The 69319-nt window shown below is 45.6% G+C and overlaps 6 protein-coding genes across 15 annotated transcripts; 4 read left to right on the forward strand and 2 right to left on the reverse strand.

The window, feature by feature from the left end:
• Positions 1-12751: 12751 nt before the first annotated feature.
• On the forward strand, positions 12752-14070 carry LOC136527102 (ras-related protein RHN1-like). Of its 2 annotated transcripts, none has more exons than XM_066519721.1 (7): positions 12752-12813; positions 12919-12996; positions 13090-13257; positions 13418-13469; positions 13590-13663; positions 13746-13839; positions 13932-14070. In XM_066519721.1, the coding sequence occupies exons 1-7, from the start codon at positions 12781-12783 to the stop codon at positions 14036-14038; spliced, it is 606 nt and encodes a 201-aa protein (XP_066375818.1). In that variant the 5' UTR covers positions 12752-12780; the 3' UTR covers positions 14039-14070. The 2 variants fall into 2 exon arrangements, with proteins under 2 accessions (XP_066375818.1, XP_066375819.1); XM_066519722.1 differs by having other exon boundaries at positions 13418-13466.
• Positions 14071-14179: 109 nt separating this feature from the next.
• Positions 14180-18260, reverse strand: LOC136527101 (protein PECTIC ARABINOGALACTAN SYNTHESIS-RELATED-like). The gene is made up of 11 exons (XM_066519720.1): positions 17773-18260; positions 17620-17670; positions 17414-17504; positions 16662-16738; positions 16304-16392; positions 16080-16199; positions 15643-15759; positions 15396-15539; positions 15183-15306; positions 14887-15078; positions 14180-14678 (listed from the first exon to the last, which is right to left on the reverse strand). The coding sequence occupies exons 1-11, from the start codon at positions 18085-18087 to the stop codon at positions 14316-14318; spliced, it is 1683 nt and encodes a 560-aa protein (XP_066375817.1). The 5' UTR covers positions 18088-18260; the 3' UTR covers positions 14180-14315.
• Positions 18261-18669: 409 nt separating this feature from the next.
• Positions 18670-22751, reverse strand: LOC136528117 (probable methyltransferase PMT9). Its single transcript, XM_066521020.1, has 7 exons — positions 22343-22751; positions 22050-22214; positions 21773-21955; positions 21086-21680; positions 20255-20367; positions 19942-20162; positions 18670-19246 (listed from the first exon to the last, which is right to left on the reverse strand). Exons 1-7 carry the CDS (start codon positions 22580-22582, stop codon positions 18928-18930), a joined length of 1836 nt encoding a protein of 611 aa, XP_066377117.1. The 5' UTR covers positions 22583-22751; the 3' UTR covers positions 18670-18927.
• A 217-nt stretch (positions 22752-22968) lies between these two features.
• LOC136528118 (histone deacetylase HDT2-like) lies at positions 22969-28760 on the forward strand. Of its 8 annotated transcripts, none has more exons than XM_066521024.1 (11): positions 23175-23659; positions 23779-23928; positions 26501-26568; positions 26661-26869; positions 26958-26986; positions 27068-27124; positions 27331-27515; positions 27917-27979; positions 28064-28160; positions 28242-28377; positions 28467-28760. In XM_066521024.1, the coding sequence occupies exons 2-11, from the start codon at positions 23898-23900 to the stop codon at positions 28528-28530; spliced, it is 939 nt and encodes a 312-aa protein (XP_066377121.1). In that variant the 5' UTR covers positions 23175-23659; positions 23779-23897; the 3' UTR covers positions 28531-28760. The 8 variants fall into 8 exon arrangements, with proteins under 8 accessions (XP_066377125.1, XP_066377119.1, XP_066377118.1 ...); XM_066521027.1 differs by having other exon boundaries at positions 26712-26869; XM_066521026.1 differs by having other exon boundaries at positions 23814-23928.
• Positions 28761-43614: 14854 nt separating this feature from the next.
• Positions 43615-48793, forward strand: LOC136527453 (cell wall integrity protein scw1-like). Of its 2 annotated transcripts, none has more exons than XM_066520199.1 (10): positions 43615-44059; positions 44200-44262; positions 44439-44518; positions 44623-44687; positions 45054-45129; positions 45284-45320; positions 45952-46058; positions 46154-46223; positions 47717-47799; positions 48345-48793. In XM_066520199.1, the coding sequence occupies exons 1-10, from the start codon at positions 43766-43768 to the stop codon at positions 48391-48393; spliced, it is 924 nt and encodes a 307-aa protein (XP_066376296.1). In that variant the 5' UTR covers positions 43615-43765; the 3' UTR covers positions 48394-48793. The 2 variants fall into 2 exon arrangements, with proteins under 2 accessions (XP_066376296.1, XP_066376295.1); XM_066520198.1 differs by having other exon boundaries at positions 44439-44523; positions 44625-44687; positions 48345-48792.
• A 9474-nt stretch (positions 48794-58267) lies between these two features.
• On the forward strand, positions 58268-59946 carry LOC136528249 (protein IRX15-LIKE-like). The gene is made up of 2 exons (XM_066521182.1): positions 58268-59374; positions 59543-59946. Exons 1-2 carry the CDS (start codon positions 58659-58661, stop codon positions 59817-59819), a joined length of 993 nt encoding a protein of 330 aa, XP_066377279.1. The 5' UTR covers positions 58268-58658; the 3' UTR covers positions 59820-59946.
• Positions 59947-69319: the final 9373 nt, after the last annotated feature.

Below are 69319 nucleotides of genomic sequence, written 5' to 3' on the forward strand. Positions count from 1 at the left end.
CCTGATCGCTGCTGGGCTACACTGCCGGCACGTGCTGAGAAGAATGTAGTCGCAATGACAGACGTCAGCATGACTGTGATCATCGGCGATGAGGCCTCAGCAAAACTGTGGACGGACAATTGGTCCAATGTTGGTTCGCTATGCTCATTTGCGCCTCAGTTGTTCGCTGCCATCTCACCGAGAGGAAAGAAGATGTCTCTAACGATGGTCTCTTCCAGAACCGGTGGCCGCGTGAAATTCATGGTGCGGACACTGTGCAGGTGCTCCTTCAATACCTGCGTGTGTGGGCAATCCTACGCGCCGCCGTTCTCGATCCGCATGTGCCGAACCGATTCACATGGAAGTGGTCGCCTGATGGGAAGTATAGCGTGTCGTCGACCTACAGAGCTTTTTTCAAAGGATCAACTGCGCTCCTTGGTGCCAAGGAATTAGGGAAGACTAAAGCTCCACCGAAGATCAAGTTTTTTATGTGGTTGGTGCTTCACCGCAGGATCTGGACTGCAAATCGACGATTGCGGCATGGCCTACAGGATTTAGATGACTGCAACCTGTGTAGCCAGGCATCCGAGACGTGTGATCACTTGTTCGTGGGGTGTGTGACTACCAGGCAACTCTGGTATAGGTTGCTTCTACCTTTGGGGTTACAGGACTTGACGCCGCTGACAGAGGAAAGCTTGGGAATTTGGTGGCTGAGATAGAGAGAACGGCTGAGTGCTGACAGCTGGCCACCATTCGATACCCTGCTACTGCTCATCACCTGGACAATCTGGAAGGAGCGGAACAATAGGGGTCTTCAACCGAATCACGTCCAACTTGGCGGCAATCGCACAGGAGGTGATCAGAGAAGCGCAATGCTGGTGCGAGGCAGGGTACTCTCCGTTGGCTCACTTGATTAGCTTATGGTCGCAGAACCAGGTGGTCTTGTAATACGACTTTTGGTAATCTAGTAGCTAGGCTGCGGTTTGCTTTGGTGATGGTCTCTCACCACCATCAGCTAACGGCTTTATTGTAAGGTCTATTGACCATTCCCGTCCTCTTAATGAAATTCGGGCATATATGCCTGCACGCGAAAAAAAATAATTTGGGGCATTTCATTTCACCGGTCATAGGTGTGTAGAGAAGTTGATGATCGGGTTTAGGATAGATGGCCGCACTATCAAGAGAGGCAAACTTGTTTGCATATGAGTCATCTAGTGCCACTTGAGCGATCTAACTTTGCGACATTGCTAGGATTGAGTGGCATGGTGAATTAAGTGACTAATCCTTTGAATTTTTTTTGTGAAAATGCTAACACACTTGCACTTGGTGGTGTACACTTGGTGGTGTTAGCACATTTGCATAGGTGGTGAAAAAGGTGAAGAAAAGGAGGCGTAGCCGGGCTTGTGTTGCTACCCCGAGGGCTCCACCACCCTTGTGGCGGTGACCGGCAGAGGAGGCCGAGAGGGAGATGTTCTTGTGGCTGGTTTTGCGGACACTCTCAGGTATAGTGGCCATCCTTGCCACATTTAAAACAAGCACCTGGCTTGTTTCCCTGTTATAGACGAGGTGGGGCCTGCTGTCCTTGGGGCTGCTGATGTTGCACCTACTGAGTAGGTGCATGGTACTACGTGGAAGGAGCCTAAAAAGTCTACTGAGACTGTCGAAATGAATTCCCGTCTGATGATTGATAGGGCACCCGTCGGATAACCTATACTTTTTGAGCATGGGGGTGACTAGAAGACCCCGAAGCCACCCGCTTACGCTTCCACTCTTCCTAGGAATCTCGTTGTAAGCCCTCTATGGTGATGGCAGCATTCATCATTGCCTTAAAGGTCTGATAGTTCCCAGTATATAGCTCCTTCTGTAAGCTACAAGAGAGGCCGCGATAGAAGCAGTCCCTCTTCTTCTCATCTATGTCAACATGGGTTCCAACATACTACGATAAGTGATTGAACTTGTTGATGTAGTCCATCACTGACATACTCCCTTGCCGTAGGTCTAGGAACTCAGTCAGCTTCCTGTTGAGAACACCAGTAGGAATATAAAATTCTCTTAATACTACGGTGAACTCCTACCAGGTCACCCAGTGATCTGGCTGCTGCATGGCATTGAAGGTATCCCACCATGCACTTGCGAACCCCAACAACTGTGCGCTACAAAGCACACTTTCTGCTCATCAGTCACATTGAGCAACAGAAACTTTTGCTCTAGAATGCGAAGCCAATACTCTGCGTCTAGAGGCTCAGCCGACGGTGTGAAAGTGGGTGGGTGTATCTTGAGAAAATCCTAATAAGAGCAGGGTCCCTTAGGACCGCGGGCACCACCCCTGTTCCGACCATTGCCCCTGTGGCCTCCACAGGCGAAGCCACCGATAGCCTGTGTCAGCAGCTCTATGGCACGGGCTGACTTGTGGCGAGCAGCCATCATTTCCGCTATCATCTCTGTGTGAGTCATCGAAGGTTGCGGTGGCAGAGGAGGAGGAGCCAGAAGTAGAGCCTCATGGCTCTCCCCGTTGCCGTGCTTATTGGCTCAGCCACTTTCACCTTGGCCTTCGCCAAGACCGTGTCCCGCTCCGGCACTAGTGCTTCCACGTCCAGATCTAAGATTCATCTATAAGAGATAGGAACCATCCACTTAGAACAACCTTCCAGATCGGAAGCAAGAGATTAGAGAAATGACAAGACATTTATTAAAGCATTCTTTTTGTTATCCTATCAATTTACTAATCCAAATTATATGTGTAGGGGGACTTTAGTTTAAGCAAGATTCTATTATCATGATGCATGTATCGGCCTGTACGTTCACTCAAGCTAGAATATAGCGGCATTCGTAAATTTTTAGCACATCGCACACTCACTTTCCGTATGCTAAGCGATTTCTTACGCAACGTAAGTCAGTGTACTTATAGAAAACTGATTAGATAAAATCAGTGCCGCTATCCTAGATAGACCATATTGCTAGGGCTTATACTTATTTACATAATTTTAGCGAATCCTACTTTTCACAAAACTTTTGTTGGCCAAATTTTAAGTTTTTGAAAAGAGTGATGAAACTCGTAAACTCATTATTAGCTCTGGTACCAACTGTGGCAGAATCGCCCAAAATAATGCACTTACGGAGGCGCTTGTCTTCCACCAGACACTAAGCACCCTGTAAGCAAGCTACAAGGGCGGTTTTCGTCGGGCACACCCCAAGGGAGAGCCCAAAAGATCCACATTTTCTCCCAAGATCGAATAATGAGAACAAGTTACAATACTTAATCCATTTCATACATCTAGAGTTCTTAAAAATTACATTATTACATTTCCAAAGTCAGAGTGCGGAATATTAAATAGCGGAATTAAAAATAAACATCTATCGATAATGAACAAGAATCCATCTGTGCCCACTAGAAGAATCCTTCACACAATGATACTCCTCAAGCATTACCTGCAACAGGGGTCAATAAACCCTGAGTACACAATGTACTCATAAGACTTATCTAACTAGTAGGAATAATTTTCTGACTCCAAGGAATATGATAATCTTTATGGTTTGCTGGTTTCTCTTTTTGCAGAAAGCAATACTAATAGTGAGTCCTTATTTATGTTATTATTATCAGCCATGATTAATTTATTCTCTAACCATTCTATGTAAGCACATGTTCTACTTTCAAGTAAGAGTTGAGCAATTAGTTCCATTTTCTCACCTTTCATCTTTCAGTTCTTATTACGGTGCTAGACCTCAAACAAGCCGTACCAGATCGTTCGGCGATTCGCGGATCAATGCCCCCAGCTGGATACACCAAAAACACACGCTCCACTTATATCCTAGGCACAAATAGGACCAACCCATTAGCCTTCTATCATGGGTCTAGGTCTCCATCCAAACTTGGACTCCAAGCCCCCACTCCTGAGTCCTGAACTCAGTGCGGTGCAAAGACCTTAACCATCCCCGCCTCCAATCAGTTCGTCCAGAAAAAGCCAGAACCCACGATAAGAGAGCAACAAGTCTTCTCTGCGCCCATACTCAAGTATGTGCTTGGGATAATAAATCTATGACTTGCCCAGAGACTTATGCAACGGTCGGTCCTTAACCAACATAGACAGGGAAAAAGTGTAACTAAGCTATGCCTTGTTGGCCGTAGGACACAACCTCTTACATTCACCGATACCCAAACCATATCCCTGTCCGGTCACCAGTTTCCTTTCCACTATTTTATCATGAGTGATCATAATTATCACCTATTGTGAGTAACGACATGTTACTCATGCTACCAAAATTCTGAGCATAGCAGCTACTCGACCTATACTAGTAGGATTCATAGGTAGATATTTTTATGCATGTAGTTTCCATAAAATGCCTGTAACATAAATGCACATCATATATATATATATATTCAGTAATAATTCAAAAATAGGGGTTATGCACCGGGGCTTGCCTTGGGCAGGCGGTGGGTCAACAAAGTCAGCACCGAACGGCTTCGAGGCTCCCTCCTATACGAGAATCTCCTCCTCGTACTCCTCAATGACCTCCTCGTAGTCTTGTTCATCTGCAGGCACGAACTCTACCAACTCGTGATCTACATGCATGAAATAATGATGCAATATTTAGTAATATTGCAACAACAACTCTTAAAATCAAAATACATCCAACAAGCTACTAAGCTAGTCCTACCAACTAAGGTGCTAAGTTACCTACTGTTACCACTAACAAGTATGCAGCATGACATATATTATCTTCGCAACTAATACCGATTTACTCTATATATGATAAAACAAGGAGTAATAGCTACTCTATTTATCAACCTACTCTAGGGCTACAAAAATTACAGGAAGTATATAATAATCTAATGAACCTACTATAAAAATTTCATAGCTAAAGCTATCACTGATTTGCCCTAAAAATTGCTACAAATATGAATCTAAATAATACTAAGCTTTCTAAAGTGAATTTATGAATCTATCATTATCATAGCTAACTATAAACTAACTACAGCAACAGATATATAGCATTTTTGTGAACCTAACAAATTTTGTTTCACTATTTTTGGACATCTACAAGATTTACTATAAATTATCAAAGTTCAGCTCAAAACTAAATTGAATAAGCCTTTACTAATTCACTGGAAAATGAAAAAAAATCAATTTCCACCGCGCGGTCCATGAGCGAGCGGAGCGGCCCACTCTAGTTCGGCGCGCGCGCATGTGACGCACCGGCGCAGCCCATGCGGGGGCGTGGCCCAGTCCGCGCGATGACGGCCCGCGACGGGGAAGACCCGCGCGGCCGCGCGCGTCGATCATCTTGCAAAAATGCCCTCGGCCAACCCGGTAATCACGCGAGCACTAAAAGCACTATTCCACTAGTCTGCTATCTTACAACTACGCCCCTCCCCCTTTCCATCTTTACCACGGCCATACCCTTGGGCCCTCCCATGCGCGCACCGGTGTGGCGACACTGGCACCGGTGGTTACGTCGGCCAGGCCAGCCCTTCCTCGCCCTATCTACGGAGCCGATATCTGCCTAGGCATGAACACGAAGCACTAGGCGAAGAAAGCGTGAGCCGGGACACCGCAGTAAAGCTGGACCACGACGGTAGAGCTCCTGCACTGAAAATGATGACGTTCCGGTGAGCTACAACAACGCCGGAGAAATTGGGGTAGCTAGTGAGCTCAAGGAACTCACCACAGATACAGACAAGGTGGTGGTTCGACCAGAGGCGGCCCGAGCCGAGTTGGCCCCGTGCGCACGGATGGTACGGTGGCGCATAGAGGTGGCAAAGCTGCATCAGGGGAGGCTAGGCGGTGGTAGTGATTAGGCAAAGGTGCGTCGAGTGATGGGTAGGTGGAGGCAAAGTTGGCGGCGCAATGAATTGACCCAAGCAGCATTGGATTGGGAGCTTGCCGTTGACGCATACCGACACGGTCTTATTGACCCGACGGGAAGGAAACTCCAAATTGGAGCATGGCACGATGAGGCTCACTGCAAGCTGGGGTCGGGTGGTTGGCTAGCTACATGATGGAGCCGTAGGCAAAATTAATTGGACTGAGGTGCCTCCATTGACCCAAATTGAGAGGAGCGGGTCCGGCTACCATAGCGACAGAGGAACAGGGGGAGACAGGCATGGCTTGGCTCATCACTGTCGTGGTGGGATGTGGCTGTCAATTCGGTGCACAATCGCGTACAGCTATAGGGCGATGGGAAAACGGCCAACACGCTCAGGGCGGTGGGATGCACGACCATAAACCACAAATCGATGATGGCGGCTCCACCCTGCGCGCCGCAGTGGATAGCGCTGGTCTGAGGAGGCAGCAGCGCAGCGTCATCGAGCGTCGATGTGACAGTAAGGCAGGCGAGGCAAGCCCACGCGTGGCAAGTCGACGTGCGGGCAGGGCCAAGTGTGGCCACGCGCGCATGGCACCGCACAGGCGAGCGCGAGGCGGTAGAGCGGTAGGCGGACGCGACAGCGGTGGCAAAGCGCACGCGGGCGACTTCGCACAAGCGGTCGCGGCTAGCAGCAGCGCAGTGATGCGACGCACAGGGTTAGCGATGTGGCGAAGCGGCAGCAGTGGTCGAGCCAGGGCAGCGGGCCCACGACGACGGCGGTGGTGGCCGAGCGGCCAGGACGCTGGGCATGACGTGCGCGTGCATGTGTGAGTTACGTGCCGGGGCGCGACAATGATGGTGCGGGTGTGCGCGCCAGGGCAGGACCGGTCAACGCGGTGACACGCGTGCGGGCCTGCGAGCGCGTGAGCGTCGGCGGCCGGCGCAGCAGCGCCGAGTGCCGAGCACGGTGACCGCACCCAGACGCAGAAGCTGGCCGAGAACGTGCCTTGCATGATTTTTAAAGCGCCCAATCATCCAACTCAGTGATCCAGTTGCTACACCACCTATTTCACACTTGAGATGGCATGTCAAACTACTAAAACAAACCCTAAGACCATGCCACTGCTTAACCCGATTCTCCTATAAAAATTCACAAACATAGCCTCGTCACGCCGTTTTCTAACTTAAGAAATTTGATTGTCTCGCTCGGATTTGCGTCAACTTCGATTTCCAAGCTAGCTAGTGACTCCCATCCTCGACCGCAAGCATTTCACCGTCACCTACGAAGTTTGTACTACAAATTCTATAGCATTTTCGTTCAATAAAAATTCATTTAGAACCCTAAGTGATATAACGCGATATGAAATATAACATTCGTTTCGCATTTCCGATGAACGCTTCAAGTTACGTATATTGCTTTACACCCTATATTATACACATTTACACATAAGTATGATGCTCATGCAGTGTTTTAGCAAAAGATTATACAGTGTAACACCGATGGTGTTAGAGTAATATTGCTATCATGTAATCCTACTAGGACTCTTATATTGTAACCGACTAGAAAACGTACCTCTTGGACTATATAAAGGAGGGAAGGGCTCCCTAGATCAGAGACCATCACCTCGCCTCGGATGAACAGACCTCATGGTCTAAACCCCGAAGCGCAGGGTGCAATATACTTTCCACCCATACTGGATATAGGGACGCTATTCCGGCGGACCGAACCAGTATAAATTGTTGTCTCTGCGTTCACCGTCGAGTTCTGCATACGCCGAAGCCCTCCGAACACTGTTCCGGATACCCCTGTGACGGGTTACCGGTCATCAAACACCGACAATAAGATAAAATAAAAAGAAAAAAAAATAAAACAATTAATCAAAGTTACTAATTATAGTAAAATAGTAATTAGTTAAAGAAGGAAAAGACAAATAAAAAGGATAAAGGAAATGAAAAGACCAAAAAATAAAAAAATAGAAGAAAACAAAAGATGAAACCAATCTGGACCTCGAAAAGAAAAAGAACATAATTAGCTCGATAAAACAACAATTAAAAAAGCAAGACAAAAATAACATGAAACAAATAAAAACGTAATTATAAAAATAAATAAAATAAAAAGAAGAATAAAAAACTGCAGTAAAGAGAAAAAAGAAATACAAGAAAGAGAAAAAAAATAAGGAGAATCCTCCGTGAAGACTCAAGACGCGCCGGCTCGCAACTTCGCAAGGTGCCGGCGCTTGGGCCGGACGGACTTCCTGCTCGCTCGAAAGGCGCCGCACTCGCGCTGGGCTGGAATTGTTTGTGGGCCGTACTCGTGGGATCATGGTGGTCGGCAAGTATAACTGATCGCCTCTCGTGGTCTCGCCTAGCTGTAGCTGTAGCTGTCTCAGTCTGCCTGCCCTGATCGTCTTCTTCCTCGAGAGGCGAGAGGAGAGCCATGGCGCAGCTGTCACCTCCCACCGGCGACTTCGTGAGTTATGTGCCGACGCAGGGGCAAGCCACCAAGCCCTGCGTCTGCGTCTGCAGCGGCGGCGGTTCCTCCACGACCGGCCGCGACGTCGGCATTGGATTCCTCGGAGCCCTGTTCGGCGTGGTGGCGACCCTTCTGGTCGCTTACGTCTATAAGCTCCGCAGCCGCGCCTCCGCCTCTGCCTTCGCCCCCGCCCCCGGCTCCTGTCCCGGTCTCGGGTATTCGGCATGCCGGCGCCATACCCGTGACCTTGAGGACTGGTGGAGGAGGAGCGAGGAGGTTGGTTAGTTTGCTACTACTCTGATCGTTGGCGATGCCGTTGCAGAATGAAGTTGGCCGGTGTGCTTCTTTTTTTTTAACGAGAGTTTTACCTCAGCTTTTAAGAAAGCAAAGTTTGATACAATACTGGAGAAGCCAATTTCTCAGAAAAACAGCAGACACAAAAGATAGCAACAGCCTAGACAGAACTAAATTTCACAAATATCTGTGGAGATCAGTGAACTAGGCTTGAAGTCCTTCATCCAGCGTAGAATTTCGTCCTTCACTTGCATGATCTGCTGGCGATCCTCCTCCTTGAGAAGCACATTCCATTTCTGCAGGTATGATAAGGCAACATAGATGATGTCAGACGGAAGCTTTGGATACTTGCGCTCACTAGCCATCTTGTTTCTACTGTTCCAAATGGCCCAAGCAAAACCTGCAAAAGTAAAAAGAACTAAGTTCACAGGAAAGGTCCCCTTGCCCTAAAGCCATGTTTCAGACAGATTCTTCACCGAGGTTGGATAATCCTGCCATTTGAAAATCTCCCTAAGGAAACCCCAGATCATCCTAGCAACAATACAATAAAAAAGAATATGATTCACTAATTCAGGGCAACCACACAAGCAACATTTATCACCCCCTTTCCAACCTCTCTTGCAACGACTTTGAGCACATTGTAACTTGCTATTAAAAACTTGCCAAAGGAAAAACTTGATTTTCAATGGAATTTTACATTTCCAGAGGTGGCCAGCCAGCCTACTAGCAGCCCCACCATCAGTAATGAATCTATACAAAGACTTGGTAGAAAAGAACCCTTTCTTCTCCAAACCCCATATAATCAGGTCAGGTCCCTCCTCGACCATAGCCAGGTCCACAAGCTCACCCTTGAGCTCTAGCCATCTCTCATACTCCCTGACAGAGAGAGAGACCTCCTAAAATCTACTGACCATTCTTCCTCCATCCAGTGATCAACCACCACGGTATCAGGGTCTCTAACCATAGAAAAAATATCAGCATTAGCAACTTTCAAAGGAACATTCAGAGCCCAGCAATCCTGCCAAAACCTACAATTCAGCCCATCTTTTACTTTGAAAATGGCACCCCATTTGAAAAAGTGTTTCACTTTGTGCAGGCCCCTCCAAAACTGAGAACTACCCTTATTAGGAGCAGAAAAAAGTTACATCCATTCAAGTATTTCGCTTTAATCAGTTTAAACCATAATTCATCAGGTTCTTGGTGTGTTTTCCAAATCCATTTTACCAGCAAGCAATCATTCATTATCCTAGTGTTGATGATGCCCAAACCTCCTTGGTCTTTGGGCCTGCTAACCATTTCCCACTTGGCCATATGTATCTAAATTTGTTATCAGCACCTTACCACAGAAAATTAGCCCTAACACTATCCACCTTCTTGTGCACACCATCCATCAACCAGTAAAAACCCATGCAGTAGATAGGGATGCTACTAAGACAGAAGTTAATTAGAATTTGCCTCCCCCGCAGGTGATGTGCTTGCCTTTCCAAGGATCTAGCCTATTGATCATTTTCTGAATGATAGGAGAGAAGGTCCCCATGCCCAGATGAGAATTACTGATAGGAATACCTAGATATTTTAAAGGAAGAGAGCCTAAGGAGCAATTTAACATATTGGCCATATTTTCTTTCTCTTGTTGTGATCCTCCAAAAACAAACACCTCACTTTTATGAAAGTTTATCTTAAGACCAGTTAACCATTCAAAGCAATATAGAATAAGTTTGAGATTCCTAATCGACTGAACAGAGCCATCAACCATGATAACTGTATCATCAGCATACTGGATGTGAGAGATGCCTCCAGGAATGAGATAATCAAGCGCCCCCTTTATGTGCCCCTTGGTGACAGCCTTGTCTAACAGGATTCCTAGCACATCTGCCACAAGGTTAAAGAGGAGAGGAGAAAGTGGGTCCCCTTGCCTCAGGCCTCTATATGTACTAAAATAGTTGCTTCTCTCACCATTGACATTAATACACACCTTACCCCCTTAACAGTGTCCATCACCCATTTAACCCATTTTGGATGAGAGTTTCTACTCACCATGACTTGCTCTAAAAATCCCATCTTACCCTATTATATGCTTTTTCGAAGTCTATTTTCAAGATCAACCCATGACCTTTGCTTTCCTCAACTCATGTAAAACCTCATGGAGCGTACCACCACTCCTTCTAGATATATTCCTGCCCTTTATGAAACCAGTTTGATTTCTGTCAATTATTTCGTTAGCTACAGGAGTCAATTTGTTGGTAAGCGTTTTAGTGATCCATTTATAGTCCACATTTAAAAGACAAATAGGTCTATACTGTTTTATAACATTGGCCTCCTTGACCTTAGGCACTAAAGTAATCACTCCGAAATTCATCCTTTTTATGTCTAGATGCTCTGCATGGAAATCTTTGAATAGGGCAAGGATGTCATCCTTTATGACTTCCCAAAAGGTTTTGAAGAAAGAAACCCCAAAGCCGTTCGGACCAGGGGCAGAATTGGAATTCATCTCCATGATGACTCCCTTTCTCCTGTATGTCAAAGTCCCTAACTAAATACTCTTTGGCATCCGAGGAGAGTGTCAAATTTGTGGGCCAGAAACTGGGTTTGAGGGACAAGTAGCAAGGATCACTAGCCCCAAAAAGTGACTTATAGTAAGCAACTATGTGAGCAGTGATCTCCTTTTAACTTCTGATCTCCCCCTGATCAGATTCAAGAAAGGAAATTGAATTCTTCCTCCTACCATTGGCAAATTAGTGGTAGAAGTGAGTGTTTGAATCCCCCATCAAAACCCACTTCTTGCCGGCCCTTTGCCTCCAGGGCGGTGTGCTTCTGAGTGGCTACTACAGCATCCCTGACTATAGGCAGTTCCACATTGATCAGTACCTTTCTTCTTTGTGTTGACTGTTGTTTAAGATTCATGTGACTCGTTTGTGTAAGAACTGTCTTTGTTTTGAGTCTCTAGTCTCTAGCCCAAATGGGAAAAAAAACAAGTTGGCCAGCTTTGAAAAAAAAAATTCACCCTAACCACATCTCTTGCACAGAAGATGAGAGGGGAACGTGCTCCCATCCCCACAGCTGTGAGGATGGATGCCCCCAAGCTGACACGTTGTAACTGTACATACCGCCATAGGGGCAAGCCAAGCCCTGCGTCAACGTCTGCAGCGGCGGTTCCACATTTACGGCCGTGATGTGGGCATTGGGTTCCTCGGGGCCGTGTTTGGCGTGGTGGCGACACTTCTAGTCGCTTACGTCTTGAGAAATATAATTCTGGTTCCATTCCTAATTAAAGTATATAAAAATTGACTATATTTATATCTAAAGAAAGTATCAATATTTATTACATCATAGGTATATTTTAAAATATATTCCATAACGAATCCGATGATATTCATTTGGTGTCTTAAATATTAATATTTTCGTATCTAAACTTAGTAAAACTTGAGGCAATTTGACTTGCATTGGTATTGTGCTTGAATTGTGTTCTACATGAGTTGACTTTGATGTGCAAACACAAGTAAATTGGGCACGTACAAAAGTATGCTTATTTAATTTTCACAAATAGTTGATGGAGATAGAGGATTTTTTTTCGCCATATATTACACTATGGAGGAATGACTCGTGCGCGCCATATTACACGGTGGAATGACTCGTGTGCGGTGCGCCCAGCCGCAGTTGAACGTGCCCCGAACCTAACTTTTTTAGATAATGTAAGAAGATCCAGCTTCATCCTCCAAGTGAAATGTTATTCGCACAAACGGTCATTTAGCCTGTTTTTTAATTGATTATTTATTCTATTTTTTTAAATGCCGGTTTATTCCGTTTATTAAGTGTCCCTTTAGCCTGAATAACCACTAGACGGCAAGTGACCGATTTGGATAGCACTGGTGACTGATGAGGAATTAGACCAAATTTATTACTCATGAACCTAAAGGGACACTTAAAATATTTAACAATCTCAGAAGCAAGAAAAAAGAACGTAATTTAAGTGTCTGAGTACATGACACAAACACTTAAAATATTTAACAATCTCAGAAGCCAAGAAAAAAGAACGTAATTTGTAAAATCATCCTAAAAGACATAACCTAACTAACGGTCAGAACTCCGAAGCCCACTGCACCTACCGGCTCGTCATGCTCGATCACCTAGTGCGTCTATGTATCACCTACGTGCTGAACAGATGCAAATACAACAACCTTTCCGCTCATATCATCTGCCTCCCGCCCGGGCGGGCACGTTCGTCGTCAATGGAGAGCAGCGCCATCATCCAGGCCAAGCTGGTGGGTGCAAATGTGCAATACACACACATACACTAGGCATGCAGGACTTGCGCGCACGCACGGCACTCTCGCTCGCTAACACAGCGCCATGGATTTTGTTTGCAGGTGCTTCTCGGGGACCTGGGCGCCGGGAAGACGAGCATTGTCGTTCGGTTCGCCAAAGGGCTCTACTACGAGTGCCAGGCACGCACCACATGCCTCGTGATGCATGCTACGATACTTGTGGTTTGGTTTTCCCGATCTCGTTTTTATATATTCTGACGTGTTAGTTTCCAGGAGTCGACGATCGGAGCCGCCTTCTTCTCGCAGGTGCTGGCCCTGGACGAGGCCACCGTGAAGCTCGACATCTGGGACACCGCCGGCCAGGAGCGCTACCACAGCCTCGCCCCTATGTACTACCGCGGCGCCGCCGCGGCCGTCGTCGTCTTCGACATCACGAGCACGGTAGGTGTCTGCTGACGACTGACCGACCTCGCTCGAACTCAGATGCCTGCTTCCGACTAAACATCGTCGTCGGTCGATTTGCAAAGTGGCAACTGCATTGCACTGCACACCTGATTGATAAGCTGAAAGGCTCCTGCTCTGATTCGATCGGGTCGTGCAGGACTCGTACGTGCGAGCAAAGAGATGGGTGGACGAGCTTCAGAGACAGGGTAGTGAGTACTTGGCAGTACATGGCTACATTTCATTTCATCAATTTTATATTTTCAGTAGTTCTCCAAATCGGCTCCAAGAGTTGCTGTTGTTGGCTTGTTGCACATGTTGATAAAAAATAGGGAATCCACATCTGGTGATGGCATTAGTGGGCAACAAGGTCGATTTGCAAGAAAGGCGGCAGGTTGGGACTCAGGTACGCACAACTGTATATCCCTGCAATCCCTTCTCCTTAGTGTGTTGCTGAATAACCTGGTCCGCGATCCTTTCTCCTTCAGGAAGCCATGGACTACGCGGAAGCAAACGGCCTGTTCTTCACAGAGACCTCGGCCAAGACAGCGCAGAACGTCAGCGAGCTGTTCTACGAGCTTGGCAAGCGCTTGCTGTCTCAGCTTCAGTTTTGTGAATTGTTATGCTGTCGTGTCGGTCACCAGCTAACCGTGTCTGTGCTTGTGCATTGCCAGCTGAAAGGCTGGTGAAGTTGAGGCCTAATCGTCCCGCAGGAATGATCCTGCACGACGGCCAGCATAGCGGCGGCGGCAGCAAGTGGCGCTTCTGCTGCTCCGGCTGACACTGTATTTACAGGCGTGAGTTATTGTCAAAACCAAGCAATAGTGGTCTATAATTTGCAGGCGTGACTTATTTACAGGTGACTACATCAGATTATATATTTACGCATCAAGAAAATTTTCAGGGGAAAGATAGCAGAGGATTCTGCATGAACTGAGCTTTTGCTTTGTTAAAAATTGTACATCAAAAGTGGTAAATAAAAAATACACAAAATTTGCAGTTTGCATATCAGCCTATAAACAAAGAATAACTATGCACCATCACTCGTAGTCTATAACTTAAGCTCTACACATGCAAGGGGTGAGAGGGTTCTCCCATAGGTCATAGTGCGGGAACGTGGGTTCGGGGAGGCCGGTCCGTGTCTGATGGGTGATCATCACGTCCTCCACGAAAGTCGCCCAAGGCATGTAAGGGTCACCGAAGAACTTGGACATGAGACCCTTGTCTGGCTTGATTGACTTGAGCCTGTGGCGGCCCATGTAGCGACGGTAGCCGATGATCAGCTTGGCGAAATTGCCACCGTGGGTCATGACGAACACATCTGACTTCAGGCATACCAGGAAGTCCAGCGCAGCAAGGCTGGTTACATGCTTCTTGAAAGGCTCCATCTCCTCCTTGCTTGCAAGATCTTCTTTGCTAACCTGCAATTACCAAAGGCTAGGTCAGTTGTATGTACCTTGGTTAGCTGTTTCTTGGGAAAATTCTATAAATATACAGTGGTAACAAGAAGGTAGCTATCTCAATTATACATATTCCTTTTGAGAATCTTTTGCATTCTGGTTATATTTGAAATAGCAAAGGCAGGAAAAGGAAGACCTGCTAGATAAAGTAAACATCAGAAGCACCTACCAGATTGGGGAACATATTCCTCAAGGGTGCCATTCTGTTGTTTCCGCCATACACCTGCCCTGATGCAACATATATCTGAGTTTCCTTCGTATACCCCATCGCACGCAAAATAATTCCTATTTCCCCAGGCTCAAGCGGGCAGCGGCCTTCTTTTCTCTTTTCTAGTGCTAATGACCATAAGTGAGATCCATTCTGCAAGCAACAAGAGAACAGTATATTCAAATAGTGCATTCTCCACTAAAGAAAGACTCACCATTCTTTCATAAAATGTAAGGAAAAATGAAAATTGACATCACCTTGTACCGCCTTGGCCATTGCTGCTGTCTGTAAGTAGCCATCATGGTTTTCTCCTCCCTAGTTCCAGCAAAATCACAAAATGAAAGGCCCACCATCCCTTTCTCAAATCGCAAATGAAGAGCCCTTTGGATGCAGGTATAATTGAGTATGAGATATCAATTTGTCAACTGCAGACTGCCGACTCTTAATAGAAGAGAGCAAACTAAGCTTACATGTATGGATTTAAACTTCCTGTTCGGTTCCTCATCCTTGTTGCTAGCTTGTCAGCCATATCTTCAATGTCAGGTAGAAACTTCAAAGCATGATAATTAACTCGGCACCTCAGTCGGTTAATCTCCATTGGAACATTATCATATCTGAAACGGAATGCTTATACATAACTAACACATCTAAAGATGTATCTCAAGGGTAAGACAATGGTTTACTTATATTGCCATCTTGATGCTGTGATACACTTACCCTAACCTATCAACAAACGGCTTGATAGACATTATCTTTTTCTCTTTGATCCTTGGAAGCACATTGTCAATATAAAATTGTGCTGATGCATACTTTGGGACATTTTTCACAGTGCGCCTGTTACAACAAACATACAAAACCTTAGAGGTGAGAGTTACAAACACAATCTCTAGCTGAAACAACTTTGTGTAAGGATAATAACTCTTGCAAAAACAAAAGTGAACAATACAAGTCCAGCAGCAATTTCCAGTCAGGTTGCCCTTCTGGTTCATGTGGTTGATGTGTAATAATCCTCACTAACAATCATAGTGCTTATATTGATGACAAAAAGTAGTATCACCAATATCAGTATAAATCCTGTATGTAATTTTTAGCAACAAGCTATTCAGTAGATAACAGTTAAGACACAATGGATAGCTGAAAATGAAGCAACTAACTTTATACTAGTGAAAAGCTCATCCTTTTCTGTAAACCAGTCAGGAATATCTCGAACAATGCGCACATCCTCCTTCAGATAATTTATAAAATGGTCTACATCAAAAATGTCTTCGAATTTCCTGCACAAAGAGATAGAAGTTCTCAACTAGTACAGGAATCACGAAAAGAGAACACATAGGATAACCATAAGTTGTTTAAAAGGAAATCATAGTTCATCACTTACGTTTGATCTTTCCATATTTGGTCCTGCTTTAGCACTGGCAGAATAAGTGTGGCATTCATTATCTTAGCAATTGCAACAGCATTACATATCTGTAAACAAATCAAATATCCCAACAAAATTAATAAATGTGCAATGCTACAAAGATAACATGAAGACAAAAATTCTGGCAACAGAATGATGATCTTCTGAAACTCTAGTATTAAGAACGAAACATCATAAAGAAAAATTATAAAGTAGAAAAAAAATTAGTTAGGTCAACATTTTCCATTTTAAGTCTAAATAATGAAATAACTCAGGAATTTACTCTTTACAAGGCAACTATTCAAAGAGGAAAAAATTGTGAAAGGCACATGCGTACAGCTATACGTTGCTGGTTTAATCCACCCTCAGCATGAATAAATATAAACCCAGAAGTTTCATTCTCTGACACGAGGTCTGCAAAATAGAGATCAAACTGGTTGTTGTCAAGATCAAACCATAGCTTCAAGTGAATGTTTGTCTCGTGCTAAGTTCCAGATTGATAAACAAAAACAATAATGAGGAAATAACACAATTTGAAAAATCATGACTTGCAAAGTAAAAATTCTTTCCTAAGAGGGCATATAGCCATGTACAATGGAGATCCTTAGACATGGTGCTTTGGTAATAAAATTGGCAGGTGCTTATAAGGTGAATAAGGTGCTTAAGTTATCTCTACAAGCTTAAGATGTGCTAACAAATTGGTTGAGCCTATTTAGACTCAAATTTGCTTCAGAATTCAGATAGATTAACTTTTATACAGATGCTTGGCGTGACAACATCATATCTTTAACAGGCATTATTGGAATCAAAGAGGTTCCGACTTGCAACTTTTTTTTCTTGGCGTTGTTCTACTTTAAATTTACTCTGCCGTTATAGAGATTGCTATCCATGGTTATTTTCTCCAACCATTGTAACTCCAGACGAAGAGTGGCACGTCATCAAATGAAAAACTATCATGGCTCACACCCAAGTCAATAATAACAAATCAGGGTGATAAATGCAGCAAATGGCTTCCACGAAGTTAGCAACTAAAGCAACCACCCAATTAGCATCTACTTTTTAGCCAGAACACTCTGATTTTGTACTTGCCTGAGACCTCATGGCTCTGACGCTCAGCACACGGCTTCCACGAAGTCGCTGCTGCATGAGGATTCTCCCACAGAGTGTCCCGCTGGCTAACCTACAGCATAATAATACCAAGCCAAACAAAATCACATTCAGGCTCCAATCATATTGCATGCACAATCAGGTTCCCCTGAATGCATTGCTCAAGTGAAGGCCTCTTTACTCTTTACCCTGGGGCAATGGAGCCGAATCCCCTCCTTGCGGCACAGGTACGGCGCGTTCTAGGGGTCCAGCACCAACACGAGCGTAAGCAGCGAGTTAGAGATCTCGATGAAACGTAACGAATATGAGAGGAAGAAGCGATGAGGGAACCAGGAACTGACGAGGCGTGCCCAGACGGAAGGCGCGGAGAAGAGCGCAGCGAGGGCGAAGCAGGCGATTGCAGCGACCAGGATCCGGTAGGAGGCGGAGGCGGTGGGGGACCTGGGGTCCTCGAGCGCAAGGAGGGAGCGGACTGGGGGCGGGAGTGACCACCTCTGGTGGGGGCGGAGCCCGTCCTTGCCGCCAGCGCCGCCGCCGACGCGTGGGGACGCGACCAAGGGCGACGACGCGGACGCCGCCTCGGCGTCGTGCTTGGAAGGGGAGCTGGTGGCGCGGGTCGCCGCCGCCGCCGCCGTGGCGTGCCGCAGCTCGGCCATGGCGCCGCCGGCCCCGCCGCGCGGCGTATGTGCGGCGGGTGCTGCACTGACGCTTCTTTTCCCTCGCTCCTTCCGCGGCGGCGCTTGTGTGTAGTCTGTAGTGTCGCGGTGGCGGAGGCGACGGTAGCGAACTGTTCGGATCTCCGGACTCCCCGAGTGAAGTGAGGCGAGGTCGGGTTCGTTGGACTGGGCCGCAGGCCCTGCGTTACCCGAACAGAACAGGTGTGCCACGGTCACCGACGCACCGGCTTGCCGCCTTCTAGATGTGCTCACTGTTTTCCTGGACATCCTTCTAAATTTCAACTGATTTATGCAAAGTTTCTTCTACTTTCAAATAGGTATTTTTCAAACATTTGATCACTATGTCCTATATTCTTGAGAGATTTGAAGCTCATTTAACCATCTTCGTCGGATCTGTCAGTCGTTCGCTACAGCTTCAACAGAGATTTGACAACACCGACGTAATTCTGTTGTGAGTGCCGTACCTCTGCTCGCCAGATCTCCCGTGGCACGGTATAAGCAAAGGCACTTCACATTTGGTCATTTTAAAATCTGGGAGTGACAGTTGGGGCACTGACAGAGTGACAATAACGCAAGGATTTTTGCGGAACAAATCATTCACAAGCAAAGCTGAGCATCGAAGCAAATCTATTTGGACTATGTAATATGTATATTAACGATTGAAGCCTGCATCTGATTCTGATGCTGATCTACTGCTAACATTTCATCACACGGGAAAAACAAAAAAGTCGGACACTATATTACAATTAGAGGATTAGGACCTCGCCGGTGCCCAGTTAACTACAACTAGGACTAGGATCAAAACGAGAGCTACTGCTGCTACGATGAATCTTGCAACGACTGATTCCAAAGTTTTTTCCTCACGATCAAGACTCTTTCGTCACTTGTTGTGAGCGCATCTTTCTTAGGCCTCACCTCAAATGTCCAGTCATCCCACCTTAGCGCTGGTAAAAGCTTCTTGATGTAGTTTACGACAGCAGCTTTGTCTCTGATGATGGCGTACCCATAAGGCCTAAGGATGCGGTCCATCTCAATCAGAAGATCCTCCAGGCTACATCCCTGCTTCTCTATCTCAGAAAATAGGAGCCAGGCGTGAAGGAGGTCGTAGGTGCGTGGGTATGTCGAGAATGATTCACACCTTCAGTTAAACAAATCGTAAATGAAGAATTTTAGCACCAGCCATATGTAACAGCAAGTAAAGCAGACACAGGACAATGCACAGAAATTTCTTTCAGTGGTTACCACCATGTCAGGTATAAGTTAACAATAGAAGAGGTTACAAATGGAAAGAAGGGTCTTTCAAAGAAAAAACAAATGGAAAGAAGCAACAGAACAGGGCACCTGGATCAGATGCATTGATAGGCCTCGTGTTTTTCTTTTTTCCTTTGTTTTTCAGTTTTCTATAGTCATAATAACGATCCAGGTAATTTTCTAATGGATAGAACTATGGCCTCAAGGCTCAAACGCTACATCCACATGTTCCAAAATATGACAGCCAAACTACCTCAATTTCTGAAAACCATGTTTATAACTGCAACCACTATGCTAGTTGCACAGACTAAGAATTAGAATTACACACAGTTACATCTTAGAAGTCAAACAGGATAATATCACCCTTTCCACACATGAAAATGAATTTTATATGGACAACCATGAGAAAACAAGTTGACAATTTATATTTTTGGCTAATTAATTGCAAACATAGTCATGCAATCAAACTGATATCTCTATGCCACAAGACAACACAAATGTAACAGTTATAATTTCTAGGTATGCAAATTCCACCTTGAAACAATTAAATCATAGATGGCAAGTAGGTAAAAAAAATCTTACCAATCATGGGTAGTCCCCATTAAACCACGATCATATATAACCTTCAGCTTTCTAGATTCCATGAAAGGAATTACATTCATTACCCAGACATCCTTTTTCTTCAGAGATGCTGCAAATCCGCCAAGGTTAGCACTCATATCCATAACATTTCTAAAGGAATCCTTTCGTATCTCAGGCTTCATGTGCTTCCAGTACTGAATTACTCTAGAATGCCAAATCTCCTGCAAACAATATTTCAAGGTCAAATAGATCGCCATCAAAAAGGGGTACGTGTGCCCATATTGCAAAACACTGATGTTCCATACTAACTCACATTGTCCTCAGAAAAATTGCCAGAACTGATTCCAAGCTCTTTCAGGCAAGTTGGTGGTGCTGTGAGCCTTTGTGGCCAGGGAAGTAATTCGCTACCTTTAGCCTTGTTAACTCCTGTTTAGGTGAAAAAAACAAATAACCAATACGGCCGACACATGATTGATACCTGAGCTATTTAGTATAAAATGACAACTAGGTTCACCATTTCCTTACGAAACATGCAAGGAGAATTTGATTTGTAGTTCCAAAATCAGAAGAGGATGCACGTTGGAACTCAACCAAATACAGAAATACAAGGCTATGATTCTCAGATTACATATGGTGGTTCAGCACGGAAAGTTGAACAGAATTCTAGAAAATGGTACAGCAGGTCATATTGTAACAGTAAAAATTCAAAAAATTATAGGATAATCATTTCACCAATGGTCGCCAGTAACTATGTTTTGTGACTGTCCTAATACAATTTTTAAGGTATTTCAAGAAAAGGCGCCAAAATAGGCCCTGTGGTGTGTGTGCGAAAAATAGTAGAAGGTAACCAACAAAGGTGAGGAGGCATCACCGACAAAACTTAAGAAAAGAAGGGAGTAATCTATGAGATGTACTCATCTACATTTGCACAACAAACAGGGAGATGGTATCTTCCTGCAATTGTCAGAGCAAACCATACTTGGGTTTGAGCCTATTGGCAGTTGAATGGGCAACTCGAGCAATAACAATTTGGCTACATGTATTTTTCTTCACATATAATCAATATAAAATTCAAACTCCACAAGGGGGTATAAACTATTATGGTATTTGATGATCTCAAGGAAAATGAAGGGAATGAACTAACTCTTAGAGAATGGAGTTAGGCATGCTTTCATGGGTACATTCCAAGCAGCATCAGGATCATCATCACGTTCGCACATGGGGGGAAGTGTTCCAGGCTCTCTCCTCATATAGCATCCATTAGTCAATGGTTTAGCCCATATCACCGTCTGGTTTTTCTTAGATGCAACCCGCCAACACATCCTTCGAGCAAGGTCACTCATCTGTCTCCATATCTTCCTGTTGAAGGGGTCCAAAGCATAGGCCTCCGGTGATGAATACACAAAATATCCTCCAGGCCTTAATACCCTATCCACTTCCAGCAACAAGACACCATCCCTCTGCAGCCAGTCAATCCGACAACGAGAGCAGTGTGCCATTTCGAACAAGTGGCTTGGGTATGGCAGCCTCCTTGTACCCAGCACACCAAGGGTAGCCGGGATCCCTCTCTCAAGGGCAAACTGAATTTGATTTTCATGCATGTCATTGGGAGCGAGAGACATCGCAAGTATATTATGCGAAAGAAGGTAAGCGCCGAAGCTGGCAACCCCACAGCCGACATCAAGCAAATTCCTGATGTTCCCACCATTGTTGAGCTTGTCATTTGGAAAATTCAGCATCTACCACCACAGATGAAAAACATTGGTCACATTAGCCTACGATAGCAACCATCAATCGTGTGCAGTAGATTAGCCTCAGGAATATCTCAAACCTGCGCAAGGTGCACAATATACTTGTCAGCGCCAGTGTGGAAGTGGGTGCCCCCACCAGGGAAGTTGATCTTATCGCCATTGACGACCATCCACCGCTGGTCTGACTTCTCAGCAGCAAGGTGCGGGTGTGGTATGTTGGCCTTCCAGACCTCGTCCCTGCTCCTCGGCCACCTGATGGGCACCTAAGCACGCATCGCGCGCACATCACATCACATCAGCAAGGTGCAAGTGCAACACAGCACTCTGCAATGTAACACACGGTGGCTTCTCCCTCACCTGGTATCCGTCGGGCGGTGGGATGAGACAGTTGAGGCGACGCGGCGCCGGCGGGCAGTGGCGCTCGTAGTGCTCCATGAGGGAGAGGTTGAGCCGGAGCCGGAGCTGGTAGTGGAGGCCCCGGTCCAAGCACGGGATCAGCTCCAAGTGCCGCGCGTCGCACACCTGTTCGATTTCGAACCCCACGACACACGCACGCGGGGTCAGCACACTGAGCAAAGCACAGACCGCCATCACGACTCCGTTAACGAAGCAAGCAGAGGGCGCGGGTGTTGGGCGGCCGCGGTGCGCACCGGGATGGAGGAGACGACGAGGCCTGCTGGGAGCGCTTCCGTCCCCTGGGACCGGAACCGCAGCCGGAGGGGAAGGCGAGGGCGCGCGCGGCGGATGGAGGGGGCGAAGGCGGCGCCGTAGAAGACGCAGAGGAGCGCGAGCGCCACGACGGCCGCCGCGAGGAGGGACGCGAACGCGCGCCGGCCGAGCGCGCCACCCCCGCCTGCTCCCCGGCCCTGCGGCGGCGGCGGCGGCCTCATTGCCGTTCCCGCTCGCGCCGCGCGGCGTCGCGTGTTTACTTCACTGGTCGGGCGGCGTCGGCATGAGTGGTAGCGGCGGCGGAGCGTGCGTGGGGCTCACCGCTCGCGGCTTGGGGTCTCACGCACGAGGACGCGGAACGGCGGAAGGGAAAACGCGTACTGGCGCCGTAGGTACCAGAGCAAATGAGAGCGGCCGATTGGTGGGGTGGGAGCAGGATGGCAAGGAGGCGCGGCAGCCGGCAGGGAAGCCGGAAGCGGGTGGGGGCCGCGGTCCCGTCAGGCCGTCACCCGTGTGACGGTGTGAATGCGTGGCCGTGTCCTCCTCGTGAGACTGAAAACCAAGTCACGACTCACGAAACGCTGCAAGCCCACTGGGCCAAACGAGAATCCGCATTCCCAGGCCCGCTTAGGCATACGCTCCTCCTCGTCTCAGGCGCCGCCCCTCAGCGTCCCTCACAAGCCGCTCCCAAAATCCCAAAACCCTCTCCTCTCGAGAATCACCGCGGCGGAGAGAAGCCGCCGGGGACCCCGTCGCGTGCCTTTCTTCCTCGACGAGCCACGATGAACGGAATATTTGAGTACTGGGGTTCGTACTGTACGCCGAGATCTTCCCTTTTATTCTTTTATTCTCCGATCGCGCCTGCTTTAGTGGATATTAGGGTGCATCGCCCTGTTTGTATTGTGTCTCTGTCTCGTCGTTTGCTATTTTGTGCTGGTAATCGCTGATGCTGGATCCAATGTAGAAAGAGTGAGAGGTTCGATCAACCTGTTCATCCCCTAGGGTTCGTAGATGACCTTTGTGCGATTTTGCGTTCGGCTTGTTTGTCTCGGTCTGTTGATTGGGGAAAGGTTTTGGTTGTTTCCTGGGTGAGGCTGGTTGGTTCGGGTTAAGACTCCGACTTGTCTGCCACTGTTTTCCAGTAGTATGTATTGCTGCTTAAAAAAAAAGGACGAACCAAGTGCAGAGAGCTCCCGCTCTGTGCGGGGTCTGGAAAGGGTGTCAGTGGCAAGCTTTACCCTCGCCTATGCAATGCGAGGAGACCACGACTCGAACCCGGGACCTTCCGATCATAGGCGGTAAGACTCTACCGCTGGCACTAGGCCCGCCCTTCTAATTTTTTAGCTTTTCATGAACTGCTTCCTTCTGTAAATTTTGTTGATTGGTGTGATTCAGTCTTGTAATTCCATGAATTTAGGGATGGGTGATTTTTAGCTTATGCCGCCATTGCAGCAGTGGTACATGGTAAATCAGAATGCTCCGTGACTGACAAGGTCGAGGGAGACAAGTTTAGTTTGCAAGGTTTTTCAGCTTTTCATGAACGGTAGAAGGTTTCCTATCAAATCAGGTAAACATGATGCTGTGATAGTGTGATTACATTGTGCTTGTGTAGGTTTAACATTACATTTACTCCAATGCACCTAGATAGATGAGTATAATTGGATGCTTACTCATCTATCTGGTGTGTGTGTCAATGGCCTTGTTCCCTTAGTATAAACATGATCCAATCCTTTGACGATATAAATGCAATTGATGTTATAATTGGATGTTAGAACAAAGTGGTGGAAACTGAAAGGGGAGAAGTCAGAGGTATTCAGGGAAAGGGTTATCAAAGAGGGCTCTTGGAAGGAAGAAGATGACATAAACAACATGTGGGAGAAGATGGCAACCAACATTCGGAAGGTGGCATCAGAGGTGTGTGGAGTAACCAAAGGAAGTGGAGGCGAGGCTAAAGATACTTGGTGGTGGAACGAGGAAGTCCAAAGAGCTATTAAGAAGAAGAAAGAATGCTATAGACGCTTATACCATGACAGGAGTGTGGACAACATAGAGAAGTACAAGGTGACAAAGAAGACTGCAAAGCGAGTTGTAAGTGTGGCAAAGGGTAGAGCGTACGAGGATCTTTACCAACATTTGAGTACGAAGGAAGGAGAGAATGACATTTATAGGATGTCTATGGTTCGTGAGAGAAAGACAAAGGACTTCAACCAAGTTAGGTGCATTAAGGATGAAAGGGAGCATCTCTTGGTGAAGGAGGATGAGATCCGACATCGATGGCAAGAGTATTTTGACAAATTGTTCAATGGTGAGAATACGGACACAACCTTTCAGTTGGATGACTCTTTTGATGACACCAATAGTCGCTTTGTGCGGAGAATCCAAGAATCCGAGGTCAGAGAGGCGTTGAAAAGGATGAAATGAGGTAAGGCGATGGGACCTGATGGTATCCCAATTGAGGTGTGGAGATGTCTCAGAGACATAGCTATAGCATGGCTAACCAAGCTGTTCAACCATATTTTTCGATCGAACAAGATGTCTGACGAGTGAAGGAGAAGTATATTGGTACCGATCTACAAGAATAAAGGGGATATTCAAAGTTGTACTAATTACCGGGGAATTAAGTTGATGAGACATACTATGAAGCTATGGGAGAGAGTTATCGAGCATCGCTTGAGAGCAATAACGCGGGTCTCTATGAACCAATTTGGTTTCATGCCCGGAAGGTCAACCATGGAAGCCATTTTCTTAGTAAGACAAGTTATGGAGCGGTATATGAACCAATTTGGTTTCATGCCCGGAAGGTCAACCATGGAAGCCATTTTTTTAATAAGACAAGTTATGGAGCGGTATAGGGAGAAGAAGAAGGACCTACACATGGTTTTTATTGATTTGGAGAAGGCTTATGATAAAATACCAAGGAATGTTATGTGGTGGGCTTTGGACAAACATAAAGTCACAACAAAGTACGTCGGGTTCATTAAGGACATGTACCACAATGCTGTGACTGATGTTCGAACAAGTGATGGAGACACGGATGACTTTTCGATTAGGATAGGACTACATCAAGGGTCAGCTTTGAGTCCTTATCTGTTTGCCTTAGTGATGGATGAGGTCACAAGGGACATACAAGGGGACATCCCTTGGTGTATGCTTTTCGCGGACGATGTAATGCTAGTTGATGAAAGCCAGACATGAGTCAATCAGAAACTGGAGTTATGGCGGGAGACTTTGGAGTCCAAAGGTTTTAGGCTCAGTAGAACTAAACTGAGTATATGAGATCTAACTTCGGCACTACTACTCGGGAAGAGGAATATATTGATTTGGAAGGTCAAGTAGTGCCTAGAAAGGATATCTTTCGATATTTAGGATCAATGCTATAGAGAGACGGGGATATTGACGAAGATGTTAGCCATAGAATCAAAGCAGGGTGGATGAAGTGGCGTTAAGCATCTGGTGTCCTATGTGACAAAAGGGTACCACAGAAGCTAAAAGGTAAGTTTTATAGGACGGCGATTAGACCTGCTATGTTGTATGGTGCAGAATGTTGGCCTACGAAAAGACGACATGTTCAACAGATAAGTGTCGTGGAAATGCGTATGTTGCGTTGGATCTGCGGTTATACAGGAAGGGATCGAGTTCGGGACGATGATATACGTGATAGATTAGGGGTAGCACCAATTGAAGAAAAGCTTGTCCAACACCGGTTGAAATGGTTTAGACATGTCCAACGGAGACCTCCAGAGGCACCGGTGCGTACTGGAATCCTAAGCCAGGATAGTAACGTGAAGAGAGGCAGAGGAAGACCGAAGTTGACTTGGGTAGAGGCAATAAAAGAAGACTTGAAAGGATGGAATATACCCAAAGACTTAGCCTTAGATAGGAGTGCTTGGAAAACAGCTATTCACGTGCCTGAACCTTGATTACTTCTGCTGGGTTTCAACTCTAGCCTACCCCAACTTGTTTGGGACTTAAAGGCTTTGTTGTTGTTGTTGTTGTTGATGTTATAATTGGATGTTAGCACTGCCAATGGCCTTGTTCCTTAGAAGAAATATCCTATTTTCCTGCAATTTGCTACTATGTCAATAGTTTATCTTTATCTTACTTATTGTGGATACTAAAAGGTATGCTAACATTACTAGGAGTTGTAGTCAGACCTGGAGCGACAGTGAAGTGTGACCCAGGAGAGTTCTGGTGCCATGTTTCACAGGTTGGTTTCTACTAGTAATAATGACTCTTTGTTTATCTTGTTTTTGGGAGGTTCCTGTTTTTTTTTTACTTTTCAGTTGTTGGTCTTTTAAGATAGCATTACAGGATAGCAAGGGGAATGAGGATGTGAAAGTTTTTGTGAAGGTTAATGGCAAAGAGTTTCCAATTGGAACACTATCAGTTGACAAATGCCCTCAGTATACAACTAGTTTGGTATTCGAGAAGGAGTTTGAGTTCCTACACACCTCGAAAACCAGCACCATCTCTGCCCTTGGCTACAAATTTAGGCATTGCAAGAGAAAATATCCTTCCATTTTACTTTCTTCAATATTTTCAAAGAAGCTCGAACACAAATTTCTGTTCCTTAACCGCTTCTCTGTCTTTTATCACATATGACAGTGAAACAAGTACTGAAGAAGGTAATGCTCTTGTTCTTTCAATATTGGATATCCCTATTTTTTTATCACTTGGCATAAGCAGCATAGCGATTGATGTTTCAGATGATGAATCTGATGAGGAGGTTCCACAGGCTATTCCATTATACCCTAACGCAGATGGTATATCCTTGTTCTACAAAGAAATTTTGTTTTTATGAGTTAAGATTGCATTTCTTCTCTCTGCATTATGACTGCACACATATACATGTTTAGCACATTTATCCACTATCCTCATTGTATATGTCACAGAATCCGCTAAATTAGATAATATGAGCTCACATTTGGATCCTTGAAGCACTCACTTGCTTAACATTGTTTACGTTCAGATGATAAAAGCAAAGAAAGTAAATGTGGTGTGGAGAAGCCTGCTGCTACTGAGTCCTCTAAAGCAAAGGTTTGCTTGGAGGAAGCAAAGAATCCTGACAAGCATAAAGCTGATGTTGGTGGCACTGACGATGATGAAAGTGACGAAGATGTTGATTCAGAAGGTGGTGAATCGGGTGATGATGAGGTTGGTATAAGTGATGAATCATGACTGAGATATCATTTCCTCCATGTTTCAGTTTTTTCTCTCATTTGTCTAGATTGTTTTATTGTGATACCGGTATAAAGAATTGAGTGAGCAGCCAAAGTATAAGTCATTTTGTTGTATTACTGAAGATAACCTAGGTAATCATCTATTGTGAACCAAATTTCTTATGTATACGATTATACTTTTTTTCCTGTGTTTATTACTGTATATACTACTATTGGTTATTTGGTTTGGGTCTTTTATCCATTTCCTGAACCTACACCTTTTTCAGCCTGAAACTGGGCATTGTTCCTGTAAGTGCACGATGCATTTCTACCAGCACTGGATATCATGTGTATTCTGACCATATTATTCTTTTGCATGACATGGTTGATGCTCAGAATTCTAGTGATGAGGATGATGGTGAGAGTTCAAATGAAGAAGATGATGAAGACTCTCCAAAGGTGTGAGCTTTTTAAGCTGACTTTTTGTTACATTCTCCTTAATCTTTGTTTTGTTTGATATCCTGATATTAGTTTTTTATGCAGAGTGCTAAGCGCAAGAATAGGCCAGCAGAAACACCCTTGAAGACACCTCTAGGGAAGAAGGCAAGGATCACAACACCGTCTATGGGCAAAAAAACTGGTGAGAAGCTTTTCATTAACTTGTATAGCTCTCAGTTCTTTTCCATGGCACCGGAACCTCACTTTGTGATGTACTTTGCAGTCAGTGATGATGCTAAGAAAAGTAACCACGTCCATGTTGCAACCCCTTATCCATCATTGAAGCAGGTGAAGATGGCTCGCTCAATCATTGACAGCTCTAATCAATCCACTGGCTATGCCTGCAAGTCGTGCAGCAAGTAATTTCTCGCCTCTTGTATCAGAAATTCTTCCAACTAAATGCGTTCATGCATTCTCACACATGGACGTCCTTTTTGGTCTTGTTCAGGACTTTCTACTCTTCCGTCGGTCTTGAAACTCATTGCAAAGTGAAGCACAGTACACGTAAGTGAAGGAGCATTCATGGACTAGGGTGTTCAGGAAGTTCGTTATCAGGCAACTGAATTGTGGGTTGGAAAGTGCTGTAAAGAAGTGTGTTTCATTCGTTTACTGCTAAGCAGGATCACAATGTCTGATGCCTTTTGGTCTTCTAGAACATGTTAGTGTACTGCTACGCTGCTGTTTTATCTGCCCAGATTTTCTGCCGAATGGCTAATTGAGATTTTCTGGACGAATGATGCCTGGCTGCATTGCACTTGCACCTTGCGTGTTCTAGCTTGTAGCGGGTGTTGAGAATTTTAAGATAGAATCCCTCAGTTTCTTACGTAGGGCATACTAGGATTTGAAAGAATGAAAGGTAAAACTTTTTGACTAATAATTAGTCAAAACTAGCGTTTGAAAGTAGAGGTTGTCGATGTTTTACCATCGATAGCCTGTCATGGGGGTACCCAGGATAGTTGTTCGGGCTTCGACGAATAGCGGAATTCGGCGGTTACGCAAAGAGACTCATGATTTATACTGGTTCAGGCCCTCGACTTGGTCGAGTAATAACCTTACGTCCAGTTTTGGCATTAGCCTGTTTGTGTTGTATTGCTCTGAGTATCGGGTATCTGTCCTCCTCTTACAATGGGTACCCTCGCCAGCCCTTTATAGTCCATGCGCTGAGAGGTGTTGTTTGTGTCCTATTCGGATACAAGGTCAGAGTCCTAAGCTACACTTCGGGCGCCTTTCCTTGTATAGTTCGAGTTGGAGTTTTGGTTTTGCACGTTGCTTTGCTCCGCTTTCTTCTTGGCGATTGGGCTGTAGGCCTTGTTACCAAGGCCTACCTCCCTGCAGTATGGTCTATGGGGGCCCGTAGGGTTCCCCATCGACAAGCTCCCGAGCATTTCATGATTGAGCTTCAAGGGCCGAGTTGTTGTAGTCTTGATCCGGGTCCTTCTTGAAGTAAAATCTTGAGATGGTCTTCTTTGATTCTTTTTTTGACTGATGTGCACTTTTGCTTGATGTCCTCCGGGTTCTTTTTCCTTTGAGTGCAGCGACTCATTAAGTGTAGTCCCCGAGCCTCTTTTTTTTTTACAAAAAAGCTGGAGGGTCAAAAAATTAAAAATATGTTTTTCTATGGTAGGTACTTGCAGCCCCCGAGCCTTCTCCGGGTTCTTTTCTGTTGAAAAGAAGCTGGAAGAAGGGTCTTGATTTGTACTCCTTTGGTCTTTGTCTTTTGCTAGTCATGGATGGGTTTTGTATAGCCATGAGTGAGCGTCTTCTTTTACTTTTTGTCAGGAATCTTGCTTTTGGGCACTATTCACCTTTGTTGCTTTGTTATTTTGTTCTTTTCCTCTCTCTTTCTTGTGATCTTTAGTCTTGTTTACCTCTGATTTATTATAAATATCTTCTTTGTTGGTTGTGGTTCTGCCTTAAGTAGGAAAATTCTTCTTCAATTCTTTCTTCATTCGTAGATCTGCTGGTGTGTGAGATTGAGCAGCCCCTGGGCTTATGCTTGGTTGGTAATGATCATGCTGCTCTATCTGTTCTTCTGCGTTCGAGCTGCCGCGGCTGCCGCCACTAGGCTCCTTGTTGCAATATTTAAGAATCTTGTCTCTATCTTATGTCTGAGTTTATCCGGTCCTGTTTGGCCGTCTGTAACCTTTGTATTTGTCTTCGATCAATGAGATTTATAATTTTTCTTCGTCCGAGTTCTTTTTCAACTGTAATCCTTTGATACTGTAATTTTGTATGTGAACCTTCACACGTCTCCAAGTTGTTTATTTGGCTGCTTATTGCTGTTGTCATTCTGGTTGTTGGAGAATTCAATGTGTCTTCACGGGTTGTATTGCTGTTGTGGAATATTTTCTTGGATATGCTTTATCTTGTACTGTGGTTGTCTCTATCTTATGATCATCATAAACTTTGTTTCCCCAATTTCTCTTTTCCTTTTCTTTTGACGTGGCTTCTTTTGTTTCTCTATGTGGATGCCTCTGCTTTACTTATTCGTTAGATGAATTGTGTGAGTGATTAGGATTTCTTCCGAGCAGTTGCTTCGTGGTACGTATCCGTAGCTTTGAGTAGACGAGTTGTTTCCATTTATCGTGAAATGACTCTTTGGTAGGTGGAGTGCTTTGTCTGGCTTTTGTTTGTGCCATGTAAACAACTCGGTATGTGTAGAACGTCGTCTTGAGAGACTATCTTTGAGTGCTTTGTCTGGCTCTCGTGCAAACAACTCGGTATAAATTGTTGTTTTGTCAGACTTCATGTTCTTGCTAGTACTGAAAAGACTTAGGATCGGCGATCTTGAGATTGATAAGCCTCTGAGTACTTCATGGTGGAGTTTTGAGAATTTCTTCTTGTTCCTTCAGGTCTTTGCCGAGCAGGGATTACCAGTGCTTTTTTTCCTAGTTTTATGATTTTATGAAGGGTGGCTTTTATCGGTGCATCAACAATGTGGTTTCATATGTTCGGGTTGTTGCCCCTGATGCTCCTTTTGAGCGGATTACTAAAGCTTCTGTAATAGCTGAGTTTTCAAGACACTAGGAGGAGGCCAAAGTATAGCTTAGTGGTCTATCAGACCAAATTCTTGATCAAATGAATGTACTTCCTCCTTCTCTTTCGTCTTCTTGAACAGATGTGAAAAGTCAACCTTCTTTTGATGTCCTTGTAATATACTTTGTCTCTAAATTTTTAAGATGTGAGCAGGCTTCGTCCTGTCTTTTTTTTCTTCTTAGATGTCTTTGAATAATATGGACTAGTTTCGCCCTGTCTTTCCTTGTGGCTTTTTTCTGCTTTGCCATAGCTTGTTTCGCTCTTTGGGTCGGCGACCGAGTTGTTTGGACTGTTTGTGCCGCTCTTTGGTCGAAGTAGTCGATTGTACCGCTCTTGGGGTAGACGATCGAGTTGTTGGAGTGTTTGTGCCCCTTCTTGGGCAACGTAGTCGATCGTGCCGCTCTTGGGGTAGGCGACCGAGTTGTTGGAGTGCTTGTGTCTCTTTCTGGGCGAAGTAGTTGATCGTACCACTCTTAGGGTAGGCGACCGAGCTGTTAGAGTGCTTGTGCCGTTTCTTGGGCGAAGTAGTCGATCGTACCACTCTTGGGGTAGGTGACCGAGTTGTTGGAGTGCTTGTGCCGCTTCTTGGGCAAAGTAGTCGATCGTACCACTCTTGGGGAAGGCGATCGAGTTGTTGGAGTGTTTGTGCTCCTCCTTAGGCAACATAGTCGATCGTGCCGCTCTTGGGGTAGGCGATTGAGTTGTTAGAGTGCTTGTGCTGCTTCTTGGACGAAGTAGTTGATCGTACCACTCTTAGGGTAGGCGACCGAGTTGTTGGAGTGTTTGTGCCGCTTCTTGGGTGAAGTAGTCGATCGTATCACTCTTTGAGTAGGCGGCCGAGTTGTTGGAGTGCTTGTGCCACTTCTTGGGCGAAGTATTCGATTGTACCACTCTTGGGGTAGGCGACCAGACCCGTATAGCACAACTGTTTTTGGGTTGGCTGTTTGCAGGGTAAGTAAGCAATCATACCAGCTCTTGGGGTAAGCGATTGTGCCCGTATAGCAACAATTGTTTCTGGGTTGAGCTGTTTGTAGGGCTGCCCCTTTTTCCCCAACCTAATTACGGGTTGGTTCTGTCTGTTGGACAGGGTTGTTAGTCGTACCATCTCTTTATGGTAGAGTGACAAATGCTAGCTTGGGTCTCCTTACCCAAGAAGCTATTTGGCCGTTGGCCGTCAGTCAGACCATCTCCATATGGTTGAGTGATAAGATTGCTCGTGTAGCGCAACCATTTCCGAGTTGGCTGTTAACAGGGAAGCCCCTTTTTCCCCAACCTGATTACGGGTTGGTTCTGTTCGTTGGACAGGGCTCATATTTGAAGCTGTTCTTCTTGAATAATCTCTGTTTTATTTCTCTTAAAACTTGAGTACAATCTGTTGTACTTAATTGTAGAATCTTTTGAGTTGGCTGATATGCCAAGTGTTCTTTACAGGTATTTCATCTGGAGTCATCAACTCGTATGTGCCGGGTCCTGTTGCTGTCTTCATGATGAAGGGTCCTTCCCATGGACTAAGTAGTTTGTGTCGTCCATCTTTCTTCTGGATTAATCGTAGTACTAAGTCCCCTAGCTTTAGTGATCGGGGTTGAGTACTTTTGTCATAATATCTTCGTAACCCTTGCTGATATCTTGCATTTTGTATGATTGCACTGTCTCTTATTTCTTCTATTGAATTAATTTCTAACCGTCTTATTTCTTCTGCTTTGCCTTCTTCATATTGTTCTATTCTTGGAGATAGCCATATTAAGTCGGCTGGTAGTACTGCCTCTGATCCATAGACCAGAAAGAATGGTGAGTATCCAGTTGCTCTGCTGATCTGGGTTCTTACACCCCATACTACTTTTGGTAATTCGTCGATCCATTTTTCACCATAATCTTTCAAATCTTCATATAATCTTGGTTTTAAACCTTGTAATATGAGTCTATTTGCTCTTTCGACTTGTCCATTGGCCTGCGGGTGTGCTACTGATGCAAAGTCGATTTCTATCCCACAATCTCTTGCCCAGTATTGGAATTCTCTTGCTGTAAATGGTGAACCAAGATCTGTGATTATTCTATTGGGCATGCTGAACCTATGCATGATGTCTTGTATGAATTCCACTGTCTTTTCTGCACTGTATTTGACCAAAGGTTTGTATTCAATCCACTTTGTAAATTTGTCGATTGCCATAAATATGTATTCGAAGCCTCCTTTTGTTTTTTTGAGTGGTCCGACTTGATCCATCCCCCAACATGAGAACGGCCAAGCCGGTGGTATGCATATTAAGTTGTGAGCCGGCACATGTGATTGCCTAGCAAACATTTGGCAATTCTTGCATGTTCTGATGAGCTCTTCTGCATCTTTGAGTGCTGTTGGCCAATAGAAACCGGTTCTGAATGCTTTGCCGACTAGTGTCCTAGAGGCTGCATGATTTTCACAGCATCCTGAGTGGATTTCATCCAAGATTTCCTTTCCTTTATCTGTCGAAACATATTTAAGCAGTACTCTTGATGATGATGCTCTTTTGTATAGTTTATCCCCCACCAGAATGTAGTTTTTGCTTCTTCATACAACTCGAGTTGCTTCTGCTTTGTCTTCGGATAGTTTCTTCTCTTTGATAAAGTCAATGTATATTTGTCTCCAATGACTTTGTATGACCATGATTTGTCTTGACTGGTCTGGTTCTTCTGCTTGATCTATTTCCATTGGATCTGTTGTCTCCTTCTCTTTTTCTGTGTTTCCGAGTTGTTTGATGAATGGGGCTGTGAGTTCTTCCACAAATATATCGGTGGTACTTTTGCTCTATTTGATCCTAATTTGGCTAGCACATCTACTGCAACGTTGGAATCTCTTAGTACATGATGAATTTTGAGCCCTTGGAAATTTTTCTCCAATTTTCTAACTTCTGCACAGTACGCATCCATATTATCTTTTGTACAATCCCAATCCTTGTTGACTTGATTGATTACTACAGCTGAATCATCGTAGACAAGTAGTCTTTTGATCCCAAGCGAGTTTGCAACTCTTAGACCGTGTATTAATGCTTCGTATTCTGCCTCATTGTTAGTTGCCTGCCAAAGTATTTGTAGCACATATTTTAACTGTCTCCCTTCTGGTGATATAAATAGTACTCCTGCTCTAGCTCCTTCTAACTTTAGGGAACCGTCAAAATACATTTTCCAATGATCAAGTATTGGTTCGGGTTCTTTTTGACTAATTTCTGTCCATTCAGCAATGAAGTCGGATAATGCTTGAGATTTGATTGCTGTTCTTAGTTTGAAGTCTAGGTTGAGAGCACCGAGTTCTACTACCCATTTTGATATCCGACCTGTTGCATCTTTGTTGCGTAGAATGTCTTGAAGTGGAAAATTGGTTACCACTGTAATCTTGTGTTTATGGAAATAATGTCTCAGCTTTCTTGATGATATCAACACTGCATAAAGTAGTTTTTGCATATGTGGGTATCTCACTTTTGATTCTGTTAGTACTTCGCTTATGTAATAGACTGGTCTTTGCATTTTGTATGCGTGTCTGGGTTCTTCTCTCTCAACCACAATTGTTGTGCTGACAACGTTCTTGGTTGCTGTAATGTATAGCATCATGTCCTCTTTGTCTTTTGGTGGTGTCATTACTAGTGATGATGCCAAGTATTCTTTTAACTTTTGGAATGCTTCTTCTGCCTCTTCTGTCCATTCAAAATTTCCTGCCTTTTTCAATAATTTGAAGAAAGGTAGCCCTTTTTCTCCTAGTCGGGAGATGAATCTATTGAGTGCTGCCATGTATCTTGTAAGCTTCTGTATGTCTTTAACTTTCTTTGGAGGTTTCATATCCATGATGGCTTTAACCTACTTTGTATTTGCTTCAATTCCTTGGTTACTGACTAGAAACCCGAGTAGTTGTCCTGATGGTACCCCAAAAACATACTTTGTGGGGTTTAGCTTCCACTGCCATGCTTTTAGATTCTTGAAAGTCTCCTCGAGGTCTTCTATCAATGATCTGGGTTCTTTTATCTTGATTACTACATCATCAATGTATGCTTCTGCATTTCTTCCGACTTGACTCCCCAAGCAAGTTTGAATTGCTCTTTGATATGTTGCTCCTACATTTTTTAGCCCAAAAGGCATTGATTTATAGCAATATGCCCCAAAGGGTGTAATGAACGAAGTCTTGCTTTGGTCTTCTTCTCTTAAGGATATTTGATGATAGCCTGAATAGCAATCTAGAAAGGATAACAGAGCTGATCCTACTGTCGAGTCGATGATTTGATCAATCCTTGGTGGGACATATGGATCTTTTGAGCAATGTTTATTGAGGTCTATGTAGTCGATGCACATGTGCCATTCTTTTGAATTCTTCTCCTCTACTAGAACCGGGTTGGCAAGCCAATCTGGGTTGATTATTTCTCTGATGAATCCTGCTGCCATGAGCTTGGTGATCTCTTTTTTATTGTTGTTTTTCTGTCTAGAGCGAATCTTCGTAACTTCTGCTTAACGGGTTTGGACCCTTTGTTCACATCAATTATGTGCTCAGCCAACTCCCTTGGGACCTCTAGCATGTCTGCTGGCTTCCAAGTGAAAATATCTTTATTATCCTAAAGAAAGTTGGTGAGCGTGAGTTCCTATTTGGGGTCGAGATTTGCACTGATGATTGCCGTCTTCTCTGGATCACTAGTCAGTAGGTCAATAGTCTTGGTAGCGGCTTCTTTTGGTGGTGCGAAGTTGCTTGGCTTCTTAGCCGGTATCTTAATCTCATCTGGATTCATTTCGTTGGCCAGCATTGCAATCTCCTTTCCTTCCTTTATATCTTGTAATCTTTCGGATATTTGTACTGCTTGTACGTCGCAATCATGTGCTTTCTTTAGATCTCTTTTCAATGATAATACGCCCTTTGTTGTTGGCATCTTGAGCAGTAGGTATGGATAATGTGGTACTGTCATGTATTTTGTTAAAGCTGGTCTCCTAAGTATTGCGTGGTAGCATGATTCAAAGTCTGCAACTTCAAATTTGATGAATTCTGTCCGGTATTTGTTTGGTGTGCCAAAGGTGATGGGTAGGGTTATCTATCCGAGAGGCATAGCTGCTCTGCTAGGTACTATTCCGTAGAATGGTGTGCTTGTGGGTGTCATTAGACCTTCACAATCCAGATTCATCCTTTTGAGAGTATCTACAAAAATTATGTTAAGCCCGGCTCCTTCATCGATGAGTACTTTAGTTACTGCTACTCCTGCGATAGTCGGACCTAGTACCAGCGGGTAGCATCCTGTATTTGCTACACTGGTCCATTGGTCTTCTCTTGTGAAGTGGATGGGGTACTCTAACCAATCTAGATATCTTGGGATGGCTGGTTCAGCTGCCATGATGGCTCGGTGAGTTAGTTTCTCTTGTCTTTTGCTTCGTGTGTTAGGAACACCTAAAAATATCACCGCTAATTAGCGTTGGGGTTCTTGATAATCTCCTTTAGCTCTCTTTTCCTCCTTCTTGGATTCTTCTTGCTTTGGCTTCGAGTTGTTTTGATTCCTGTTTTCTCTCTTCATGAATTATCGCTAAAAAGTGCTGCATTCAACTAACTTGGGTCTGGCCCCTGGGTGTATGTGACACGGCATATTTTCTATGTTTTCCGACGCTCTTCCTCGGTAGTTGTTACTATGATAGTTGCTATTACTGTTGTAACCGCTGTCGTTACGGTTGTTGCTATTGTTGTAGTTGCCATTGTGATTGCTACCATTGCCATCATTGCCATTGCCATTGTATCTTCTTTTTGTTGTCTGTGGTTGCCACCATATTGTCCTGCCTTGGTCTTTTATCTTGCTATCTGTAATTGGGTCTTCTATTCTCTGGGTTGTCCCTAGCAAATCTGTGCCGGGTTCTTTCTTCTGACGAAATTAGCTTCTCAACAACCCTCTTGAAGTCTTCATTTATTCTTAGGTTCTCATTGAAATAGTCCTTGTATTGCCAGTTTGCCCAGATTCCTTCTACAAAGGCCTCTATCACCTCCCTATCAGTAATGTCGTGGACTTGAGCCCTGAATTCTCCAAATCTTCTATAGTATTCCCTTAGACTATCTCCTCTCCTTTGCTTTACTCCTTTCAATTCGGCTGTAGTCATTGGATGGGTAATAATGCCTGCGAAGTTGTTGCAAAAAGCTTCTTGCAAGTCTTCCCAATACCTGATTGATTTTGGCCTCAATTTGTCAAACCATTGTAGCGGCATTGCTTCGAGGGCCATTAGGAAGAATAGAGCCTTGATGTCGTCGTCTCCTCCGGCTAATTCAATAGATTGGGAGTAAACCCTTAGCCATTATCTTGGTTCGACTTTGCCATTATATTTGGAATGATTTGCTGGTTTAAACTTGTGCGGTAGCTTTAAAGTTTGTAGTCTTCCTACGAAACAAGGGAATCTGTTGTATGGTTCTGTTCTTCCATAATCTGACGATCTTGCCCTTCTGTAATAAGATTTGTCTTCTTTTAACTCAGACTCTCCGTAGTCATCTTCTTTGTCAAATCTTCTTGATATTTCTTGGTAGCGTTGGCTCAATTCTGGTTTGTCTCTTTCTTATTGCTTTGAGTAGTGTTCCTTCCTTCCATTGATATCAGCACTTTCTACTGGTCCTATCCTTTGAAAATTTGATTTTTTTGGTGGCCGCTCCCTTTGTGGCTCCTGTGGAATTTCTTCGTCGGGTTGTTTTTCTGATCCTCCGACTTCTTTCTTCTAGTCTTCCTTTGCTTTCTCGTTATTCGTGAGGGAGTACAACTCCTTTGTTAATTCTTCAATTCTTTCCCTTTTTGTATTTTTTGTGGCTTCTTTTTCCGCCTTCTTTCTATTGTATTCCGTTAGCTCCGTTTTGTATTTATTCCAGACTTGCTTCCTTTGTTTAGCCCGGTTCCTCCTTCCAGCTTTCAATTTGTTCTTCTTTAGCCTTGCTAGTCTTTGCTCATCATTTTTGTTGTTGTCGCTTTTCTCATCTGGCGAGATGTTGCCTTCTGATTCGTCTGAAGATTTTATATCTGGTATCTATGGTGGTTCCAAAGGTTGTTCTAACTGCTCCGCCATATATACAGTATACCTCTTTTGAGCTCTTCTTATATGGTATTTCATCCTTCGTTTGGTTGAGCTGTCTATAGCTTCTGAACTAGATCTGAGTTCTTTTCCCTCTTGATAAGGTAGTTCTTCAACGCGCGTGCCAGTCTGGACTTTGCTTGAGGTGAAAGAACCTGGCCAATGCACCACACAATCTTGCGGGGTCACTGTTGAAAGGGTCGAGATGGCGACTAGAGGGGGGTGAATAGTCCTTTTTGAAACTTAATCACGTTGGCTAACCAAAACAAGTGCAGAATTAAAACTATCGGTTTAATCAAGACTACACCCCTCTATATATATTCACTAGCACCTTACAAAGATACTAATTATGCAACTAAGGTGCCGGGCTAGCTAGAGCTCACCTAACCAATTCTAGAAGCAAGGTCACATAAACCTATGCCGCTAGTACTTTAAGCAACAAGGGAGCTCCTACACATGCTAGTAAGTAAAAGCATAAAGCCAACTAAGCTCACTAGCAATGCTCAATAACAAGGCAACCAATGCCAAATTAAAGAGCGTAAATACTTAGCTACACAAACTAAGTAATATGACTAACAAGGTTACACAAACCAAATTAGCCACACAAGGGAGCTACTTCTATGCTACACAAGCAAGAAGATAATTAGCAAGCTACACAAGCTATCTAATTACAAGAGCAACTACACAAGCTTAATATGTATAAAAGTAATTGTAAGCTTGTGTAACGGGGATACAAACCAACAGGAAGAATAAGGTTGACACGATGATTTTTCTCCCAAGGTTCACGTATTTGCCAACATGCTAGTCCTTGTTGTGTCGACCGCTCACTTGGTGGTTCGGCGGCTAATTAGCATCACCCGCTAAGCCCGCACGTCGGGCGCCACAAGAACCTACCCCTTGAGTGAGGGTAGCTCAATGACACGCTTTACTAGAGTTGCTCTTCGCGGCTCCCGCGGGGCGAGCACAATGCCCCTCACAAGCACTTCTCCGGAGCGCCGCACAAGCTTCTTGCGCGCTTCGACGGAGACCACCACCAAGCCATCTAGGAGGTGGCAATCTCTAAGAGTAACAAGTATCACCAGCTTGCAACTCGATTACCTAGTGCCACTCGATGCAACCTCACGATGCAATCGCACTAGAATCGCTCACTCACATAATCGGATGATCACTATCAAGTATGTGTGAGATAGAGGGCTCCTAAGCACTCTCAAGCATGGATACAAAGTCCCCCAAGGTGCTCCACTCTAGCCATGGCCGAAGACCACTTCTATTTATAGCCCCAAGGGCTAAACTAGCCGTTACCCCTTTACTGGATAAAAATCGGGCCGACCGGACGCTCCGGTCGTGTTGACTGGACGCTGGACCTCAGCGTCCGGTCGCCCGCAAATGACCACGTGTCCTGATTCCAATGGTCACTTGACCTGACCGGACGCAGCAGCTTCAACTGACCGGACGCAGAATCCTCAGCGTCCGGTCGTTTCCAGTAAGCTCCCCGAGGCATATTTCTTCGACCGGACGCGTCTGGTCCACTTGACCGGACACAGGCCAGCATCCGATGCAATACCCTCGGTCTGGTGCTTCCAGACCCAGCGTTCGATCAGTTGACCGACGCCAGCGTCTTCGCGATCAACTCGTTTTCACTTCTAACTTCTTCACCCTTGCTCCAATGTGCCAACCACAAGAATTTGCATCTGGCGTAATAGAAAATAGGCATTTCATTTTCCTGAAAGTGCCACCTCCTTTGTAGATGTGCCAACACCACCAAGTGTACACCACCATGTGTATGTGTGTTAGCTTTACACAATCATTTTCCAAAGGATGTTAGCCACTCAACTTGCCACGCCACTCGATCCTAGCGACGATGTAAAGTTAGATCACTTGAGTGGCACTAGATGACCGATATGCAAACAAGTTTGCCCCTATTGATAGTACGGCCATCTATCCTAAACCTAGTTATAAACTTCTCTACACACCTATGACTGGTGAAATGAAATGCCCTAGGTTATACCTTTGCTTTGCGCATTCCATTCCATCTCCTCCAATGTCGATGCAACACATGCACCAACACGATCAACAATGATATAATCCACTTCATATCATCATGTGATCATATTGGTTCATCGATCTTGACTTCACTTGCTCTTCACCATTGCCATCGTCCATCGATGCCAAGTCTTGCTCAAGCTTCACCGCCACGCGGTCCATCACTCCAAAGCCTTCGACTTGCCCTTCACGCTTGCAACCGGTCCATCAAGCCAAGTCTTGTCTTGATCTTCTCCACCTTGATCACATGACTCAATGTCATATCTCATGTGCATTTAAGCTCCTTCATCATCACATGTGTGAGCTTTGCAATATCTCCAAGTCATTTTCACCTCCATGGCATATGTTGCTCACACACATGTACCTGTGGACTAATCACCTGTGTATCTCACCTAAACACAATTAGTCCACCTAAATTGTCACTTAATTACCAAAACCACACAAGGACCTTTCAACTGTCATGATCATCCCTTCATGTGCTCCCTCTAGAAGTATTCTTCTTGCTGAGTTCATCTTGTTTTGGGTAAAGTGTTGATAGACTGATGCCGCGTTGCGCAGTCCGTAAGTTCCCAAGTTCTTTGAGTTGTACGGGTCGTATCCCTTCGCGATCGTTGTTGTGTCTCCGAGTCCAATTAGGTTTGGCTCTTGTGCCGTGAAGATTGTCTTGGAATCGGGTTGTATCTCTTTTTTAGAGTCGGTTTCGTATCCGCTTTCTTCCTTATTCCGAGTTGTATCCGAAGTTGAGAGTTTCGTCATCTTCTCGGCGAGTTTGTATTGAACTTCGTCATCGAATTCTTTTTCTTCTTAGAGATGGGTACGAAGCTTGTCGTCGCCGTCAGCCTTGCAGATCCAGGATCCGAAGACAAAGGTTGTTCCCGCCGAAAAGGTCATCTTGAGGTTGAGGTCCGCCGAACTCTCGAGAAAAAATTCGTCGAAAGCCCCTACCTGGCGCGGCAGCTGTCGATGTTTTACCACCGATAGCCTGCCACGGGGGTACCCGGGACAATTGTTCGGGCTTCGGCGAATAGCGGAATTCGGCAGTTACGCAAAGAGACTCACGATTTATACTGGTTCAGGCCCTCGACTTGATCGAGTAATAACCTTACGTCCAGTTTTGGCGTTAGCCTGTTTGTGTTGTATTGCTCTGAGTATCGGGTATCCGTCCTCCTCTTACAATGGGTACCCTCGCCAGCCCTTTATAGTCCAGGCGCTGAGAGGCGTTGTTTGTGTCCTATTCGGATACAAGGCCAGAGTCCTAAGCTACACTTCGGACGCCTTTCCTTATATAGTTTGAGTTGGAGTTTCGGTTTTGCACGTTGCTTTGCTCCGCGTTCTTTTTGGCGATTGGGTTGTAGGCCTGGTTACCAAGGCCTACCTCTCTACAGTATGGTCTATGGGAGGCCCGTATGGTTCCCCATCGACAGAGGTATAGATCGGCATCTCCCATTATTTTATTCTAACTACTAATAAGAGGAATCAATGGTCGAAATTTTCTCAATCCATTAAGGAACACTTCGGATTTTTTCCCCCCACGCAACACAAATTTTTTTTCCCCACTATTACCCGCGCAACGCGCGGGGCTACCTGCTTGTATAGCTACAATTTTCTAACGTGGACTATTTTTTTTTCTCACAGAGGCATTATAGCATGCTTCTTAAAAGTTGAAACTGGACTTCAAGAATCATATAAAATTTTATACATTACAAATGATAATTACCATATAGGAAACAAGAGGTAAATAAAGAGATATATATTAACATATGCTACCTCTTGTTAATACGATAGAGGAGTACTGATCTAAACCGTAGTGTAAACACACGGTTTAACTCTGTTTGACATGGTGCTTAATTCAGCGCTATACCACTAGATCTGGTCCATTTACAACCGAGGTTGCGTGCAGTGCTTAAGTTGCAGGAGCAGTGGCCACTACATTGGATCCCGTTTGCTCCAAAGGACGCCGATAACGCGTGATAGGTCGCGCTATTAACGAAAGCGTGACCCCACGCCACCGCTGCCCACTACCTCGCCATGGCGGGTAGGGTCTCACCGTCCATGGCCTGGAGCTGCGGCGACCCTACCATGCCCGTGGTGACCTCCTTCTTTCCCCTTTTCCAACTGTCGCCATGGCCATGGTCATCCCCGTCCTAACCCTGCACGTTCTAACGGCATCACCGTCCGTCTTGCTGCACCATCGGGCCTGCCTGCCTGCCTCATCCGACCCTCTTTCTAAGCCCACCCCGACCTGTTCGGCTAATGGTTTTTGCGGCCGATAAGTCGAGCTGATAAGTTCAAACGAACAGGGCCTCCGGAGAAGAGCATGGACGCGGGTTGCGAACTCGCGCTAGAGCGCCACCATCAGCTAGAGTTTGCACGTTTGAACCCTTTAAACGACAGAAAAACTATAAAGATGTCGATTTTCTTCTACGATCTCTTTGAAAATTCTGTAAATTAATCCAGACAGACAGGTATGAATAAAGTAACTTCGAGGCAAAAGATACCAAACTTGACTCCAAAACCATACCACGGTACTCTGGTAGCACCCTCGAAAAAGCACCCCAGTTCCGTCTAAGGATGGCAACGGGGATATACCCGTCGGGTATCGCCAGAACGTTTTCTTCCTCGCTACGGAGAATTCATCATGTCCCCGTCCCCGTTAACTGTATTGGGTATAGATTCTTGCACATCCCCGTATCCATCGGGCATCGATCGGGTAACAGATACTCGACGGGTACTGCATACCCGATAAACAAGGACACTTGGGGTCGCAGCTTTGCAATCGGAGACGTTTCTTCTTTCATCCGGGTATAAGTGTCGGAGTCTCGGAGATGCCGAGGAGGAGCGAGCTTGCGAGGAGGACGAGCAAATGTGGCAGAGAGACCGAACTGGGGAAGCGAGAGGCATGAGCGCTCGTGAAGCAGGCGTGCTTGTGCTGCTGGCGGAGATGGTGAGGAAAAATTAAACTAGGATTCCTAGAACACACAAACTATATATATGATTGTTCAGATTTGGGCCAAAATACCTATGTTGAGCTTCTTTAGAGCTAATACTTGCATGACAGCTCAAATAGTCGGGTTCTCCAACGGGTAACGGGGACGGGTAAACAGAGAACGTTACCGTACCCGCTATACCTGTCGAGATGGATTCTTGCCTATTTAGATGCCCGTGGGTAAAGATAGGATCGCATCTCCATCTCCTAATGGATCAAATACCCGTTGGGTATCAGGTAGCGGGGTCGTTGCCATCTTTAGGCCTTGTTTAGATTGCAAATTTTTGTAATTTGGACACTGTAGCATGTTTCGTTTGTATTTGACAACCTTTGTCCGATCATGGACTAACTAGGTTTAAAAGATTCGTCTCGTGATTTACAACCAAACTGTGTAATTAGTTACTTTTTTACCTATATTTAATGTTCCATGTATACGCTCAAAAATTAATGTGACGAAGAGAGAGTGAAAAAACTTAACTTTGAACAAGGCCTTAGTTCCGTCGGCCGCACCCTCACCACTCACCAGTCACCACCGCACGGCCCCCTGGGACCACCCACCGTGACACTCCACTACCCACGCCGGCGCCGCGGCAGCCCATAGCCGCTGCCACCGCTTGCCCGACCCCTCGGCCCTCGCTATCCCGCGCCGCATGGCCGCCTCGTACTTCAACCACTCCTCATCCTCCTACCCGCCGCCGCCTCCCCCGCCGGGCACCTCCCCGTACGGCGCGTACCGCCACGCCTACCCGCCGGCGCCGGCACCCCCGGCCGCTTACGGCGCCTACTACGACCGCGCGGAGCAGGCCCTCCCGGCGCGGGACGAGCTCCGCACCCTCTTCATCGCTGGCCTCCCCGCCGACGCCAAGCCGCGCGAAGTCTACAACCTCTTCCGCGATTTCCCCGGATACGTCTCCTCCCACCTCCGCACGGGCAAATCCTCCCAGGTTTTCTCCTCCCCTTACCCCCAACCCCTCCGTCTGTCTCACGCTAGGGCTTGCACTTCTGCCAAGGAGTGCCATTCGTAAGGATGGCAAAAAGTTAAAAATCCCCTTAACCTAACCGACCTGGTTTTTCCCCTTTGCAGGCGTATGCGTTTGCTGTGTTTGCAGATCAACAGTCTGCACTAACTGCCTTGAGTGCCACAAATGTAAGTGCTGCATTACTGCACACGGCATTGCTGAACAATAGTTATACTGAGTGCAGCTAAACTATTGGTCCCACATCCACACAATTTTCGATTCACCTTGCTTCTGAAGTAATTCTTTCCACGTCACAAGTTATGGATGCTAGTAATATGTAGTGTTGAGTCATTTCTTGTTGCAGGGAATGGTGTTTGATCTTGAGAAGAATTGTTCTCTTCATGTAGATCTCGCCAAATCCAATTCCAGATCAAAGCGCTTGAGATCAGGTAGACAGTTGCCCTTCAGTTCTGGAACATCTTTCCTTCATATGTTCCTTCTGTACTATGTGGTTCTTTATTGACATTGACCCACTTTTGTTGCCATTCAGATGATATTTCACCTTATTCTCCTGAAAAAAGAACTAGGAAACCAAGGGGATTTCCTGATTCAGGTATCACTCAAGTAGCTTTTCGGGCAGCATGCCATGAAAGAAAACCATCTGTATTTTCACACCACGGCGATGTTAGTGCTTACAGCTTATGGCAGCTCCACTACAATCACTTGAACAATATAAGCTGTTCCAAATCCACAGTTCTTCTCCCTCCTAGCAGTCACAATTGATTTGTAGCTTTCAGGGGAATTAGTTTATCTTGAGTTCCTGCAGTATATATTCCACTATTTTCTTTGTGTTCATACGCTACTAAATGTGTTATCAGTGACTTCATATCCTCAATGAAGTGCCTCTTTACTCACATAGCTGAAAATTCTTACAAAGCACTCACATTGCACATCTTTGGCACACTTTGCGCCCTATCAGGTGCTGGAAGCAATATTTACATATCTGGAATGGGTAATTCTTCACACAGCTTGAGTGGTTATCCCTCTGCACAAAGGTTATGGCACACTACTCGAGCACAGTTTTATCATGTGATTTTGTTGGGGGACCCAGCTTAAGCTACCCTCTAGCTCGTACTAGAATGTAGATCATCAATCTAGATTGAAGCTATGCTTTTAGGAAATTATAGTTGACATTGTTCCATCTTGCAGTTACACAAGCCTTGAGTCTAGTACTTCTCTCAGCAAGGTAACTCATGGTCTCACACCTTCTCCCTTGATATGCATAACATGTACGACATGCTTTATTGTTTCGAGATTGAACTTTGAAGAAATGAAGCGAAAATATTGGATTATGGGGGGGGGGGGGGGGGGGGGGGGGGGGGCACTCTCCACCAGTACTCCCAATGTAGTTACTTTGAGATTTTGATATGAAAGGGTTTTTTGTGATATTCATCCTTGATTGTTCTGTATGAAAAACTATATGCCACTTTAACAGATAATTCTGGTATTTAAGATGGAAGAAGTAAGCGCTTGCCACAAAGCATGCTACCTTTTACCAAGTTGTGTCATTATATGAATGGGGGTGGTTGGTTCCAGTAACATGTTTTTTTTGTATTGTATGTTGAAACGATGATGAATGTAACCTTTGATGTTGACCAGCTGAGTAAGCCATATATTACAAACTGAACTTGTTCAATGAAACTCTGAATAAAGATCCATGTCTCTATGAACAAGAACTGCAAAGCTTAGGATTTAAGAAACAAAAAATGTTTTGATACTGTCAGCTTTTAGTTTATTTTCTCCTGTTTTTGGATGAGATGCTTTATTTGAAGAGATGCAAGCCTTATGTAGTAGTTGTCTCATGCACTTGCCTGCAGGACCCATCCACATTTGCCCCTCAAAATAATCCTCCATGTCCTACTCTCTTTGTTGCGAACCTTGGTCCAGCTTGTTCGGAGCAAGAGCTGATAGATGTTTTCTCAAGGTATTGCCAAATGCCAATATACTGGCGCTTCATGAGATGAGTTACCATCATATGGACTTTTTTATTTGGTTTGACATACATATTTTTATGATTAGTTGTGCGGGATTTGTGAAGCTCAAGATGCAAAACAAGCTTGGAGCTCCAGTTGCATTTGTTGATTTCAAGGTATACGCGGAGAAAAACGCCATTCTTCCTGTGCCCTGATTTCCATTTTAATTTATTTCCTTTGAATCAGTGATGTGAACTATCATTGCCTATTCTTAATGTCCAGACACTGTTGGACTTAAGGGTGAAAATGGCTGCCATAAATACTGTTCCATTCCATTCCGGCCCAACTTCTACATTTGACCTGCTCGAATTTGTATTGACAATCATTCCGACCGTTTATGATTTTTCTGTTTTTGGTAAATCTGAAAACGGACGAAAATAATATGGCTGTTTTTTTTACCGTTTTTGCTTTTTCCATTTTTTCTGGGATATCCCGCTTTTGTCCGCATAGAATATCCCGTTTTAGGAAGTGCAATTATGCAGCACAGTCATCTATGCCACATCATAGTAGCCTTGTCATCTTATGGTCTTGCACTCTTATACTTTTGTCATCTTATGACCTTACAGTATGAATTAGAATTATTTGTGTTGGCAGTGTTGCCATGCCAGGTCGGTAGGTAAGTTTGTGATGTTTCTTGGTTCTACCATTCGAATTGATCCATTTTCGATTTCCAGTGAACCCCGTTTCCAGCCTTCCCGAATTAGATTTTGTTTCTGTATTAAAATGTAAAAGTGAAAGCAGGAGAGGGTTTATCCTGACTGATCCTGTTCTTTTTCATGCCTAGTTGGAATGTTGGACTAATAATGGTTTTTTTTGTTAGGTGGCTTTAATATACAGGTTTCAATTTGTATGATGGTTTCAATTAATGTGAAATATAGAAGCTTTAATTAGAGCTGACACAAGAATTGCACACTTGATTTCATGAGTAGGCAGATATGGGAAAAACAATTTCCTAAAAATTAAGCCAAGAAGACATCTTAAACCTTCAGAGTAGCTAATCATATTCCTTCCTAACTATTGAATCCTGCAGTGATTCTCTGTTTAATGTGTTTTGGAGTCCAAGAAATTGGAACTGAATTGCAGTTATGCCGTTTTGGTATTTGCTCTAGTGAAGCAGGTTATGAAAGAACATGTATTACAATATCACTGCATCATTATATGTAATAATGTAGTTAATTCCAATTATCTCAGTTTGGCATGTTAAATAATTAAGATGTACTCAATCAATTAAGGTTGGGTTATTTTTTTTTCTTTCTTTGAATGATTTGTATGCTTTCAGGTTGATCTTACTTTATAAGTGTACATGAATCTCATTGGCTTGCTGCATACACAATTGCCAATACAATGCCCCATTTAGTATTTATAAGCTACTGTGTACAGAGTTTTGAATACAAAGCTGTTGTGATGTGATGCCATTGAATAGTGGGAAGCAACCTTAAATAGCTGAAACTAGAACTATGTCCCTTGCAATGCAATGCTTCCTTTTCTGTAGACATTTTTTTTGAATTACTCCTTAAAGATTTTTTACACTACTGAACTACTGTTATCTATGTGTTTGAAATTCTTTCCAAACTTCAAAGTAAACCAACCTAAGTTCTCATGTCTGCAGGATGCATTCAGTTCAACTGAAGCCATAAATCGTCTCCAAGGAGTTATCCTGTACTCATCACCTGGCGAGGGAATACGTTTAGAGTATCCTATAATTAAAAATTTATATACTATTATATTTTGCTGAAGGGCAGGCCTGGTGCAGTGGTGAGAGCTGTCTCACTAAGTCACCAGGTCACGGGTTCGAAGCAGCTTCTCCGCAGATTTTGCAGAGGAAAGGTTTGCCTCGATTTTTCCCTTCCCTAGACCCCACTCATGTGGGAGCCTCCGGCACTGGGTCTGCCCCTACCCTTTATTATATTTTGCTGCAATTTTTATCTTACGGTTTATTTTTTTTGAGCCTATCTTACGGTTTATTTGATTTCAAATTATATCTGAAATATCTAGTCTGAGATTAGTTCATGTCTGTTCAGTCTCACTTTGTCACTTCAATTCGTGAGATTGGCATTGCAAGTTACACATTACCTTTAACAATCATTGTGAGAGTAACTATCGTCTCTGATTACACTAGCTTGAAACTCTGAATAGTGATGATGCATATTATATCTGTTTACATGTACCATGTATGGTTGCAATACTTTCCATTCATCTTTCTTGTACTTTTGATCTAGTTCCTTAACATGTTATAGATATGCAAAATCACGGATGGGCCTTCGGAAGCGTGATAAGCACCCCTAAGTGCAGCTGAAAGACGAGACAGCCAGTTGTTTTCCATTCAGCACATGCGGCAGCTGAGCATACTCAATGATGTTTGATGTTCGCACACAACTTGTACTGACACCCGAGCCCAATGACATCTTTTCATGCAGCGAATGTTCTGCTCATGAGTTAGGCTATGAGGTCCTTAAGATGCGTGACATTATGTAACTGGGTTTGGTTGTATCTCAGCACTTATTATTACCTGTACACCTCTTCTTTTTTTATTTCCTTCTCCGGATCTTGCCTCCTAGTCTTCAGATTTTAAGCTAGGATTGTCCCTTATTTACAGTTAAATTATTATGAGAAATCAGTTGTGCAGTATGAAATCTGTTGTACCTGTCGATGGGTGACAATAAGATTCAGGTGGGCTGGTGGGTAATGAAATAATAATGGAGTCTTTTCCTTATATGCCATTAAAAAAGATGGTCTAATCGTCTATGTTCCTAAAAAGTTCGATCTATCGTCAGTGTCTAAGCTCGAAAAACTTTTCTCTCTCACGCCATTTTGTCTATTTGTAGCACTAACGGTGTGAAATGTGGGTGGCAAAGGACTTCAATGCCCCTGAAACTTTTGTTTCTCATGTGCCACTGCCTGCTGGGCGGCAATCTGATGGCTTTTGGCGCCAACAAGGTTGGCCTTGGTGCCAACTTGTCCTGCTCTATATATAGCCACCTCCTCCCTTCCATTCCCACTCACCAAAGGCGGCATTGACTTTGGTTCACTACATCAGCACCTATTCAGCTGTCAAAACTGAAGGAGGAAGGGTTGCAGTGCACAAGCAGACCTGGCAAACGCCAGCAGCAGATGTTCTGAAGCTGAACGACGACGTAGCTTTTTCAGACTGGTCTGATCAGTGGCGGAGGACAGAAAAAATCTAAGGACAGAAAAAATCTAAGGTATGGCGAAATCGACAGCATATATAGACAACAAACTATGGTGTAAAATCAAAGTACAAAACACATAGAAATGATCCATTATGTAGCACCAATATGGCTAGACGTATATGTGTCCATTATTTTTCTGAAACAAAAACTATTCGTCAGCACAATTCTCATCATCAGTTCTTCCTCTGTCGTTGGATCTGGAAGGTAGCAGCACCAGTATACCATTGAGCACCGAGGGATCCAGGAAGAAAGGAATGCAACGCTACCACACCAGTGACCAGTCAAGGGAAGTCGAAGAAGATGCAAGTGCCATCTAGATGCTGTCGGTAAGGGGGAGAGATCAAACAATGGGGACACGAACACGCCTCGCGTATCCGGGAGCTTCGGAGCCGCCATGGCCGTACTCTGCGCCTTGGAGGGTGCCATGTCCCTCACGCGCCAGAGGGAGGATCACTGGAACTCCATCCTGGCCGGCACAGCTTCCTATGGCCTACTGAATGTGCACCGGGGCGCCTCCGCCGCCGCCTTGTCCGCGTTGTACGGCGCCACATTTTTTGCGGGTCTTGCGGGCGCCTATTTGGCAGTTGAATCGTGGCACAGCCGGCTCCTTGGGTCCGGCCGCGAGTTGCCAGCGCTGGTACCCATCAGGCGTATCAGTATCGCCCCATGCCCAGCGGTAGCGGTTCAGGCCCAGCGCCGGCTCCGTGGAGCAGTACTAGTCGAGCGGAGGGAGCGGAGGCGTCGAGCCAGACGAGGCCGGTCAACACGGCCTCCACCCCTAATTCCAACGGCAAAGGGCAACTGAGATCATTTATCACAGCGGATCCCACTTGTCAGGACAGCCAAATGGCGCAAATCAAACAGAAGACGGGCAGAATGGCGTGAGAGAGAAAAATTTTTCGAGCTTGGACACTGACGATAGATTGAACTTTTTAGAGGCATAGACGATTAGACCATCTTTTTTAATGGCATACCAGGAAAAGACTCATAATAATGCGGGTCGATGAGTGTACTGTGAATAGTGTGTGTCTGCTGTTCGCATTCCGTGTCTCATGTGAAAACAGATATTAGAAAGGTGGATTTGGTGTTCGTTATGCGATATCTATTTATTTTCTCATGCTAAATACATATTAGAAAGGTGGATTTGGTGTTCATTGTGCTATATCTATTTATTTTCTCATGCTAAATACATATTACAAAGGTGGATTTGGTGTTCATTGTGCTATATCTATTTATTTTCTCGTGCTAAATACTTGTGAGACTGTGCAGTTTGTCGCTTAAGGTACTCATAAGAGCTCAAAGATTGCATTATATTTTCCCCTGTTTATCATTGATCAGGGTTGTATGTGTGCTTAAACTAGACGGTGCATGCTCATGCTCTCTCCTTAAAAAAATATATTATTATATTTGCCTCTACTAGGTTTGATCAAATCTACTCTTTTATGGGAAATTTTGTAAATGGCAATAAAGTTCAGCATAGACGGAACCTAAAAGCGTGCCACCTGTCTATCTTGAACCCCCAGAAATACTCAGAAAAATGCAGTAGAAAAGAAAAGGGAAAATTATGTTCTTGCCCTTGTCCAGTAGTCCAATTATGATTTTGTCCCTGCTTTTTCAACTTTGTATTTTTACTCGTGCTATTTTGAAATAAATGGTCCGTTTGCCACTGCTTTAGACATCCGTCAGATGGACATGGATTAAACGAATTAAAAAATTATAAATCTGAAAAGCAAAGGCGAAATGACCACACTGCCCTCTATCCTTATCGCCTCATCCCAAACAGAAGCATGGGTCGCCTCATCCCAAGTCTCGTACACGGCTGCATCCGGCCGCGGGGCTCCGGTGGCGTCCGACCACACGTCCCGGCATCGCCCGCCACAGGCCCCACCGAGCGTGAGTAGCGAGCGCACCAGCAGAGCAAGCGTGGGGCTGTCGGCTTGCCATGGATCCGCCGGTGCCGCCGTGCCAGCCTCCAAGCAACACTGTTGTAGCGCTGCGTGCCGAGGCAGGGACGAGCGACGGCGATTCGGCAAGCTCCATGGATTCCTGCGTCGGCCAAGTCCTAAAGGAAGAAGCAAAGAAGCATGACCGGAAATCGAAAGCAGCAGCCTGACTTCGGTACAAACGGAGTCGCCGTAGCCTGTAATCTCGCATCTATGTACTATGAGACTCGAATGCTCGATCTCCTCACTTGTGTGATCAATAATCTATATACAAGACTCGATCTCCTCTCTATTTTGTTCGATGAGAATGCAAATTGTGTCGATATGCTGCTTATGAGGCTGGGTTAGAACCGACCCGAAAAAACTAACCCAAAATTTCGGTTAGAACCGAACGCCCAAGCCTAGTCATAATGCTATCAAAATACATGCTATCAAAATACTGCTAAGGCGCTGCCAAAATTTTGAATATTTTTTTGAATATTAAATCTGAATTGAAATAGTTGCAAGTTGGGCCAAAATATATTTGATCAAATATAAATGTCTAATTCCTAAATCAGGTGCAAAATCACAAATAGGCATAACAAACAGGGGCAAAATTACATGGGCATTTCTATCCTTTTTGTATAAAATGTAACACCGTTAGAGGAGGATGACGAAATAGGGATAAAGTGGTGCTTCGTTTTAAAAACAAAAGAGTAAATTCACAAAGCCAAAAAAATAGGAGCAAAATCATAATTTCGATACTGTAAAAATGCAAGAGCCCCGAAAGAAAATGCAAGAGATTAGTTTTGCAGGTTGTCCTGCTTAATGCATGAAAGTACTGTATCTAAATAGTGATGGTTCTGACTTCTGATGACCTGTAGCAGCTCTTTTGTTTCTCTATCTTGAACAATGATTGTTCACGCCTTCCGTTAACAGGAAAGGTTATGGTCACTGAAAAGGTGCGCACTAGCTTATTTGCTGATCGGTTATTATGAGAAAAAAATACATATCATGACTGATAAAACCCAGACCGAAACCGACCAACGAACGGACGGACAAGTTGCAAATGCTTGCCATACCATGCAAATATCTGAGAGAGACTGTTTATTGGACATGACAGGATAAGGCGATCATCTCAAGTCACTGTCAAATTCAGCTGCAGTCACCAACCAACCCCTACCGCCTAGGCAACCTGAACTTCTTGTACCTCTAGCGAGTGGTTGGGTTTGCCGCCCTTTTGTTTAGAACAACGCACTGGATTATCCCTCAGTAATTGCCTTTGTCCCCAATTAACTGCAAAGCCATCACGCCCTCCAAGAAAGAGAACTTTTTCGACGAAACAATAATTTTTTTCTGTCGCAACCCCAAAATACCAGAACCAAAGTGGAGAGACAAGTACAATACCTTTCGGTTTTCGTCAGATATGATACACTTCAGGTGCTGTTCATAAGAGCGCCGCTACTACTACTAGGCCTTGTTTAGATCACCTCTAAATTCCAAGTTTTTTCACTCTCTCTCTATCACATCAATTTTTAGCCGCTTACATGGAGCATTAAATATAGGTAAAAAAAATAACTAATTGCACAGTTTAGTTGAAAATCACGAGATGAATCTTTTGAGCTTAGTTAGTCCATGATTGGACAATATTTACCAAATAAGACGAAAACACTACTATTCATCGGGTTGCATTTTTTTGCAATCTAAACGTGGCCCTACTACGTCAGATTTGCTGCTTGGATCTCCGGTTCCAGTACGATGTTTGAATGGAGAGTTCGGATGCACCTTTCTGAAGCACTAGTGCAGTCAGACCCCCCAACAGCTCCGTTAATTGCATCAATAGCAATGTGATAGTGCTCTGTCAGAAAATTGAAGCTGGTTTTATGGTAGTACATTGAAATGGTGTCTGCCATGCGTTATGCCACACTGTTTGCTAGCCTGTTGTTAGAAGTGACAGCTGACATTGTTTGTGTTTTCTGTCCATGTTTTGAGTTCAGAGAGGTACCTGCCTAGCTGACATTTTTATGTTTGGAATACAAGGTCAAAATACATCCCCTTCGGTCACATTAATACATTGGAGCTGACTTGTTCGAATCTATTTGTATTTTGCCTGAGAACCAATTGTCACTTTGTTCTCTTTTATTTTAAGCGTGAGTCCTTATGCATTCGTCAAGTGTAAGGCTATCAGAGGTTTTGGCCTTCTGATCCCAGCTGGATCGCTAAGCTTTGTAGCCTGTCATCCATTCTCTGAACCTCCAAAGCCGCCTTTAAAAAAAACAACTCCAAGCTACATAGGCCATGTTCGTTTATCTTATAATCCGTACTTTTTAACTTGATTTTTTAGTTAGAATAGTATTTTTCTCTCACAATAAATTAGTTGGAACAGTATTTTAGTTTGTTTTTTCAGCAAAACGAATAGGGCCGTAAAACATGAAAAGAGCAGTGAGCTGCATGCTACTACTAGCATAGTACTACCTCCGTTTTCGTTTACTTGTCACCGAATTTTTACTATAGCAATTTTGATCATACATTTTTTTTCTGTAAAAGATTTTTAGATACATCAAGTTTTCACATATATGATTCTTTATTGAACATACTTCATTAGTGTTATATACATTAAAGTATCTAAAATTTTTTTAGAAAAAAAACAAATAGTCAAATTTGCTACAGTAAAAATTGCTGACAAGTAAAAGGGAGGGAAGTAGCATTTCAGCAAGATTCAGATCCCGGGAGCAAAGAGCAATCACACAGCTTCCATGAGCTAGCACTGCAGATCTGAAAAGAAGGCGAGACTTTACTTTCGACAATTTCATTTGTCTTTCGTTCGGTGGATAAGCTATGACTACCGGTACTGTTGGCGAATCTATTTATTAGCTGAAAAAATATGACTTATAAACTAAACTAACAGAGTTATTAACTGTTGACACCATTGTCGAATCGACCTAATATTTTAATTGTCTGGTGGAGGAGCAGCGTTAGACGAGCAGCAGCCCTCCTTTTAACCTCGCAAGGGGGAGCGGCTCCTGCCACGGACATGGAAGTTTGGCGCGTGGCAAACATTCTTGGGAAGCCACCTAAAGTTTATGGGCGTCAATTTTAAGAGACCAAGACAGCCTGCTTGCTTTCCTGCTCTTGATTGATGATGCCTGAAATATCTCTACTCCCTTGTGTCACTGAAATGTGACCAGTGTTTGTAGAGCAAGCAGCCCGTCAGTCTTCGTGGTTTTCATGGATTCGTCCCAAAGAAATGCATTTGTAATAGTACTAACACAGTAACACTGTCCTATTTGGTATCCAATATATATTCATGCATTGGGACTTTGGCGACGACAGTACAAAGATTCTGTTGGATAATATACACCAGGGTGCTGTACTTTGCTGGATGCAACATCACTGCATTCTTTACCAGCAAGAAAAATCTTTCAGGCGCTAATTGCCGAGCTAACTCTACTAATATAAGGTTAGCTTACAGTTGCATCATCTGGGTCGCACAATAAACTAATGCCAGTGGTTCAGAAATCCTTAGGGAAAGTGTGGGGCAGGCAAATGCTTCAGGTTCAGGACAGCAGCAGCAGCCGCATGGCCGCATATCATATGGGCTCAACATGTTCACTTGTACTTGTTTGGCTTATAAGTCATACTTTTTTCAGTCAACAAATAATATTTTTCTCTTATATTAAATCAGGCAACAGTATTTTTAGTCATAGTTTATCAGCCAAATAAGTCTAGGCGAACGGGCCTAGCCTATGCTCTTGGAGGCGCCAGTGAAACGGCGATGGATGATGCAGTGCAGGATAGTGAAGACTGACATGGAGGCGTCGACCGATGGGAAGATTGGGTCACACGTGTCAGGCCCGTGACTTAAATTCCAATCGTATTCTGATAACATCTCCCCATCTAACTCATTTAGAGCAAGGTTAATAATACAGCCGGCTTGCTGGCTGTAAGGTTCTTTATAGTCTTCTCTCAGCCCACTCATATAGTAGTTGGCTCTTTACAATTAATACATGGTCCACTTATCTCTCTCACAGACTTTCTTGGTTCTTGTGCCCAAGCTGACTGTAAGCTTACAGCCCGCTTCTCCTCTCTCTCCTCCCCTCTCTCCTCCACCTCAGCATTTAGTCGGCTTACAGCCTGCTATTATACTTGCTCTTAGCGCGCGTGTTCAGTTCCACCCAAAATTCTAAAAAGTGCTACAGTACCTATCACATTGAATGTTTACGACCCGTGTATGGAGCATTAAATGTAGACGAAAAAAAATAATTGCACAGTTCGGTGGGAAATTGCGAGACGAACATTTTGAGCCTAATTAGTCCATGTTTGAACACTAATTACCAAATAAAAACGAAAGTGCTACAGTAACCCAAAATTCTAACTTCCTAGAACTAAACACGCTCTTATGGATGAAGATATCCCTTCCTCTCTCTCTCTCTCTTGCCAAAACAACATTTTGTGGCACCAAACTTTGGTAGTATCTCATATCTCATGACCTTTCTTGGTCACTTTGCTACATCTTAGGTGAAGAAAGAAAGCATACTCCTCCGTCCCAAAATAGAAGTCTTCTTGCTTTTCGAGAAGTCAGCATTTTCAACTTTGACCACTTATGTGTAAAAGAATATTAATATTTATAATACTACATAATTAATATCATTAGATATTTTTTATAATACATAATTAATATCATTAGATAGATCGTTGAATATATTTTCATAATAAACTTATTTGGAGATATAAATATTACACGTATATTTTACAAAGCTATTTAAAGATGAGAAAATTTGATCAACACGCATCTCGTAACGATTTTGGGACGGAGGGATTGCTTCTCAAGTCTCAACCCATGTTACTTTTGAAGGAGAAAGAAAGTGTGCGTTCTGAAACTGATTGTGCTCCTTCCTCGAGCTGTTTCTTGTGCCCACTGTTTTCAGCTGATTTCTGCAAAGTGCACCTCCAACTAATCGACTGCACTCCTCGAGCTGCAGCCTACAGCCGTGCAGCGTGACCATTCTATTCGGAGCTGACATTTCGCAGGGGAGAAAAAGGTGCGAGGGGCCGGGGCGGTACAGCGGTAGGTTTCATTTCGGGCCTATTTGGTTCGTTCCTCCTAACGACTTTACTTTTAGTTACTAAAATACCAAACACTTCCATTAAATTTTAGGGGTCACTAAAGTTTAGTGGTCTGTTCGCTAGTCTAAAATTTGGTTGAAACTTGCTGAAAAACACTGTTTTGTCTGAATTGTTGTGAAAGAAAAACACTATTTCGCTGAAAAAAGAAGCCGAACAAGCCGAATATAGGGTAAGCCGAACAGGGCCAGTAGCCTTTAGGTCCTGTTTAATTGAAGCTGCTAAATTTTAGTCAGCTAAATCAGCTGCTAAACTTTAGTCATCCCTGTTTAGTTTGGTGGACTAAAAGAGACTAAAAGAGGTCTTTTAGTTCCTTTTAGTCAAGGTGTTTGGGTATAAAGTGACTAAAAGGTGAGGCAGCTCGAATTTAGTCCAGTTTAGCTCCCCATTGGTGACTAAACTTTAGCTCTCCTTTTAGCCCCATTTATAGCCTGTTCAGTTGGCTGGTTTGTATCGTTACTGGTTCGTGAAGAAATACTGCTGGCTGGTTTGTGTGAGAGAAAAATATTGTTCCGGCTGAAAATTTACGATCGTTTACGACAAGCCACAGCCAAACGAACAGGCTGTGCTCATGTGTTTGGATAAAAAGTAACTAAATGGGTTAAAATTTAGCCAGCTAAAGTTTAGCAGGCCAGATCAACGGTAACTAAAATTTAGGAGGTGTGTCGAGAGGATGTTGCATGGGGTGTTCGGATACTAGTAAAAAAATAAATTGCATAATCCGTCGGTACTCCACGGGACGATTTTTTAAGCCTAATTAATCCGTCGTTAGCACGTGTTTAATGTAGCACCACATTGTCAAATCAAGGACTAATTAGGCTTTAAAGATTCGTCTCGTAAATTAGTCATAAACTATGTAATTAGTTTCGTAATTATGTTATATTAATACTCCATGCATATGTCTAAACATTCGATGCAACAACGACTAAAATTTAGGAGGGGCAACCAAACACCACTTAGTCATTAAGGGGTAGCTAAAAGTGAGGTCCTGTTTGGATTGCGGCGGCTAAATTTAGTCCCTCTTAAATGATTTAGTCTCATTTAGTGATAGTGTTTGATTAAAATGTGATTAAATAGGATTTAGGAGCTTCTGGTGGAAACAAACACCCTCTAACTAAAGTGTACATCGACACCTGTTTGTTTTAGGGCTCTTTCGTTTAGGCTGATTTTCAGCCGGAACGCTTCCGGTGATTGGTTACGGATATAAAATACAGCTGCCTTCCGACCCGGATTGATTCCGGTGCTCCGTTCTGCTTGAAACGAACAGGCCTTTAGTGGGCGGAACTAAAACAGGCCCTTCGTCACGCTGTTTTCCCGTGCAAACGGGAACTGGGGTGAGGTGAGGCCAGAAACAGAGAAAGCGATGGCTTTCGTGCCTCAACGTTTCGTCCGTTCAAAGGAGCGTTGACGGCCTAACAAGGTGGATTTTCCACGTGGACAAAACTCGTGCCTTACGTTGACGTAACCAGGTTGAACTGCTGCTGAACCATTAGTATAATACTAGTAGCTAATCATTTGTTTTATAAATACATAATTACTCCCCATACAATGCAATCCAGTCACACGAGTTCTACAAACCAATTCCACAGCAATAGTTCAAACAAGATCTGGCATCTCCATGGACCAAGCCAAACTCCCGGAGAGTTTAAAGATATAAGCTGCAGTGCCATTACTCCAGTTTTCAGTCAACAAACATTTTTCAGACGCGAGAACTGCGCGTAGCGCAGATGGCACAAGCCGGTGGATGGCTCGCTGTCCGTCAGCGTTCGAACTATGGGTTTCACCGGGTGTAGTTTAGATACTACAACTTGTATTTAGAGTTTTAAGTATAAAAGAACATTTTTCAGACGCAATTAATCTGCAGAAACCTTTTGCCAAATCCCCCATGGCATGCCAATTGCCAGAGCCGCGGTCACGAAAACGAAGAGCGCCACCCACCGCAAATCCCGGCGGGACTGAACGGAACTCCTCTTTCGTTTACATCATCCAATTCCAACCACCTCCCGAGTCCGGACTCCGGACCGAACGAACCCATCTTCTTCATCTCGCACGCTGCGGCCTCCATCCTCCTCCCCTTGAGCCGACACTTCATCCATTCCCCATCCCCATCCCACGCAGCCACCACCACCTCCTCCTGCAGTCCTCCATATCTGTCTCGCTCCCTCTCTCCGGGCCAAGGAGGACGAGGAGTAGATCAGTCCTACCAATAAATTCGTCACGCCCACCCCACCTGCGCGCGGGCTCCGCCTCGCCATTGCCTTGCCCCAAGGCACAAGCTGGTAGCGGCAGGGGAGCAGCCGAGCAGGAGGAGGAGATGAAGGGGCTGAGCGGGCCGAAGCTGCTGGTGGTGCACCCGTCGTCCAACAAGTCGCCCGGCGGCGCGGGGTCGCCCGGGGCGGTTCTGGGCGCGCGGCGCCGGGTGTGCGCCGCCGTGTTCCTGGCCTGCTTCGCCTGCGTCTCCCTGGCCACCACGCTGCTGTCGGCCGCGCGGGACCCCGGTGCCGCGGGCGCGTCCGGGAGGGCGGCGGCGGCGGCGTTCGCGGTGCCGGCGGGGGCTGCCGGCGCCGCAACGGGCGAGGGTCTGCCGGGGCACGTGTTCGACGCGCTGGTGCAGTACGCGTCGGCGGGCGGGAACTCGACGGCGAGCATGCCGGGCGCCGACGTGCGCGCCATCGCAGCCGTTCTCAGGCGCCGCGCGCCGTGCAACCTGCTCGTGTTCGGGCTCGGCGGGGAGACGCCGCTGTGGCGCGCGCTCAACCACGGCGGCCGCACCGTGTTCCTGGACGAGAACCAGTACTACGTGTCCCACCTGGAGGGCCGGCACCCGGGGCTGGAGGCCTACGACGTCGCCTACACCACCACGGTCCGCGAGTTTCCCGACCTGCTCGACGCCGCCCGCGCCGCGCGCGCCGCCGAGTGCCGGCCCGTCCAGAACCTCCTCTTCTCCGACTGCCGCCTCGCCATCAACGACCTCCCCAACCAGCTCTACGACGTCTCCTGGGACGTCATCCTCGTCGACGGCCCGCGCGGGTAACCCATCTGAGCCATCTCCATTTCCACTTCTCCACCATCCAAGATCCATCCATCCAGCTTCTCTTCCTTCTCCAAGAAGAAGAAGAAAGATCCAATCTTTTTCCAGAGCTCCGTTCATTTCTCGCCCTAGATAGCTAACGCTAACGCGCTCTCCAATGCGGACAGGTACACGGCGACGTTGCCGGGCAGGATGTCGGCGATATTCACGGCGGGGGTGCTGGCGCGGACGCGGGCCGGGGAGGGCGCGACGACGGACGTGCTGGTGCACGACTACGAGCGGGAGGTGGAGCGGGCGTGCTCCAGGGAGTTCCTGTGCGAGGAGAACCGCGTCGCCGAGACCAGCACGCGGTCGCTCGCCCACTTCGCCGTGCGCGGCGGCAGCTCCGCCCGCCGGGACGCCTTCTGCTCCGGCGCCGCGGCGGGGGCGGCGGCGGCCCACTAGTTTTTACTCCTGTCTGTCACTCACCTCACCTCACCTCTCCTTTTTTTAACCCCTCGAGATCTCGATGACGGTTAATGATGATGATGTTGTTTGTCATGTGAGTGGGGTAAAAAATGGAAAAGAGTAAGGTGAATGAAGCCTATAAAAATTGGGTGTGACGAAAAGAAAGAAGTCCTCAACGCAACCACCACGAACCTACTGTAGATAGAAATGGTCGCTCTAACGTCACGTATAAGTACACCAATGGCGGCAGACCGGGAGGTCATCAGTGTTGCGACTGCAACTGCAATGAAGGAAGCATGGAGGGAGTGAGCGCCGAATTGGCAACAATGAAGACGCTGCCATTTTTGGTTCTCCCAAGCCTGGTCACTGACGCGGGGCCTGCCAGCCAGCCCGCCCCCACTGTTTCCCTCGTGGACCGTGGCGGGGGCCGGGCCTGGGAAGACGGGAAGAGGACGGGCGGTGGCCGCCTGTCCGGCCGGTGGGGGTGGAGTGCTGGACTGTGGACTTGTGGAGTGGCGCGGGGCACGGCGGTGGAACAAACAAGTGACACTTGTGTCTTCTGTTAACTCGGGGTCAGATTGGAGCCCGACCTGCCCGTGCCGCCAGAGAGCATCGCCTTCACTCCACACTCCCCGTCGCCGTCTCCCTCGCGGACAGCTCAGCCGCCACGGATTCATCCACCCACCCAACTTCACCCGTGCGATTTGGGTTGAGTTCGGGGGGCTCAAGCCGCTCAACACCGTCTTCTCCGGGGCAAATGTTGGTTCACCGCAACGCCGGTGTTAGAGGGGAGGATGACGGCGAAAGGTGGCGTAGATGTTGGGTTGTACAAGGATGACGTGGAACGTGCAATGAAATGGATCGGTAGACGAACAAGAGGGCGTGGAGTATTGTCGGGCGGCCATCAGAGAGGGTTGATAAAGAGAAATAGACTACCTCTGCTTACTCTGCCCCTCTGCCTAAGCGGTTTGGCTACAGGATGCAACCTAAAAAAAAGGCTGCAATGTGCTGTTGTTACCACCACAATCAAGTGAACGCATAAACATTATTTCTTGGTGCGAGGAAGCAAAGAAAGGATTCTCAAAAGACCAACGACACAAGTTGGACAGTATGGTCATCTATATCATGTGAAATATTTGGAAAGAGTGAAGGCGACGCAGGAGGCTTGAAAAGTGAAGGATGATATTGGCCGACGTATGAGGGCTTTTGGCTTTGCATCGTAATTACCTGCTAGTTACGTTTTTGTTTTGGCCCATATTGTGGTGGTGTCAACAGGTTGCTCGAGGAGTGACTTGAGTGTTGGAGTTGTTTTTTTTATGGCACGTTCGATCTTTGTGTATTAAAATTGAAAGGCAAAGTTCCCGCCACTTACGATACAATGAAACGTGCGGGGTTAGCATAAATAAAACAAAATTACACTTGTGGATAATAACGGAAATCTATATACTTTTGTAAAGAAAAAGGGTTGGATTTGGATATGATCTTACGTGGTACGGAATAAAATGGATAAAGTGTAACGGAAAAGGTGGCATAGATGTCGGGTTGCAATTGCAAAAGGATGACGTGATGTGTGACAATTATACTGATTGGCAAACAAACAAAACATGAAGATCCAGAGACGACCGTTGGTTAGATGGGCGGTAGCAAGGAGATGATGAAACATGACGTGTCGAGAGAGTTGATAAAGAGAAATAGACTATATATGTATAAAATGAGCAGAAAAGAAACAAAAGTATACTTGTAGATAATACAATGAGTTGATGGAAAAATCACCCACCCATATTTGTTGGATAAATATTCCTGTTTTTGAGGAAAAAGGTAAGTAACATATAACTAGATACTTTTGCTAAAAAGAGGCCGAATACGGTCAAACGTGGTATTGAGAGTAAAATGGATAACAAGACACGCAAAACTGATACTCATATTTCCATTTCGGCCGACCCTTACTTGTGGATTAGCTATTCATACTTTTTTTAGCAAAACTAACACTCACTAAAGTGATTTGGTAGCTTTTAGCACTGTTTTTTTTTTTTGGCCAACTGGTAAAGGCGATAAGTAACTAGGAAATTGTCTTGAACTTTGTCGAGCTTTAAATTAGGATTTAGTGCTTGAGGTTTAAAATGGATAGAGTGTACTTATAGGACGGTCAAACGTGGTATGAAGTAAAACAGATAATAAGATACGTGTAATGGATAATCATATATCCATTTCAGCCCACCCTTGTGGATTAGCCATTCATAGTTTTCTTATAGCAAAACTAACACTCACTTTAGTGATTTGGTATCTTCTAGAACTTTTTTCCCAGCTAGTAAAGACGATAAGTAACTAGGAAATTTGTATTGAACTCTGTCGAGCTTTAAATTAGGATTTAGGGCTTGAGGTTTAAGAGTAAGTGTCGGGTTCATAAACCCGGGTTCTCTCATGGACCTGCTTTTCAGCAAAAGCTCGGCCCAGCAGACGATGTTGCGAACGACGCGCAACTCCTAGGCCGGTCCAAAAACCCAACGACAGGCCAGAAAGACGATCCAATCTCCGACCAGAAGGCCTGGCTAAGAAGGAACGACGCTCGCCTCCGACTCCGGCCCACCTCTCCGACCGGAAGGCCTAGTCAAGGAAAGGGCAACGCTCGCTTCCGACTCCGGCCCTCCTCTCCGGTCGGAAGGAAAGGACAACGCTCGCTTCTGACTTCGGTCCGCCTCTCCGATCGAAAGGCCTGGCAATGGAGGGACGGCGTTCGCTTCCGACTCTGGCCCGCCTCTCCGACCGGAAGGTAGGACACTCAAGTCAACCGCAATACCAAAGACCGTACAATGTACACCTGCAGGACAGTACCGACAGGGCATGCCATAAGGGTGCTCTGCCACCTTCCAGGCATGTCAGAACCCAAGCAGTGATGTGGGCGCCGACATTTGCCCTACAGTGTTGTATGCGCCATCAATTCCCATACCAGGCGAACACGGTAAAACCCCCCACATGCCTCTGGGTATCAACATTGTTGTGGGCACCGTCATTTGTCATACATGGTGAATACGGTAAAACCTCCCACATGCGCCTGACATAAACAGTGTTGTGGGCACCTACAATCATCGTGTACCCGACAGCGTGGGCAACAAGATTTAGTAGCATACGTACACTCTCCCTCTCTCACTTGTATGGCCGTCCCCTTCATCTATAAAAGGGGATGCACTCTCTCCCAATGAGGACAATTGGACCACAAGGATGATCGATTCACAGAGTCAAACAATCTACGATTCGAACGATTCCAACAGAGCACACGCTCAAATACTTAGCGCACGTAGGAGCTCCCGTCTCTCTCGACCCTTCGGTCCAGAGTTTGACCGAACCTTTTGCACCCCCCATCTTACTCCCTCTCGTTTGTAACCCCACAACAAACTTCGAGCACCTAGGCTCAGGAATAAAGTCATCGACCAACTCAAATTGAACGTAGGGCACGTTGCTTGAACCAGTATAAACCCTGTGTTATTGAGTGCTAGGCCACATCCGATCACAATATACGGTAAAACTATAAATATTTACGTGTTGATTACTTTCTGCACCGACAGTAACTTAGTGATTAGATCTTATAGGAGGAAGCTACGGGATAGACTTGCTCACACATAGGCCTTGTTTGGTTTTGAGCTCCTAAAACTTTAGCTCCAAAAAGTTTTAGGCAGCCTTCAAAAACCTCCTAAAAAAGTGTTTGGTTGTACCTCCTAAAACTGACTAAAAACAATAAATGTTGTTGAACAAAGACACTTTTACCCTTCTTCCTCCTACCCCTGCTACCCCTGCGAGCAAAAAGCTCTTCCTCGCCAGCGCCGCTTCTCCATGCAACGCCGCTTCTCCTCTTTGCTCCGCGGTCGCCGAGTGAGACCCCCGTGCCAACCATCCCCACACCCAGCGCAACAACGCCCGCCCGCAGGTCCCCGCACGCGAGCCCTGCCCTGCCTCTCCACCTCACTGCCACTCCATGCGACCCCGCTCGCGGTCGCCCCACTGCCCGCCCAAAAGCGGTTCTTGGTCGCAGAAGCTGTCGTCGATGGCGGATCGAGCGGCGGACGGATTGGGGGAGCAGCCAGTGTCGAGGAGAAGCGGGGGCGTCGCGGCCGGCCCGTGCGACGGCGCGAGGGAGCGGGGTCAGGGGATGGCGCGGGTGCCGGCGTGGAGGGAGGGAGCAGTGCGCCGCCGGGGGACACCGAACGGGGCCATCACCACCGCATCAATGGGATTGGGGAGGGCCATCATGGCCGGATGCGCCGAGGGAGGGAGCACCGCCACCTGCTTCCTGTGCTTGAGATCCATGGGGGAGAGGGCCCGTTGCTTTTGGTGGCTGCCGATGGTGGGTACCGGTGGTGACGAAGAAAGACATGTGTGAGAGAGAAATAAAAAAAAGGGAAAATTGGTTCTATAGCATTGAAAGATCGCGAAAATCGAAAAATACCACCGAAAAAACTCCATTATGTAAAATACCATCGAAAGATAGAACTGTTACATAAAAATAGCATTCCGTCATGTATTGAGGTAACAGCGTCAGCACGGTTGCTAGACGTGGACCTCGCCGGCCATCGTGCTCACGCTGTCCAACAGCCGTTCAGGTTCCAGAACAGCGTGTTCAGCAACAGCTTCCAGTCCTTATCTCCGGCGGTGGCCCCCCACCGCCGCGGCCGGACCTTGGGTAGCAGCGCGGCGCCGACCATCAGCAGGAACGGCGACAGCGCCGCGAGGCCCAGCGCCACGGCCGTCCAGCCGACAACGCTCAGCCCCGTGTAGTTGAGCAGCGTTAGGGCGATGTTGAACGTGACGATCGTCGTGACCCTGGCGCCGCCGCGGGACACGGCGGGCGCCACGCGCGTGAGTTAGTCGGAGCACAGCGCCGGGAAGGCCGCGGCGCCGATGGCACTGCAGACATACTTCCACGTGCCCATCAGGAACCCCACGAACGGGCCGAACGCGCGGTCCACCCACACCACGTACCTGCCATTGCCAGGCATCGCCGTCGACAGCTCGACGGTGACGAGGGACTCCGGGACGGCCCACACAAATGGGAACACGAAGAATCTGATGAGTGCGAGGAGGGGCCCGCCGGCCTGCACCGTCGGCTCAGCGCCGTATGGCCCGCCGGCGACCTCGAAGAAGATGAGGAAGATGAGGGGGGAAAGGGTCAGCTTGTTCCGACCCCTCGCATGGCCGCTGCCGCTACCGGTGCCGGTGCCAGCCATGCCAGTGATTGGGAGGTGGGTTGGGTCGTCGCCGTGGAGGGTTACAGATTTGCCGGCAGACACCTTGGAGTGTAGTGGTGAGGTGTTGTCGCTTCCATGGATCCCATGCTTCATCGTCGTTGGAAATTCATGGTAGGAGCAGAGCCCAGCAGGTCTGGTTCCCTGTGCTGTGCCGATGGTTTACTTGCAGAATGAATAGCAAAGTGCCCGTACAGCACATGCACATGGCGACTAGTGGGCCTGGCTTTAGTTGTACCACTCAAGTGCAGCACAGCTCCGGCGGCGGCGGCATTCAGCGAACCGGGGCGAGCGCGGCTCAGGTGGCGTAGCGCATCGGCGCTAGAGTGCTCGGCACCGGGCTTGAGCTCCGAGCTCCGTAGGATGAGGCTCTACCACTGCAGGCGGCCTGCCCAGGTTGATGCAACGTACAGGTTATTCTCCACGTCCTCCCATGGTGTTTTTAGCCAAGTGGAGTCCTCGGACGGATGCCAGCAGACGGCGTTGACAGCAAAAGTAACGGAGTGCTAGATCGCGAAACGGATACTCACTTTCAATGATATTTTACGATACGATAAACTTTCAATGGTATTTTTCGAATCTCACGTTCTTTTGATGCTATGAAACCAATTTTCCCTAAAAAAAATCCTGAGGAATCAGAACAGCAAATGCATCAAAGGTTGCTACTGCGACTAGTATGGAACTGTATTAGTCTATTGTCCAGTAGATCAGGTGTTAAGAGCCACTGGTATCAGTAACCAGTTTCCCCCTATATCACGTCCACTATATAAGCTGGAGATGCCCCTGAAGTGTGCTGAACGCCGCGACACGCAGCCATGCATCCTGCGGCAGTAGCACTCGCACATGCGTAGTAGCACAACGTTAAGCATCGGGTGTTATACCTCTACTACTACCCGTACAACAGTGCATGAGTAGTACTCGCACATGAGAGGTAGCACAACGTTAAGGGTTTGTTTGGTAGGGTTCCTCTCCGGCTTCGACTCCGGCTCTTCTAGAGGAGCCCCGCCAAATATTTTCTTGGAGAAGCCGTTTTTCAGAAAAAAACAGAGGAGCCGGAGCCGTTTTGGAGGAGCCACAATTTGTGGCTCCTCTAAAACGGCTCCGGCTCCTCCGGAGGAGCCCCTCGGGAGGAGCCGTGCCAAATAAGCCCTAAGCATCGGGTGTCAAGCATGAGTAGTAGCACAACGCTGGGTGGTCTATGCGGAAGACACGTAGTCTGGTCGCAGCAGGGTCAACGAACAACAGTGCATTGCGGCTCGTCGGTGCTTGCATGGCTGCTGTTGCCTCCGCGCTGAATCGCTGATGGTGCTCGGCGCTACATACGTGCGGCGAACAGGAAACCGATTTTGCATTGCACATTTGCACTTGCTTTGCACCGCACGCCCGCACCGTTGGTGGTAGTGCGTTAGGCCGGTTTAGTTTCAAAAAGTTTACCTAAAAAGAGCTACAGTATTCATTAAATCTTACGATGCGTGCACGTAACATTAAATGTAGACGAAAAAACTAATTGTACAATTTAATTGAAAATCGTGAGACAAACGTTTTGAGCCTAATTAGTCCAAATTAAACACTAATTATTAAATAAAAATAAAAATATTACCTAAACTAAATTCTCAAATTTCACCCAACACGGCCTTAATTCTTCTGTGGCCGGTTTTGGATGTAGCGGCGCGCGCCGGAGAGGGATGTGCGCCGTGGCCTCGATTCGGGAATCGAGACTGTAGCCACGCACGCACGTCCCGTCCCGTCCCGCCCCCGTGCGGACCGCACGCTAGTTGCAGAGTGCAGGACTGCAGCTGCGCCAGCGACTGGCACGGTGGCACCGACGCTAGGAGGAGCTGCCTCCCTGCCGTCCTGCGCTGCCACTTGCCGGTGCTGCGACACTGTAAGGTTGACGGGCAATGCCACGACGCCCAACGGGCTCAGCCCTTGTTTAGTTGCTCTCTGAAAAAAGTTTACACTCTATCACGTTAAATATCCAGACACATGCATACAGTATTAAATATAGACTAAAAATAATTAATTATATAGTTTACAACTAATTTATGAGACGAATCTTTTAAACCTAATTAGTCTATAATTTGACAATATGATGGTACAGTAACATGTGCTAGCGACGGATTAATTAGACTTAATAAATTGGTCTCATGGTTTATTGACGGATTCTGTAATTTGTTTTTTTATTAGTATTTGAACAACCCATACGACGTCCCCATGTAACATTTAATGTGACACCCAAAAACTTTACACCCTGAAACTAAACAAGGCCGCAGCTGATGGCTAAGCATAGCGTAGGGCTGCATTAGCCATGTCTCGTGCTCGCCTGGTAGGTCCGGCCAGCCTAGCCGGTTGTGGTTGTGCCAGCCCTGTCCACTACCGGAGATGGCTTCTTTGTCGAGTGTCCCACACTTTGTCGAGTGCTTTTTATCGGGCACTCGGCAAAGAGGTTGTTTACCGAGTGCCAGAGATAAAGCACTCGGCAAACAACTAACACTGGGTAAAGAGGTGGTTTGCCGAGTGCCGAGCACTCGGCAAACAATAACACTCGGTAAAACTGGCTTTGCCGAGTGTTATTCTCCTGACACTCGGCAAAGGGCCGCCGCCGTTAACCTTTTGCCGAGTGTCATTTTTTACAATCGGCAAAGCGGTTATTTGTCGAGTGTCATTTTTGACACTCGGCAAACCATATTTTTTTTCACTTTTGACCTCCAAACTTTTTCTGCAGTCCTCATACAATACCTGGTGCTTCATGTTCCAATGTGGCACATTTCTCAGACTTTTTCTATATTTCTTTAATTTATTTCATTTAATTGAATTTTCTTCGATAATTCAAATTATAACTGTCAGTCATTCGAACAATGAAAAAATGAATGGAAAAATAATATTCATGATTTTAGTATAATGTGAGGCCGTATCCAGGATCAGACCACCAATTTTGAACATCTTGTTTATGAAACATGACTACGAACTCACGGTCGAGTTATTTTTAAATTCTATAAAAAGTAAATGAAGTCCGAAAATCATGAAACTTGTCAAAATGTCATGATATCATATGTAGAGGCTGTGATAAAAATTTGAGAAGGTTTCATGCAAGTTGTCACGTACGATGCTTGCAAACCGAAGAATCTCTGAAGAAGTTTTATGATTTCGTGAAGAGGCCGACAAGGTGGTAAGCATCGTACGTGACAACTTGCGCGAAACCTTCACAAATTTTTATCACAGCCTCCACATATGATATTATGACATCTTGACAAGTTTCATAATTTTCAGACTTCATTTGCTTTATATAGAATTTAAAAACAACTCGATCGCAAGTTCGTGGTCATATTTCGTGAACAAGATGTTTGAAATTGATGGTCTGGTCCTGGATACGGCCTCACATTATACTAAATAACATGAATATAATTTTTCCATTCATTTTTTCATTATTCGAATGACTAGCGGTTATAATTTGAAATTATCCAAGAAAATTTAATTAAATGAAATAAATTAAAGAAATATAGAAAAAGTCCGAGAAATGTGCCACATTGGAACATGGAGTACCAGGTATTGTATGAGAACTGCAGAAAAAGTTTGAAGATCAAAAATAAAAAAAAAATATGGTTTGCCGAGTGTCATAAAATGACACTCGGCAAATCACCGCTTTGCCGAGTGCCAGGACGCATGGCACTCGGCAAAGAATTTTTTTAAAAAGACCCTCTGCCGAGTGTCAGGCCAGGTGACACTCGGTAGAGAATTAAAAAAATTAAAAAAAACTTTGCCGATTGCCAGATCAGGGGCACTCGACAAAGGGGGGATATAACCTCCCGGCCCAGCCGGCCCACACACACCGCACACACACACACACGCACGCCCACGCCCACGGCAGCGCCGCCGTCGTCGCCCGCGCCCGCATCGCACGCGCCAGCGCCGTCACTGCCCCTGCCCGTGCCACGCCGCTGGAGGAGGAGGAGAAAGAGGAGGAGGAGGAGAGGAGGAGAGGAAGGAGGCGGAAGAGGAGGAGGAGGAAGGAGGAAGGAGGAAGAAGGAGGAGGAAGGAAGGAGGAGGAGGCGCCCGGCCGCCGTTGCCACATCCCCGACGCTTCCCCAGCTGTCGCCTTGTGCACCGGCGCCCTAGCCCCTTCACCACCGCCACCCTACGACGCCCATTAGGTATGCCCTACTATCATCGTCGTAGTATTACTAGTAGTTGCGGTAGTAGTAGTGGTAGAGTAGCAGTGGTGGTAGTCATAGGAGTCGTAGGAGTGGTTGTGACATTGT

This window comes from Miscanthus floridulus, chromosome 19 (genome assembly GCF_019320115.1).
Source record: "Miscanthus floridulus cultivar M001 chromosome 19, ASM1932011v1, whole genome shotgun sequence".
NCBI classification, from domain to species: domain Eukaryota; kingdom Viridiplantae; phylum Streptophyta; class Magnoliopsida; order Poales; family Poaceae; genus Miscanthus; species Miscanthus floridulus.

Bases quoted from the DNA above. Each gene is read 5' to 3' on its own strand.
- LOC136527102 (XM_066519721.1), top strand. From the start codon at position 12,781: ATGGAGAGCAGCGCCATCATCCAGGCCAAGCTG. The intron at 12,997-13,089 runs GCACGCACCACA...GTTAGTTTCCAG, and splicing joins GGCTCTACTACGAGTGCCAG to GAGTCGACGATCGGAGCCGC. The intron at 13,470-13,589 runs GTGAGTACTTGG...GATAAAAAATAG, and splicing joins CGAGCTTCAGAGACAGGGTA to GGAATCCACATCTGGTGATG.
- LOC136527101 (XM_066519720.1), bottom strand. From the start codon at position 18,087: ATGGCCGAGCTGCGGCACGCCACGGCGGCGGCGGCGGCGACCCGCGCC. The intron at 17,505-17,619 runs GTAAAGAGTAAA...ATTATGCTGTAG, and splicing joins TTCGGCTCCATTGCCCCAGG to GTTAGCCAGCGGGACACTCT. The intron at 16,200-16,303 runs GTAAGTGATGAA...CTCTTTGTGCAG, and splicing joins CAAATATGGAAAGATCAAAC to GAAATTCGAAGACATTTTTG.
- LOC136528117 (XM_066521020.1), bottom strand. From the start codon at position 22,582: ATGAGGCCGCCGCCGCCGCCGCAGGGCCGGGGAGCAGGCGGGGGTGGC. The intron at 21,956-22,049 runs GTGAGGGAGAAG...ATGCGTGCTTAG, and splicing joins CACCGCCCGACGGATACCAG to GTGCCCATCAGGTGGCCGAG. The intron at 20,368-21,085 runs GTTAGTTCATTC...TCACCTAAACAG, and splicing joins CCTAACTCCATTCTCTAAGA to GAGTTAACAAGGCTAAAGGT.
- LOC136528118 (XM_066521025.1), top strand. From the start codon at position 23,898: ATGAACGGTAGAAGGTTTCCTATCAAATCAG. The intron at 26,870-26,957 runs ATATCCTTCCAT...GTCTTTTATCAC, and splicing joins TTTAGGCATTGCAAGAGAAA to ATATGACAGTGAAACAAGTA. The intron at 27,980-28,063 runs GTGTGAGCTTTT...TTTTTTATGCAG, and splicing joins ATGATGAAGACTCTCCAAAG to AGTGCTAAGCGCAAGAATAG.
- LOC136527453 (XM_066520198.1), top strand. From the start codon at position 43,766: ATGGCCGCCTCGTACTTCAACCACTCCTCATCCTCCTACCCGCCGCCG. The intron at 45,321-45,951 runs GTAACTCATGGT...ACTTGCCTGCAG, and splicing joins CTAGTACTTCTCTCAGCAAG to GACCCATCCACATTTGCCCC. The intron at 47,800-48,344 runs GTATCCTATAAT...AACATGTTATAG, and splicing joins GGCGAGGGAATACGTTTAGA to ATATGCAAAATCACGGATGG.
- LOC136528249 (XM_066521182.1), top strand. From the start codon at position 58,659: ATGAAGGGGCTGAGCGGGCCGAAGCTGCTGGTGGTGCACCCGTCGTCC. The intron at 59,375-59,542 runs GTAACCCATCTG...CAATGCGGACAG, and splicing joins CTCGTCGACGGCCCGCGCGG to GTACACGGCGACGTTGCCGG.